Source organism: Triturus cristatus, chromosome 1_2, assembly GCF_964204655.1.
Source record: "Triturus cristatus chromosome 1_2, aTriCri1.1, whole genome shotgun sequence".
NCBI lineage: Eukaryota > Metazoa > Chordata > Amphibia > Caudata > Salamandridae > Triturus > Triturus cristatus.
The window spans coordinates 586,925,498-586,982,864 of record NC_140580.1 but is presented as its reverse complement, the minus strand read 5'-3'; the positions used below and the strand labels follow the sequence as shown (position 1 = coordinate 586,982,864).

At 44.2% G+C, this 57,367-nt stretch overlaps 1 protein-coding gene across 1 annotated transcript; it reads left to right on the top strand.

Annotated features, from left to right (window-relative positions):
* Positions 1-5,800: 5,800 nt before the first annotated feature.
* LOC146867692 (calcium homeostasis modulator protein 3-like) lies at positions 5,801-56,990 on the top strand. The gene is made up of 3 exons (XM_085615034.1): positions 5,801-6,087; positions 28,291-28,546; positions 55,720-56,990. The coding sequence occupies exons 1-3, from the start codon at positions 5,801-5,803 to the stop codon at positions 56,194-56,196; spliced, it is 1,020 nt and encodes a 339-aa protein (XP_085471160.1). The 3' UTR covers positions 56,197-56,990.
* The last annotated feature ends 377 nt before the right edge of the window (positions 56,991-57,367 follow it).

Below are 57,367 nucleotides of genomic sequence, written 5' to 3'. Positions count from 1 at the left end.
TTCTCCAGCCCGACCACTTCGCCAGACACAAAATCTCGGGTCCCTCTCTCTCAAATGTACCTTATTCAATTAGATGTCTTGCCATCTCAGTAAGCGCTGAAGGGGAACTGCATCTTCATATTGCTGGTATCTTATGTTCTTGCTACCGTTTTACGTTGCGTCAGTGAACCGTAAGTGCTTGATTATACTTCCTATTCACGGGAATCATGGGAAATGTAGTATTGGTGTCTTTAACTATTTTTGAGCACATTCTGTGCTTCTCCTGTATTTGATTCAGTATAGTTGTTTTCTTTCTAATTAAACGAAAAGGAGTCAAGCAAAAACAGCAATGTGTTCATGTCAGTCCTGGGATATACAGTCTCACACCCAATTAACAAATAAAAACTGTCAAAAATGTAGTGCGTAGGTGACCAATTCACACTCACCACTGTTTCATTGTTCATGGACTACATAGACAAACTCGTGCTACTGTCTCTCTGGTCCTATATGAGGTTGGTAGAGATTAGGGACAGTGTGCTGAATATCCGTACTTACAATATTCTATAGCACTGCATGTGAAAACGATAATTGTTAGCAGTGAATTTTTTTTTTTTTAAATATATTTTTATATTGATGCGGAGAGCTAGTCTCTCTTGATGAATTTCTGGCATGGATCAATCTGTGTGGTCAATCTGTGTGATTCCAATCTGAAATTTACAGCTAACACCAGTAATCAAAAAATTGAATTTCTAGACATAGATATTAAGGAGCAGAACCACACTTTAGAAGTTTACCTTTATGTAAAACCAACAGCCAGAAATACACTATTACACTTTAATAGTTACCATCCTAAGACTCAGAAGGAAAGTATTCTGTTTGGGCAGTTTCTCCGGTTGCGGTGAAATTGTACCAACCTAACAGACTATGATACAAGATCTATCATGATGAAATCTAAGTTCATAGCTAGAGGGTATCCAAGACGATTGGTACGCAAGGTGTACAAACGTGCCCGTTTTTTATGATAGAGATTATCTGCTGGGAAACCATCCACCCAAAGGGCAGCCTAAATTGGTCTGTGTTACCAGACATTCAACCCTCAATGAGAGAGTTCACCAGATTATATGTGCCAATTTGCATATTTTGAATGTCAATGCTGATCCTAGTTGCATACTGCCACATCCCATGTTTACCCATAGGCGCAACAAAAATCTGAAAGACCATGTAGTCCATTCTCGTATGAACACAAAGACGCCCTACATTCCGAAAACAATTAACGGCCAACATAAAGTAGTTGGCAATTACAAGTGCTCACAGTGCAATGCGTGTGACAACGCCATTATTACATCAACGTTTTGACACAATGCACATCACATCGTCATGAAATCATTTACTAATTGTAAGACTAAGAACATAGTATATCTTTTATTGTTCCCATGCAAATTCGGATATGTAGGGGAAACATCTAGATCTTTAGCTACACAACTCACAAACATCGATCCGCTATCCGTACCAAAAAAATCATGGCGTCCCTTGTGAAGCATTCTATAGAACTACAGCACCGACCTGAGGAAATTGATTGACTTATATTAGAAAAAAGAAACCACAAACCAGGCTGTGATCCCGAAGCTATCAGAAAAAGAAGAGAAGTATATTGGATTTTCACTCTAGACACGGTGTCCAGTGGTTTAAATCAGGATATTCCATGGGAGCAAGCCATACGTTATAATGCTGGTTGAGTTTCAGGATACTCGTCCTAACATCCGCTGTGTTATAGGTCAATCGTTATGATTTTTATTTCAGTATTAATATTTCAGTATTAATATTTCTGAAATATTGGTATAGGGCTCTATGCCAGTTTAACACTATTCAGGTACATCTATTCTTGGGATATAGATATGCCATTGTGTTCCCGTTATTATCAACCCTTTGGGGAGAACATGTACAGCAAGTATAGTTCCTTATGTTTTAACTTTTTATTGCCGCTTACCTTGCAGGCAGGTTGTACTAATACTGATAGGGATGTATGGCATCCTTACTCCCTTATTATTTGGCTACTGTGGCTGTGATAGTGATTACTTTTCATTCTTTTTTCTTTATCCATTCATTTCTATAGTTAGGTTGGCATCAATAGCAATAGGGATATTGACGTGTTCCCTCTTTTACTCATGGCTGCCATGTTTGTGATACATTTATCCAATCCTTTGTAAACCAATTGAGAGGTCACATGACCGCACCTGATGGTGCATGCTGTACGTTTCCCGAATAGTACGGCATAAATCATGTGACCGCAGTCACAGGTTTATAAACGTCCATTCGTGTGACGTCTGGCTTGATCCAGGAAGGCGTCTGTCTGCTGAAGACTTTGCATATCAATAATCTATCCAGTAAAATAAATATTGGTAAGATATTACTTTATTTTGCGCTTACCTCTTGTCAGCTGTCGCAAATCTTTCAAAACATATCTAAGAGCGTCCATTATCTTTCTAGATCCACAGAATTCATGGTTAAAGCAGCAGGCGCGAAGGTCTACACCGGTCTTGTTGTACGCCATTTGACATTTGAATCTTGCTCTGGGGCAGAACTGTTTTGCCTCGTTATCTTGACTTCATGGTAGGTCTGACGCCTACCTTTTGGATTGTTTGAGAGACATTATCTTGACATGGAGCCCCAGTGTAAATCTATCGGGCAGGCCCCCACTTTTTTTGAATAAGCAGTTTTGCGAGCGACTTAGGTGCTGTAAACTTGCTACACACCCCTCATCATGTGAGTCTGCTCTGGGGTAGTACTGCTTGGCCTTGTTATTTTGGCTTCATGGACGGGCTAACGTTTGCCTTTTGGATTATTTTAGAGACATTATCTTGCGCCAGTGTGAATCTATCAGGCAGCCCCTTTTTGGAATCAGCAGTTTGTGAGTGATTTAGATGCTGTACTCTCGGCCACCCCACTAGGTGGGTAGTTATGTTCAATTCAAGAGCCTGTGTTGTGATATGCATTGTCATGTCAATTTTGTAATTCTCTCTTTTAACCCTTTCCATTCGTCGGACCACGGCGCGCGTTCAAGGGGTTTAAATTCAGTTCATATTCAGATACCTTCTGTCTTTTAAATAACTGTTTCCTTGAGGAGGATCAATCCCTGCATCATATCTCGTAGACTCCTGCATCATTCAGGATATTGTTAGTCTAACCCACTAGATATTTTAGCACATTGGGTGTTTGAAACATTTGCGTTAGTCATGAAAGGATTCTTCTTTCTCGTTTGGGCACATCTTTTCAATCTGGTTCACCTATAGCATGGTATTGATGGCAGCTAAGTTTGTGACACTATCTTTTGAAATCTCTGGTGGCATGAAATTCTCGGTATTTGGGACGATATATTTCACTGCGAATAGATGCGAAGCAATTAATTATTACAATTTATCCTTGAATCAAACACAATTTTCTGTAGGAACCACATGTATTGTTTTTGCATTTACAGGTATCAAGAGTTTAAGCTAGTGGCTTCTCCTGATGAAGGCACTTTGGGTGCCGAAACGTGCGTAGATACCATCTGGTCTCGAGCCATGCTTCAGCCTGTTTGTTGTCTCAACCCAGACACCTATTGGTTTTCAGTCGTGTTTATCCATTGCTGTGGTGCTGATTTTACCTTTTAACCATCTATATTTGTATAAAGGAGACTGACTAGCTATTGCAGAGTTAATCATACACATTGAATATATTTCTATTGTGTTTTCAGATGTGTGGATGTTTGAGTGGATGTGGACATGATTGGAGTGAGCGTGTGGATTACTTTAATTACTTATCATTGGTTTTGTATTGTCTCAAGATAATAAAATATATTTTGCACATTTGTAATATTTGGTTCTTTCAGTTTATTTAGTATCGTTGTTCCTTTGAGTGTTAATTGAGTTGCCTTAGGACTTATCAAGGAAGCTGAGATCCCACTGGGAAATGCAGTGGTATAGTAAAGTCAGGCCTTTTAACACCAATAAGTGATACAGTTTCGATATGCCATCTCTACCCAAAGTTCCCATCATCAACTTGGCCTCAAGATTGTTGAATTCTGGGTAGTTGGCCACTTCCAGTCAGTACTACCCCAAAGCATGCCTTAGTTGGAGGAATTGAAAAATGGTGATAGAGCAGGGAGTATTTAGTCCTGAGTTTGTGAAAGAAGCACATATATGTAATGCTCCACCCATCAGAATCACTTCGGCTACCATGGAATCAGTTATTTATGCTGACCAGGTGAGCTGCCCAATAGTGTAGCTGCAAGTCAGCAGCTCCGATCTCCCTGTCGTAGACTGATTTGGTACATTTGAGGAAGGAGATGCAAGACTGCTTTCCAGCCCACAGAAAATCTCTCTCCTTGGAATTAAGTGTTGAGGTTATTTTGTATAATGTAGTGGTAGTTTTCCAGTGTAAAGAGCCACCTAAGTAGAATTTTCATTTTATAGACAGCGTTTCTGTCTATTATCAAGAACGACAGCCTAGCCCATCGTTTCAGGTCCTCACCAGTTCTGATGAGCAGAGGAAGAATGTTGAGGTTCCTATTTTCCAGGAGGAGGGGGGGGGGGGCAATGTCACTACTTATGTATTAAAGTTTACAAGTATTGCAGGGAGCTTGTTTACCACAACTGCCCTGTCTGTATGTCCCCCCAGTGGTATCATAGCTATCTTGCTTTGGTTAACAACTAGGGCAGATGCATATTCATATCATTTTAGTTCTTTGTGAATCGGTCCCTAGTAATTAGGCGGTCCTGCATGAAAACGAGGACATCCTCCACATAGAGAGAAATACAGTCTTACACAGGTCTGGTCCATTGGAATCCTCTCAGAAGTGCATATTTTCTGATCAGTTCGACCAGTGGCTGCAACAGTAAGGCAAACAGTTGTGGTGGCAGGAGGCCCCCCTGTCTCATTAACTGCGCAATCTCAAAGTGCCTGGATAGAGTCCTCCCTGTCTTCACCTGGATCACCATATAGCATCCTGTTGCACTGTATAACACCTGATTGCACAATGCTGACGAGCAACAATGCTTGCTTTAAGAAGAAGTGTTGTAGGAAATGCAGTTTTCCCTAAAGGAATGCTTTAGAATGTTATGTGTATCAACTGCAGCCGATGTGCACGTGACTTTAAGTTTACTAACCATTGTTTGACAGTTGCTGCGTCACTGCCCCTCCCCTACGTCCAGCTGGCTCCCTTTGTTGTCGGTCTTCATGCTGTTTGATCTGCAGCTGGTTTGAGGGTGGGGAGCAGTGAAAGAGGTTCCCTCAGCTGCCTGGTTGCTGTATTGTTGTGAGCTATGCAAATACTCTGGGTGGAGGCACGAGCACAAACAAATCCGTGCATTTGAATAGCCGAGTCACTCTCCCAAAGCCTGTCACCAATGGCTAATTTTCCATCACAGCAGACGAGGAAGTGACTTGCTGAACATCCACTGGTCCCAGCCAGAGGCTCGTAGCCCACAGGGGACCGCCAATTACTTGACGAGTGAGTATAGTTTAGGGGGGCTGTGAAGCGCGAGCTATACTTTGCTCGTCAGAGAGACAACTGCTCACTGCACATGATATGAATTAAAATAAAACTATTATTTGAATTAAAAGGTGAGAGGGATTTTCTGCACTCTGATTCAATGAAGATCAACATGAAAATACTTGTGTTGTTGTAGAGCTTCACAAAAGAAAATCCAAGATTATCAAAGAAGGGTAGTATTTGCTCCTTCATAAAAATAAATAGAGGATATTATCAGAGCAGCTGAAACATAAGGGAAAATCCAACCTAACGTAAACTTCAAGTAGTCATTTATCGACATCAACCAGCGCCATGGAGAAGTTCCGTATGATCTTCCAGTACTTCCAGTCCAACTCTGAGTCGGTGATGAACGGGATCTGCGCACTGCTCGCCCTGGCCAGCGTGAAGATCTACACCTCCTTCGACTTCAATTGCCCATGTCTGCCCTGGTACAACATGATGTACGGGATGGGCATCATGTTTGTGCCACCCACAATATTCTTCCTCTGTGGTATGCTGGTGAACAGGCAGACGGTGATCATGCTGGAGGAGTGGAGGCGACCCATAGGCAGAAGAAAGAAGAACATTGCTATCGTCAGGTATTGTATAGATTACGCTTATTCTTATATTGAATGGTTGAATGCATTAATGAATGAATTAAATATTGAATACATGTTTTGCATAGCACATCATCTTGAACAGAAAAGCTCTAGGCGTGTACTGTTTATTTCCTCATTCTGCATTGCACTACCTGTTAAAAGTCAGAGCCACAGGACCTCCATCCTTATGCATCCTACTACTTTCAGGCATGCTGGTACATTTTTTGATGACTATATTCAGATATTTGACTCCCATTCCAGGTGTCATATAGATAACATTTTATTATCATAGGTCCATTCACATTTTCGTGCAATACTACTGAATATTATTGCATTTCTGCCCGGGATATTCTGTACCACTTTGAGAAATACTTTCCTATTGTTTTTTATTGACCACATTGATGAGAAGGTGATATGCCTTTCATAGATTTGAATATTTTGGTATATAGGTTTCCTTTTTGGGCGTTTAATATGGCAGTGCATCTTGGTTTATGGTGGCACGAGTTTACAGATGTACCTCAAAGTGGGGCAAATCCAAAAAGCACCAAGTTATCTATAAATGTAGTCTGTCCTTGCAATAAATTCGATATTTGACAATTATTATATTAGGTGAATTTTTCAAAAAGTGGCCAGCATATCTTTTCCCAGCTCCTTGGGACAGATCAATGTACTGGAGGATGGATGTACAGGTAGTGGATGAGTGGAGGCATACATGTTTAAATGGATAGATGCTGAGGTAGATCAAATGCACTTCCTGGCACAAGAATGCACAGATGGATTTGTGCAAATGTTTGTGTGGAGTGATGGAATCAAAGTGCATGTACTGATGATGTGATGTATGTGTGTGTGTGAACAAATAGATGGGCACAGGTGTGGATTGATACATGTATAGGCAGCTGGACAGTTGATGTCCAGATATTGAGATATACAGGTGGTTGGCCAGAGAAATGGGTGGACGCACAAATAGATGAGCCAGAAGCGGAGATATGTATACGTGTACAGGTGAATGAATGCAGAGACAGAGGATGTACGGGTGCATAGATGGATGGATGGATAAGTGGGTGGATCAATGCCAAGGAAGGTGGATGAATGTAAATAAGTGGGGGGGGGTGAGACCATCAGTAATTGCATGCATTTGGCTATAGGTTAGTGAATACAATGATGGCTAGACTGATTGGCAGATGCAGAGATGGTTGGCTATGCTTATCAGTGTATGCGTTGATTAACAGTTGGGTGGATGAGTGGAGCCATAGCAATGAGTGTTCCAGAGAAAGGATACAGAGATGAGTGTTGTAAAGCTATGTAAATAGAGCGATAAGGTGATCTCAACTTAAAAGAATGGATGGGTGGATATACAAGTGTGGTGGATGCTGAGATGGGGAGTTATGCAAGTTCGCTGATATGGACCGTTTAATGTTTATGTAAATGTAAAGATGCATGTCTTCTGTTGGGACAAAAATGTCCCTCACATGATAGTAGACGTGAACCCAGTTGTAGTGCTATTTGGATCCTTGGTAGCTATTTTTGGTCATGAGTGAATACAGATCCTCACCCACGCAGACAAGGCACTGCAAAACACTGGAACAACATACCTGAACAGCCACCTCTCCTTCCATGCACCCAATATACACCTCAAATCAGCTGACGTCTTGCTGTCCACCGTCCCTGGCATCCACAGGACCAGGACAGGAGTAAAGTCCTTCGCCTACCTCACTGCCAATGTCTGGAACGACCTCCACCTCCGACAGGCACCCACGTTGTCCCAGTTCAGGAGGTACCTCAAGACCTGGCTCTTTGGGTGACCCCCAATCCACTAAGGACCTCAACCTGGCCCTTCGGACGACCCCCAAACTCAACAGAGCCGCCCCCGATAGTTGCACTTCAACAACCATGATTGATTGATTGAAGTGTGTGCACCATAACCTAGGCCTGTCTCGAGGATTGTGGTCTGCTTATGGATGGATGCACCACACGCTATCCTTGTAGTGATACAGGGCTACCATCTTAACAGGGAGTACGGTTGTGGGGCATTCCTTTTGACTTGTGTCGTGGGAGTGGGGCCTGCTAGGCCACTAGCAAATGTTCCGCTGCTGTGTGCTCAGCTCAACCTTGGCCTACATATGGAAAGATGTAGAGACATGTAATGCATGTTTGAGTGCACCACACTGGCATGAGCCTGTGAGTGCTATAGTACATGGGGACAGCACATGCATAAGTGAATGCATGCATTGGCATATATGTGAACCTGTGAGAGCTACAGTACATAGAGACAGCACATGCTAGTTTGTGTGCATCACGCTGGTGTGTAAGGGTGCCACGAGTGGTACAGCACATGGAGGGCTACACAAGTGTTTTCTTGCAGCAATAAAGATGCAAAGGTGCCTGTGAGGGGTACAGTGCATGCAAGGCTGTAGTTTTTCTATTGGGAGATCCAGGGCATGCTGGAGAATCATGTGTTAGAGGAGCACCAATACGGAGTTGTGGATAGCTGCATTCTTGAGAGCTAGGTTGGACACCCATACAAATGAGGAAGGGAGAGCAGGGGGCTTCAGTACACTTCAACAGGGCTCTATGATTCTGAAAGAGGTCACATGTAAATGGGGCCTGATGACATATCAGGAATGAGATGGGGCTGATAAAAGAATCATAAAGAGTAGGGTTACATCACATATGTAACCAGAAATGGATCATATTAAGGGGAGCACAGGAGAATCAAGAACACTCATTTGGAGCCTGTAGCACCAGCTTCTGCCCAACCCAAGAAAAGAGGGCCCAGTAAGGAGCAGGAGATCGCCTGGAAGGAGTTAGTTCCAGTAGAGATCCTGTATAGTGGGTCCTGGGAGTAGACTGTTAGATTTGGGTCAGTCAGGACCACTGCATCCATAGGGCTGTCTGCCCGTCTGTACTGTCATATCATTTGGGTTGTCTGCCAGTGTGCGTAGTCCATGACCCCCCATATGTCAGGTCGGGGTCACAGTGATGATTTAGGGGCATCGCTCTGGTATAGCGCTGGACCAAGAAGAGGGCCGTCACCCTGTGTGCCCCTGTAAGCTGAAGAGGCCATTGCACTGTGTGTGCTGCTACGACAACCCCAGTATATCTGGAGGGGGGTGGGGAGAAGTCAAGGGACCATCACCATGAAGCAGCGTGCTGCCATGAAGAAGGAGTAGACCGTGACCTGCGGAAGAAGAACAATGATTCAACAAAAAAATCTGAATCTGGGAACACCCAAGACCTGCCACCGGGCTCAGAGAGACTGACTACTAGGCCACTGAGCTTCTGGAGGAAGTTGCTCTGACTGACGGGCTATGGCATAGGGATACTTTGGCTTCTGCAAAGATATCGTTGAACTCACTATCGGGCCTAGCTTGGATGTTTCCTTGCGTAAATGGGGAATAACCACTGTCCTTAAAATGGAAAGCGAAACAAGTCAATCCACTGGAATTCCTTAAAATTCTCAAGGGTCTAAAGTCTGGGTCGCCCGCGGACCCCTGTCCTGCTAGGCTATTGGCAGCAGTGGTCACGAACACAGAAGTGAATACCATCTTTAACATGTCTCTTCAGAAAGCTGTTGTACCACAGGCTTGGAAGCAGGCTAAGATCTTGCCACTTCTAAAAAAGCCGTCATTGGACCCCCTTAGCCCAGGGAACTACCGGCCTATCTCCCTCCTTCCTGTTTTGGCTAAGGTGTGTGATAAGGTGGTTAATAAACAGCTTACAGAATTTGTGGAAAGGGAGGCGCTCCTGCATCCAGCCCAATCAGGGTTTCGGGCGTCTCACAGTACAGAATCAGTTCTGGTTGAGGTGTCGGAGGCCATCCGTGAGTGTTTGGACACCGGCGGGAGAGCTGCATTAATTTTGTTGGACCACTCGGTAGCGTTCGATACGGTCCGCACTCATTTCTCCTAGCGCGATTGGCCAGGATTGGTGTGTCGGCTGCCGTTTGGGGCTGGCTCAGGTCCTTTTTGGAGGGACGGGTTGAACAGCTCCCACCGTCCTTCTCCTCTCCTCAGTTAGTGACAACTAGAGTCCCCCAGGGATCCTCCCTTAGCCCCCTTCTTTTCAATATCTATGTCACTCCTCTGATATACCTGGCGGAGGAGTAGGGGGCCAGGGTGATGACCTATGCTAACGACAGCCAGTTACTTTTTACTTTTTACCTGGGTCAAAGATGCGGACTCAGTTCGATTGGTTCAACATTGCTTATCTTCTACTCTTAAATGGTTGGCGGATGCACAGCTTAAGTGCAATGAAGAGTAGTCCAAGATCTTTCTATTTGATAAATTCCCACCTAACTTTCAAGAGCAGCTCTGACCTCCTGAGTTCCTATTGCCTACCTCCACAGGGAAGCCCGCTGAAAATCTGGGGGTATGGTTCGATGAGAGTCTCTCCTGTCCGACACACATTAAGAAGTTGGCTGGCTGCTGTTTTAGCCTTCTTAAAATGCTCAGAAGATTTGTTTCCTCTTTTACCTCATGCGGCGAGGAAAACAGTCACTTGTGCACTGATTCTGTCACGGCTGGATTATGCCAACGCCTTTTAAGTTGGTATTCCGGGCTACCTGTTGAAGAAGTTACAGGTGGTTCAAAATACGGCAGACAGACTCCTCTTGGGAATTTTGGCTAGGAACAGCGTTCGCCATCGGGGGCGGTCTCTCCACTGGCTCCCCATGGTGGATAGAGTTAAATTTAAATTACAGGTTCTGGCCCATCGTGCTCTTCATGGCTGCGGTCCTCTTTATCTGCAGAGACGGTTTTCCTTTTATGTTCCTGGGCGATCCCAGCGATCCTCGTCCCTACGCTTTGCTCAGGTTCCTCGCTTCAAGTTTCAGAGGCTAGGGGGCAGCTCCTTTGCGGTGAAGGCTGCTGTTGCCTGGAATGCTGTGCATACTATTCAGGACTCAGTGGCCTTTAAGAGGAAACTGAAAGCACATTTTTTCGCTTGAACCTCACTTTCCAGACCCCGCTAGGTATTGCACCGGGACACTCATGAGTAGCTGTGCGCGTTACAAATTCATGTAACATAACATAACTTGAGAGCTGACCCGGGAAACAATCGCGTACCTGGCTTGTGAAGACAGTAAATAATATTTGTGGTGTATCATATTATACTTTCTGTACGTGTATAAATACTGCCTTTTACAAAAAAGAAAATATTTGACTAGACAATCATTTATTGGGATTGCTAGGTGTGTTCAGAGTTGTGAGGCTGTGTTCAACCAACACCTACCTCCTCCCTGAGAAGCCTTGGACTGCTGAACTCATACAAGCACTGAGTCAAGTGCAGAAGGGGAAACAACCTTTATAACATGGTCATTACCATGCAGTACCTTTAACACACATCCATTAGAACGCATATGTCTTAGTTTTTACCATGCATATGCCTTTACCATGCATACTTTAACAACGGAAATGTAAGTAAATAGCAGATAAGTGAAACCAATATATATGATGACATCACTGATGACATCATCAATTGAGTGTGTTTTCTAAGAGTTTATGAGTTCTAAACATATATACTAGCCTACTACAAAAGCTAGATTAGTATACTAGGTGTACTAGTAATGAGAGATACTATTTCTAACATATGTGATCTGTGACTGTCTGTATCAGTGTGTGAGTGGGTGTCTGAGTGCCTGTATAGGTGTGGGAGTGGTGTATGAGTGTTGTATGGGTGAGTGAGTAGGTTTCTGAGTAGCTGTGTGGTGTGTGAGTAGTTGTGTGAGTGGTTGGTTGAGTGTGAGTGGTTTTATAAGTGGTTGTGTGTGTTTGAGTGTGTGTGTGTGTGGTTGTATGGATGTGTGAGTGTATAGGGGGTGTGAGTGGGTGTGTGAGTGGTTGTATGGGTTTATAAGTTGGTGTGTGAATGGTTGTATGGGTGTGTGACTTGGTGTGTGAGTAATTTTATGGATGTGTGAGACGGTGTGTGAGTGGTTGTATGGGTGTGTGAGTGGTTGTGTGGGTGTATGAGTGGGTATGTGAGTGGTTGTGGGCATGTGTTTGTACATGTGTGAGTAGTTGTATGGGTTTGTAAGTGGGTGTGTGATTGAATGTGTGATTGGATGTGTAAGTGTCTGTGTAAGTGTGTCAGAGAGTGTCTGAGTGCCTGTATGGATGAGTGAGTGGGTGAGTCAGTGTCTGCATGGGTGAGTGAGTGCATGTGTGAGTGCCTTTACGGGTAATTGACTGCATGTATAAGTGGCTGTATGGGTGTATGAGTGGTATTGTGAGATGTTGTATGACTGGGTGTGTGAGTGGCTGTATGACAGAGTGAGTGGGTGAGTAGTTATGTCAGTGTCTGTATGGATGAGTGAGTGGGTGTGTAAGTAACTGTATGGGTCTGTGAATGGGTATGTGGGTGCTTATGTGGATATATGAGTGGGTTTATGAGAGACTGCATGAGGGTGTGAGTGGAGGTGTGTTGACATCATCAGTGATTTCATTTTAGATGTAATCAGTGATGTCACTGACCATGTCATGAATTATGTAATATGTGAGGTCATAAGCAGTGCATTACAGGGCATAAGTTGTAGTTAGCTCAGGTAACTGTAACTACTGAATTACAATGGTTTTGTACAAGTGAAATCTGAGCCTAACTATATTGTCCCTGTAACTTTAGTTTTTTCAGTTAATTTCTAAAGTTTGTTTAAATGCTATTCTTTAACATTAACGTCCCTCTAGCCTTTGGTTTTGTCACTGAATTAGTGAATTTTTAAAATTGTTATTTGCTAACTATAATGTCCCTGTAACCTTTAGTATTTTAAGTTCATTTCTAAGGTTTTTTAAATATTATTCCTAACTGTAACATGTAACCTTTGACAGTGAGTGTGTGAGTGAGACTATGAGTGTCTCAGTGGGTGTGTGAGTGTCTCAGTGGGTATTTGAGTGGCTGCATAAGTGTCTCACTGGGTCTGTGAGTGGGTGCATGAGTGTCTCAGTGAGTCTCTGAGTGGGTGCATGAGTCTCTGAGTGGGGGTGTGAGTGGGTGTGTGAGTTTCTGAGTGCCCTCTGTTTTCCCTCTTTTGCTCTATTTTGCCTTTTCTGCTAGTTTTTCTGCCATCTGTTTTTCTTTTCCTGCTCGTTTTTCTGCCCTCTGTTTTGCCTTCTCATTTTTCTGCCCTCCGTTTTGCCTTTTCTGCTAGTTTTCCTGCCCTCTCATTTTTCTTCCCTCTGATTTGTCCTCTTTTATAATTGGAAGAGAGGCTGTGAGGCCCCCTCCCCGGACCGATTTCAGCCCCAGGGACCCCATGCCTCAGGGCCCAGCCATGTCTCCCTGGTTGCCATGGAACCCACCCAGGGCACCAACTGTGCAATGATGTGGACTGCGGGGGGAGCCTCCAGGCCCAGCAGTCCCAGTCAGCTCCTTGCCTCCTGCGGGAGCTATCATTGCTCCCGCATGCAGGAAGCTGCTGAATTTGCAGTTTCCGTGTGTGTGAATAATCGTTCCATCTGTTTCCTACAAGCTGAGCAGTTTACCAGCTCCCAATTGCTGGAAGCAGAGTTATGTTTGCTCTCGCTTGACGGAAGCTGTCAGCTCCCACCAAGCAAAAACAAACTGCTTTGTCCCGGGGGTGGGCATCCCAGGACATAGCAGGAGACGGCCTTTGGAGTGGCGGTCCCAAGGGCCATTGATGGCTCCAGAAGAAGGCCGCGCAGCCCCCCTTCCTTTGAATGCATAGGCCTGCCCCATGGAAGTCGTGGTCCCCGGGGCTGTATATGGCCCAAGAGGGAGGGCAGCGTGGCCCCCTTCCCATTATTATATGCATGGCCCTGGAGAGATGGTGATCCCATGGGCCCGGTCAGGCAATGGAGGGGGGTCCGTGTAGCCCCCTCCTTTTGTCTCATAAAGCCCTGGAGAGGTGGTGGGGCTGTTAGAGCCTCAGGAGGAAGATTGCTTGGCCCTCCTCCATTTTGTTTAACACTCGGTCAGCCCCAGGCAGGTGTCGGTCTCAGGGGCCAAGTTTGGCCAAGGGGAGGGGGGCCTTGTGTGCCCGCTCCCCTTATTTAAGATAAAAATAAGCCCCCGGGACCTGGCCCCCGGAGGCAAATCTTCAAAGAAGCACAGGAGCCCCCGCTTCATTTTTAAAACATTGTTGCTGTGAATTGTGACTCTGTCGCGATTTTGTGGCAAAAATGTAAAAAATATTGCTATTTTACCCTGGAGCTGAAGCCGAGTCCCAAGAAGGCTGCCAACACTTCCTGGTTGAAGTGTTAGCAGCCAATCAGATTTCAGCACGGGGACTGTCATTTCCTCAGAGGATCCGCGTCTCTAGATATACAAATTTGGTTTTCCGTTAATTTCTCAAAAACTACTGAATGTATGTAAACTGCATAGCAGAAAGCATGCTTTCTGGACCAAGAGCTACCTTTCTGCCACATTTGATGTAATTCCGTCCAGGGGTTCGGACTGTAGCCGTGTTCAAAATCCCTACGGGAATTAACATGGGAAATGCACTTTTTTTTACCCCCACCTTTTTTCCGGCCGCCGCTTGATGGATCACCCCAAACTTTCCATACACAGCTAGAATGACCGGTACGCTTTTGTTGTTGTTGAGAATTCTGTAAAGAATCGTCCTATATATTTGGAATGGGTAAGGGTAGTGGGTGATAAGAGAAATTTTAGAGTTTACGAGTAGATAGGAGTATTGGGTGGTGAGGGGGCTTTTAGGGTGTAGAGGTGGGTAAGGGTATTGGGTGGCAAGTGTATCTTTAGAATTTAGGGTGGGTGTCCGTATTTGGGTGGCAAGGGTGTTTTTATGGTTTTGGGTGGGTGAGGGTATTTGGGTGGCATGGTTGTTTTTATGGTTTAGGGTGGGTGAAGCTCAGTGGCGGCGGGTGACATTTGAAGGTGGTGGGTGTAAAATTATAGTCGTACTACATTATGGTGAGCGAGCAGAGCGAGCCTGAACAACCTACGGAGGGTTCTGGGAGGTTCTCCCCCTGAGAAACTTTTGAAAAAAGAGTGGACAAACGGTGCATTTTCAAGCAAACTTGAGGAAGCAGGAAGGTTAATAAAGCAATACTATTGAATTATTTATCATTTAAGAAATTGCCAATTTTTATAAGCTATGGAGGACATATGGGTCAGCCCTTGTGTATTGTTGGTTGTGGTGCGATCACAGGCACCGTTAGTGTGTTGTGCTCACAGATAATATCAATGCAGTAAACCCACACACAATGGAAGTGCAGAGCTCTCACACACAGCACAAATTCAGTGTACTCATAAATAAAGATAACGCCGCATATTCACTGGTAATGCCTCTAGGATAAACCAAGTCTAGTGTACTCACAGATGATGCTCGTGCCCTGTTTGCACACACAATGCTAGTGCTGTATGTTCACAGATAGTGCTTGGTGTGCAGGAGGTGCCGACGAAAAGCACAGGTAAAGGCACCACAAAATCACCCTTTTACCAAAGTGAATGAAATCGAAAGGCTCTGAATGCAACAATATCCTCTGTGTCTCTGTCGCGCGGCTTCCCTCGATGCATCTCCCTCTCTCTATCCAGGTCAGTCTAGTTTCATATACAATAGTGCCCTGATGGAGAAGTTCGGAAAGTACCGTCTGCCATCAAAGACGAAAATATTACACCAGTAACCAGTAGCTATCACTGTGTTTTTTGGAATGGAGTCAAATGCCAAACTCGGATTTCAACACCAACCGCCCCAAACAAATCTGAGGAGAACAGAAAGAGAACGGTAGCGAGAGGAGTGGTGGGCGAGAATAAATACACTTTGAAGCTTTAGTCTGTGTAAAACAGGCATTTCTAAAATCAGTAGAGCGACTTTAAATGCACAGACTAAAAGTTTCCTTCTAATCTCCTCTCTCACACCCAGGCCGGTGAAGTGGTCCATGACCTATTACCTGGCTAATGGTAAGCAGTCGCGAGGCATAAAAAGCAGATAAAGGCCCCTGAGGAGGGCCCTGGGGACAACGGACAGCTGAAAGGCTGCACAGCCGCCCGGCATTCTTCCAGGGAGTGTGAGCCCTGAGCAAGCCTTACGACACGTTTATGTGTCGCACATAAACGCGTCATAACTATTCAAACTGTTCAGTCTAGGGGTACCTTTCACGGCATGTGCACGCGTGCACTACATACCTGAAGTGAAGTCTGAGGAGCCCCCTGGCACTTGTCACTCCTGATAATGCACAGTGGACTTCAGCAGCAGATGCAAAACACAGTCGCGGCCGGCATGACGGGCAGGTGGAAATGGGGTCGTCACGGGGGAGGGGTTTAAATAATTAAAATAAAACTCACTGTACTGCGCCGCCTCAGCTGTCCTGGCCGGGTCCCGACTCCCACCGTCCTGCATTTTCCCTGCAGCTCTCATCAGGAAAGCCACCCACAGGCATCCTCCCTCCCCTCCGCCAATCACAACGCTGCAATGGCAGCGTTATGATTGGTACAGTGCAAGCGCACAGCGCCCCTGCCGGGCGCCTACTCCGAGGCCCTTTTCTCTCTGTAGGCTGCATGCAGCCTACAGAGAGAAAAGGGAGAGTGTGCATGACTGCTTTGGTCAGCCCCAGGCCGACCAAAGCAGTCAGGGTCCACAACAGTGTGGAAGCCACACCACCCTGCCCTCAAGCAGGACCACCCACCCGCCCGCCAACAACCAGGCACTTCTGCGTTCTTGCAGTGCGAGAAGCACTGAAGCAGAAACATAAAATGGTAGTTTTACCATTTTATGTTTCTGCTTCTCGCACTGCGCCTCCACACCCCTATGGAGTAGTCGCCACTGGTGAAGCTATTTGGATGGTAAGGGTATTTGTAGGATTTAGGGGTGAGTACGGGTATTTGGGTAGCAAGAATATTTAAGGGTTTAGGGTGGGAAAGGTTATTTGGATGGTAAGGGTATTTTTAGGGTTTAGGGTAGGTGAGGGTATTTGGGTGGTAAGGGTATTTTTAAAAGTTTAGAGGGGTGAGGGTATTTGGCTGGCAATGCTATTTTTAGCGTTTAGGTGGGTAAGGGTATTTGGGTGGCAAGAGTATATTAAGAGTTTAGGGTAGGTAACAGTATTTGGGTGGCAATGTTATGTTTAATGCTTAGGATTGGTGAGGGTATTTGGGTGACAAGGGCATTTTTGCTGTTTAGGGTGGGATAGGGTATTTGGGTGGTAAGGGCATTTTTAGAGTTTTGGTTGGGAGAGGATATTTGAGTGGCAAGGGTATTTTTAGAGTTTAGTGTGGGTACGGGCATTTGGGTGGTAATGGAATTTTTAGTGTTGTGGGGTAGGTAAAGGTATTTGGGTGGCAAGGACATTTTTAGGGTTTAGGGTGAGTGAGGGTATTTGGATGGCAATGGTGTTTTAGGGTGGGGTAGGGTATTTGGGTGATAAGGGTATTTTTAGAGTTTTGGTTGGGTGAGGGTATTTGGATGTTAAAGGTATTTTTAGGGTTTAGGGTGGGTCATGGCATTTGGTTGGCAAGGATATTTTCAGGGTTTAGTGCTAGTTGAGTATAGGAGTTGGGGTTTGAAATGGAATTAAATATATATATATATATACATATATATCACTTTCTTCTCCACATCTGGCAAAATCCACACCGAACAGATGGACACGGACCCGATATAAGTGCTGAGGTGATTTTACTTCACTCCTTATGTCGCCATGACGCGCTTCCGCTCCACAGAGCCTTGTTCACATGACATGTCGGAGCCCAATTCCAGTGCATTTTTCAAAGTGCTAGTGCAATACGTAGGCACATCACATGACCTGCCCAGCATAAACATAGACAAAATACTAACAGCTATTGAGCATGTTTGAACAGACATCAATAAATACAGGTCAAATACCAAAAAAACTATTAAATTTAGTCACGTTTTTTTCATCGTGCTTTTTTTCATAGTTCTTTTGTTGTGTATTGTTCCTCACTTTACTTTTGAATTCTATCAATGATTATGGGATATAAAATCGATCAGATAAAACCAAAATAGGAGACCCAATGACCAGTAAAATACTGAAATATCCCAAAATCATAAGCATAATAAATGACAAAATTCGTTCAAATAGAAGGTGAAATGGCCTTGCAGTGTATTAAACTTACAAAATAGATGGTCAAGTCTAATCCTTACATTCAAAAGGGAGAGGGAAAAATTATACATATAAAGAGATGCCTGATTTTGCCTAGATGTCGGACATGGTATGGGGGTTCTATGGTGTTGAAGGTGAAGTGCCAATAATAATAAAAAAATATTAAAAAAGGGGTTGTAATTCTAATGAATTCGATCTTATACATATATATATATATATATATATAAATATATATATATATATATATATATATATATATATATCGAGAGAGAAATACATACACACACACACAGTTTTCACTTACCTGCAATATACTTACATTTTCATTGTAAAGGTATGCGTGGTAAAGGCATATGCATGGTAATGACTTGCGTGGTAAAGACATATGTGGGGTAATAGACGCATGGTAAAGGCATGCGTGGTAATGGCATGTGCTCTTCCATCTTATATCCATGCTGTAGTGGTACATGGCCCAGTTGCTCAGAGCCCATAGTAAGTTGGGTCCTGGGACATCAGGAGTTAAAAGCCTCACCCCCCACGGTTGGGCCCAGGAACGCCTGCTTGCCCATGGCCCTCTGAAAGGAGTTCTAACATCTACGTTGGTGTGTAGGTTGAGCTATAAATGAGTTGAACTGTGTTCTGTGCTCAGATGGATTGATGCATGTATAGACAGAAGCGCAAATTAGTAAATAAAGAGATGCATGTTCTTAGAGGTAGATAGTTCGACAGAAACAAGTCTAGCTTGATGGATGGGGAATCCATTTGCAGATGGAGATGCAGAGGAGTGTGGAAGTACATATGAGCTGTTGAACTGGTGAGACGGTGCCTGCACGCAACCACATGTGGGTTAATACAGCTCCACATGTGGGTTGATGTAAAGGTGGAGTGATAGATGGATGAACGGATGAGCATATATCAGGTTACCCTGTCTTCGGCTCCTTGCCGAGTGCCCACTGCTTCTGCCTGGGCCATATTGCATTCATTGTATGGTCTGTCTTTCTTACTATCTTACGGCCCTTTATTAGACTTGGAGCACAAAGGTTGTGTCAGGACATAGAGCTCCTCTTTGTGGTCACAGTACTGGCCAAGATAATTGCTGTCACTAAGCAAAAATGAATCCTGTAGCATTCAAAGTTATCTTCCTCCCGGGCTGCATATTAACAAAGGGAAAATACATTGACAGAGAAGAAGGACTACTACATTGTTGAGATACAATCAGGCAATTCAGTGATAGACACAGACGTCTTGATGGTGTTGAATGTAGGGCAGGATTAAAGGATGGTCCACGTGGATGTGCCTAACTGAGCCTTCATGGAAGTGTTAGAGTTTACCAAACATCAAGTCACCTTTAAAGTCAGGTGATCATCATGGATGATAATTCACCAAAATGCCAGGGTTAGTGCAAGTGCCATCAAGCACACCTTTTAATAGTTATGAGGCTGTTGTGTTCTGGAGTCTCTGGACTCTGCAGCGCAGATGGAGTGTTGGGGGGTCGTAAGGGAACATAACTTTCCCTCTTTCCTACAAAATCTCTCCTAATATACATTTTCTGTAATGAATATTTTGGGTCAGTAATGGTTCGAAAAAGCATTACTTTCCTAAAATGAAGGATGCTGTTCTTAATGGTTGTTACACTCATGTATGAATACTTGGGACTGAAAGGATTTTGTATTATACAGCAATATGACCCTTGCACTCAGGAAGGTGTATCTTTTTGTACCTTAGCCAAACTATTTCAGCTTTAACTGAGATGGTCTCATGCTGAACTGTGAATTTATCCTCCTGTTTAAGGTTTCTTGCATTAAACTAAATGTTTCGTTTTCCTGGTGTTTTTTCTCTATTTAGGTCCATTCGTATTCCCTTATATCCTAATAAGTAACCCAATCATTGCCAATGAGAAGCATCCCATGACATGCTATTGGCTCTTTGCAGTAGGGATGGTGTTCTTTGGGTAACGTGCTGTGCTTGGTGTGTGCCAAACATAACCGTTTGCATTTGGGCACAAAATATCCATATTTATTTCTTCGGACCTCGAAGCATTTTGTAATACGTCTACAGTGTCTCCTGAGCATTTTTGCATTCTTGAAATGAGATTCAGTGAGGACGTCCTGGAGTAATGGCTTTTTTCTTCCTACCCTACCATTTAGACCAGATTGGTGGAGTGCCTGGTGAATTATTGTCTCATGCGCACTTTGGCTAGTCTTGGCCATAACAGCCTTCAGCTTATTCAAAGTAGCCAGTGGGAACCTTTCCTTCAAGGTTATCAAATGACACAAGCCAACTTTTACAACAGTTGAAATTCGTGGTGCCAAGTCAAAAAAGGCTCCTATTTCTTGACCACTTCAAGAGACTTTGAATAAGAGGTAAGGGCAATATTATTTTTTTTAACACATAATATATTCTGCTATAAGCCATTCTGCTAGGATTTTGCTTCGGAAGTGACAACAGAAAGTTACAAATTATACTTGCCAATGCCTGTACTTGTATGGTTACAAGGACTAGAAACGATTTGAAGCTTTGTAGTAATGCACGTCATCTTGGTACTTTTTGACCGACAAGATGATAAAGTTATGCACTGTATGTTCTACATAGTAGAATCCTCAAAACCCGATGACATGACTCCATTAAATAGCATTTGGTCAACTGTTTCAAACGTCATTGATAGATCCAAAATCCAGGAAAGCTACCTCTAAACTTTATCTCACTCTAAGGTCCTGCCATGTCACTTCCAAAATCACATTTATACATCAGACTCATTGAACACTCACTACATTAGAGAACTACAGATTTTTTTGTCTAAATGAAGACCAGGAGGTGTTTCACCAATGTCTATCATAATTGTTTGGGCAATAATTCCTGGGATTGTGAAGATTCATAGAGGATTTGGCAAAAAAAAAGGCACAGTTACTGCATATGTTTAGATCGAATGGAACTTTGCTCCATGCCAGCGATGTATTTTTTACAAAGGTCACACAAAATGAAATTTTAGAGTCCAGTACCAGAATTTGTATGGTTTCAAGGTGGGAGGTCTTTCAGGCACCCTGAATATTTGCTAGTCTTGAGCTGATCTTCCATTAATGTCAGAAAATTCTACAAGAATAGCTGAATTTGAAGCCAGGTCATGGGATGTAGTTAAGGAGTTGGGGAATCATTGATGACCTCCTTGCTATGAGCTAGCCCTGATGAAATAGTTCAATGCAATGTACTGAGTTTGGTAAAAATGAAACCTATTATCGGATAATTGTAAATTGTCTTTGCCATTGTTTACTGCTGTGAGTTTTATACATTTATCTAGATTCCAGAAAAGTTATATTATACTTTCTTGAGGATTCTAAATTTCATGGAATATAATGTGTGTGCTAGATCCCTGAATGTGCAATCTGCAGTATCTAGAATGCTTACTGATCTGCAGTTGGTGAGTGGAGAGAACAAATATAGCTAAAGAGATTTCCATTCATTTCTTCAAATCAGGGAGTTCAGGTGCATATGTCCAACACATAACGCAATATACTGAGGCAATGCAACAGATGTTGTTGAGATATTTTATGGGAAAGAACTCAAAATGATATTTTATATATCTGATACCAAACAAATAGTAGGTTTTCAGGCATCCCCTGTTTCCTCAGTGTGGATCAAAGAAATGTTGTATTGACTGAGTCTAAGGCTGTTTTCGTGTCTAAAATAGGTAGGAACAGGGGAGGGGGGGTTTTGCTTCACTTATTTAATGCACATGAAACAGAGCCTTGTTGCCTGATCATTGCTCATCGAATGTGCCCACTGCGGTGATGAAAACTTCCAGCAGGCCAGCCAGACTCCGGCCACTTTCAACCTAGTCTTCTATATGGTTTAGTAATAGCTTCCTATAGATTTTTCCTGCTCCATCCAACAATGACATTGGTAAATAGTTTGCACTGTCTGATCGCAAGCCTTTTTTGAAAATAGAGATGATATTCTCTGTTCCATATTAGCAGGGTACGTCTTTGAATTTCCAGACCAGTTTGTAGACTGCTTAAAAAAAGGAGGACCCATATGCCTTGGTTCGAAAAACATCCAATAACCTTTGTTCTGGGCCAGGTGCATAATATGGCCATTGACTTAAAATCGCATACATAATTTCTTCTTCAGTAAATTATAAATCTTCATTTGAAGCTAATAAGCTTACAGACTCTGGCACATCTTGAAATTCTTTTTTGAAGCTATTATTATTCTCTGGTAGAGCAGACCAATTTCAGAGCCATTCGACTCCCACGTTTAGGTTTGTAGGTGTCCCGCTGCAACCCCATTTAACTAATTACCAAAATCTATTTTGTCACTTTGGTGTAGTCCACTTTTTACCAGATTCCAATCTTTGAAAATGTAGTAGTGTCTTCTTAAGCTTAGTTAATAGCTTATATTCTTCTCTTAAACTGTTTAATATCATCTCCTCTGTAGGTTCAGAAACCTATTTTTTTAAGTCTTTCATTAGGGTTAGTATTTGAGGTTTTGTATAGAATCATTTCTTGATTTTTAGGTTGGTGAGATTTGTGGATACCGGGGGATGAATGTGAGCATATTCATGAAGGCTTGAATTATATCCTTCTTTGGGACTTGCTTCAGAGTAATAATTTCTTGCAGTTGATTTCTGTGTATTTTGTCTAGATGCCAGTATCATGTTTTGGGGTTTCAAAACTAAGTTAGCGGATGCCTCTTTAAGCCTTGAAGTAGGCGCTTTGCTATTAATGGATAATGATCGCTTTCAGTTTTTGGCTGAGCACTTATATCATGAAGACTCTTTTTTTTATTTTTTTTATTGGAATTGATTGGTGTCATACATAGTTACAGATCAAAAGTTCATAACAAAAAACAAAACATGTGAACAACAAATCTCGTACAGAGGACCCTGCTTTCAGTAAGTAATATCAACATATGAGTAGTTTACATTTGGAAATAACTGGATATGAAAATTTAAACGTAAGAAGGCAAAGATATCCTCCCAAAAGACTTTCACCATGCTGCAGTTGATTATAACATGAGCCCAATTAGCTGGGGCAAAGTTCAGGCATCTGAAACAATTGGGTATAAAATTACTATACATTTTAGAAATTACCGCCGGGGTACGATATAGAAGCCACTTAACAAAAAATAACATTCTGCGCCAATTAGCTCCCCTTAAAGTCGAAAAATTGAACTTATTGAGGGTCCGCCAAGCAGTCAAACATAAAACATGATTTTCTTGTTCCCACCATTTTTTGACAGCTTTGAAACCCAGATCCCCTTGTCTAGATTGAGCTAAGATACGTTTCCACTCGCCGGGTTTCCTTATCAGTGTATTATTAAAGAAAAGATCATTATTTAATGAGGAGATCTGAGAAAATGAAATGAGAGTATGCTGTAGCAGGAATTGATAATTTTTTTTATAAGACCCGATTAACAAAAAATTATCTAAGAGTAGTGCTCGCATCTCGGACGGGGTTATCCAGCTTGATTGTTGTAGAAAATCACCCACTTTGCTGTAACCAGCTTTAGCCCAGTAGGCCATTAAATCAGAGCCTGGACTCATCCCACTGAATGAAAGTAAGGAAACAAGAGAAGAGGAGGAATTAAAAAGAGAAAGAGAATATCTATTAAGCATAACGGTGCGCTTCCTAAAAAACCATGCAATTATTTTATACCTAACCAATTTGGGGGATTTAGGTACCAAAAGAGGGGAGGGTATTTGACTTTCCGAAAAAATTAAATAAAAATAAAGCTGATGTATAGATTTGGATTCAGAGTTGGAATTTTAAATCGAGAGAGATATTGGGCAAAATAGGCGCAATAATAATCTCTAATATTAGGAAGTGCAAGGCCTCCATTGTCTGAATCCTCAAAAAGAGTACTCATCGCAATACGAGGTGTTTTATGTGCCCACAAAAAACAAGAAAATAAAGATTCAATTTTAGTAAAGAAAGTGCCTGACAGAAAGCAAGGGATTGTTGAAAACAGAAAATTAAACAGCGGTAAAATAGACATTTTTATCAAGGAGACTCTGCCCAAGATTGAAAGCGGTAATTTATTCCAGCGCGATAACATTGAGCGAACCTTCTGAATGAGGGGATCAAAATTCAAACGGCAGAGATCTTTAACTGAAGATGAAAAAAAGACCCCAAGATATCTCTTAGGATTCTTATTAATGCTACCGCGTAAATCCGGATGTAATTCCGGACTGTGATTACCACAGACCAATATTTCTGTCTTCTTTTTATTGATCCGATAGCCCCCAAAAGTCTCGAATTTCTCGAAGAGTTGGAATGCGGAATGCGAAAACTGTAAATCGGATTTGATAAGTAACATAATGTCGTCTGCGTAAAGTTTTATCGTGGACATAGAAGGAAGCGGAGGTAAGATCTCAGTACACTTACGAATTGCAATTGCGAGAGGTTCAATGAAAAAAGCTAAAAGAATGTTCCCCGATTAACAGAGACTGACCCGACCATTTGTGAATTAATAATAATGTTTGCTTTTGCACCCGTGTATAAGTTTCGAATTAAGTTAATGATATTTGGCGGAATATGAAAGTGTGACAAAATAATAAAAAGTGTCTCCCAAACCACCAAATCAAAAGCTTTTTCCGCATCCAATAAAAGAATAAGTGCGGGAATCCTCTGTGTCTTAAAATAATCCAAAGCTTCCGAAAGATAATGAGTATTGGTCAGCAGCTGTCTGCCGGCAATGAAGCCGTTTTGATCTGCGTGAATCAAATCCGTGGAAATCTGATTAAATCGAATAGCCAATAATTTAGTAACGATCTTATAATCAGAATTTAGGAGAGTAATTGGACGGTATGCATTAGGATCTCTAGCATCTTTCTCCTTCTTCAAAAAGCTAACCACAGTACCCTCACGAAATGAGTCTGGAATAGGAGCTCCTGCCAACATTGAATTGAGAAGGTCGAGAAAAAAATTTGAAAAGGCAGGAAAAAATACTTTAAAAAATTCGGCGGGTATCCCATCTGGGCCAGAGGCTTTACCCAAAGGAAGTTCTTTCACTACGAGCTCTACCTCTTCCAACGAGAATGCACCCATCATATTTAATTGTTCAATTTGAGAAAGAGAAGGAATTACGGCCTTCCTCAAAAAGGCGTTCAATTTAGACTGATCAATTATATGCTGATAGCTCTATATTTTTGGATAATGACAATGCATTATCTTACCTATCTCATCCGGGTCAGTTGTAAATTGAAGTGTGACTGGACAATTTATCCCCCGAATTAAATTAGACGCTGCTTGTTCTTTCGCTTGCCAAGCCAAAAACCTTCCCGTAAAATTGCTTTCTTCGTAAACTTTCTGGTGCTGAGTACGAAAAAAAGCCTCTCCTTGCTCGTATAAAAATGAACTAAATTCTCGTTTGGCTTCATTTCATTGATCTTTGATAATTCTAGAGGAATTTTGCTGTCTTTGAACACTGAGAACCTGTATACGATGTTCTAATGATTTTTTTATGGCCCTAGCCTCTATAGATGTAGCAGCGTCTCTTCCAATACAGATACCACGAATAAAAGCATTTAAAGCATCCCAAATAATGTTAGGAGAGGCGGTGCCAGAATTACGCATTAGGAATTCTATGCTCTCATGTTTTACTTCGGAAACCCATTTTTCGTCATTAAGATAAACTTTATTGAAAACCCATCTTTTAGGGGAACTTCAAATATCCCCAAGAATGAATTCCCTAATGAGCATAATGTGATCAGAAAATACATTATACACCGTATTATAAGAACCGAGCATAAGTTTACGTGAGGCTAAAAAAAATCGATACGAGAGGAGGACTTAAATCTGCCCGACCAGCAAGTATACTCTCGTTTAAAAGGATGGGCTAAACGCCAATGATCAGAGAGATCCAATAATCGTATATAATTAGAGATGGTGTGAAAAACTTTGGGTTTAAGTTGTTTTTTTGATTGTGAAGATGAGTCTATTTTGGGATCCATCAAAACATTGAAATCACCAGCAATCACTATATCGCCTGACACCGTTAATAAAGATTGAAACATATCTTCATACATATTGAAATCGTCATTTAAAGGCCCATAACAGGATACAAAAATAAAGGGTCTTTGTCTACTTTTAACTCTGCAAGAGACCCAGCACCAACGTCCTGAACCTCCCTCTTCTGAATGAATAATTTCAGGATAAATATTCTTATTTAAAAATATCGCCACCCCTCTTTTAAATTCATCACATGATGCGAAGCAACGAAACGAAGCCCAGGATTTAAACATAGAAAATTCGTCCAATTTAGAAGAGGGAATATGAGTCTCTTGTAACAGAATTACTGATGGATTTTCAGCCTTTAACCAACATTCCACAGCGCGCCTTTTCTTAATATTATTTAAACCATTAACATTAAGGGAAAACAACTTCAAACTTTCTTTCATTGACATTGAGATCTAGATTTAACTAGCTGATGACAGATATCATCGGACCACCCCTTGCACATTATATACTTTCTGGCACTTAGAATCGAAATCAAAATCGAGAAAAAAAAAATAAGCATATCCTGACACCATCAAATTCCTTTTTTGATTCATCCCACCCATCACCGACACCCCCACACCAACCATCCCCACCCTCACCCCCCCAAGCCTTACCCTCCAATGGCCGAATTCCCTCCTCCCACGCAGACCATCGGAACCTTCCCCACTTCATTGGGGTGAACTGTTCACACCCCCTTGGCCCCCTGGGTTCCACACTCCTTCGTGCTCTCATGGCCCACCCCCCACCCTCCAATTAATCAGCGCACAGAAAAAAAAAAAGAACCTATAACATCCTATGTGCAGAAAAAGACATAGCTCAACATATACTCCTCCCAAACTAACTAGATTGAGAGGACGAAATCTCCTTAAGTAGATCCTGTGCTGCTGCTATATCAGATAACATAAAAAATTTGCCTTTAACCAAAACTTTAAGCTTAGACTGTTGCGCTATCGTCGCTTGGGCGCCTTTGGCTTTAAACAAGTGTAACATTTGCACAAACTCTGTTCTCCTCCGAGCTGCGGAAGCCGACATGTCTGAAAAAATACGTATCTTTTCAGACATATCATGAAGACTCGATACTGATGAATATGGAATTGATCAAAGTTAAGTTTTTACCCAAAAGGTATTTTTTGCAGGCATTGCATGCATATCTGATATTGCAAGCCCATTAGGAGAATAAAGGCTGCATGCTGCCATCATTATTGCAAATGAAAGTCCTTTCTTCATCTCACCATCTGGAGGTAGAGGTTTTTTAATGAGCCTTTGGAAAGAGAACTGAAAGGTGAAAGAACACTGCAGTGTGTTTTACAGATATGGCGACGAGCCAGTCTTTGTGCATCGATTTCCTATTGTTATATCATTACCGGAGGTGCTTCTGGTTAACAGGATTTAAAGATGGAAGTCAGGGGTGTGTTATAACAAACACGTGGACTCCGCCATAGAAAGGATAAAATCACATTTGTTTTCTGTTTTCCCTGATGTGCCTCTTTGAGTAAAAAGGAAAGTCACACACACATTTAATTGTTATAGATCAGGTGAGTCGTTCGTTACCAAGTTATTAGTGAAATATCTGCCGTGTATAAGAACTGGCAACATACTCGCTAGAAAGAAGTGTGCATAGCAGTACACAGTGCCATTCCTCTCTTGTTCATTAGTTAAGGCAAGCGCTTAGAAGACCATGGCCCCATATCAAGCCACAGAAGCGAGAAGAGACTACCAGGAGCTTTTGGTGCAGGAGATACAAATGAGTGATAGGCAGAGCATTGTGCTAAACACAGTCGGTTTTTGGCAGCAAGGCACATTTTCTGATTGGTGGGTTAGATATTAGAGAGTGAAGATAACTTTATTTGCCCACATCCACATTAATTACACCTTTGGCTCGTGCCTGACTTTTGCGTCTCCCTACAGATGTCCAGCTCAAGTCCACCTCTGATGAACCTAGAACACATGGAAAATAGGCTGGTGTGATACAGATAACTGCATGAAAAATACACATTCTGTTTTCTCCAACAGATACATTTAAAATCATAGGTATCCTTTTCAAATATCCCAAAAATGCATGCCCTAATGGTTTATCCTTTAAATGGATACTTTGTATGATTTGAGTCTAACCCTGGTCCCACACAGTTAAGAATCTGAGATGCATAACGCGGCCTCTTGTCTACTTCTTGCTGCAGGTACATGTGCACGTCTGTCATCCAGCGGGCAATGATCGCTCCTGTGGTCTGGATAATTGTCACCCTTCTCGACGGAAAGTGCTTCATCTGCGCCTTCAGCGAGTCCATTGATGCCGACAGATTCTCTGGCTTTGCGAATAAAACGTCCCTGGAGGTTCTAATCTTGCTCTCCAAGGTGCCCTGCAAAGAGGATGAGCTTGTGAAAAACCACACTTCCAGAAAGGCTATATCCAGGTACCTGCGCTGCTGGTCACAGGTAACACTTCCTGTATGCCTCTTCTGAACAAGGGCACCATTACAAGCAAGCGAAGACAAAGCCAATATGTCTGGCTCATTTTAAATATATTAACTTTTATTGTAATGCTTAGACCTGGATCCTTTATATGCATGCATGGATGTAAACATATGTAACACACATTCAGGTGCCGTTGCAAATACAGACATAACATATCCAGGTAGACCTGCAGAAGCAAGTTTATGAATGAAAGCACAGATGACTGATGAATGTTTGAGTCTATAGCAAGATGGGGTATGTGGATGGATAAATGTTGGTGGATTGCTAGTTGGATCATTGTGTGGATGGATAAATGCACATGTATGAGTAAGTTGATAAAAAACACATGAGACCTATTAATAGTAAGTTAACTCTGGGACCCCTTATCTCCTGATATCCCATTTGATACAGGGCGACCGGGGTTTCAGAGTATTGATATCTTTAAAAGTACATATTCCATTGTCCAAATCATTTCAGCAGTTTTAACAGTGCTCACTGAATTTCCAGCTGGAATTGGACTTTTTCTATGGTTGTGAGCATCTAAGATAGACAGCAAGGACGTCAGGGTAAGAGGTGGCCACGGTCAGTGAATGGAGGGTGTAAAGGGATGAAATGTCTGAGCTTGAGGTCCCAGTCATTGTGAAATCATCTCAGTATATCTGCGAGTGTTTGATACAGTGGGGTATTGAGTGAAGAGAATATTATTTGGGTTCGACACAGAAGAGGCAGTGTTTTGGCCATGCTGTCTGTTCTTGTTCCCAGTAAACTACACATTTCGTTGGCGGTACGATTAGTTTGGAATTGAAAAACATGCGGGTGGATTGGTGGAAAATGTGGACACGTGCAGTGGGGGGAAGGGGTGGGGAGGCGAAAATTGATCACAGTGGCTGATATAATGCATAAGGTGAGGGATAGGAGGAGGGTTGTAACTGGAAGAAGCCAAGTGGTGGAATATGGCAAGCAAATGAGACAAAGAGAGGCAGAGTGGTGACGTGTGCCAAGATGCAGCATTTTAATACTACTACCCAAAGGGAAACTAGAGACTCAATGGGGGTAGAGGTCATCAGGGCCAGACTGGAGGCCTCGCAAAAATGTTCAAACCAGCCCCCCACAACAGGAGGCCTTAACTAGAATGGGCCATGAGCACTTTCATAGTTGAATCGTGGCAGCATATCCTGCCCTGAAAGCAGCCTTCTAACCAGTAGTCCACTAAGAAAATGCCAGAATGGTGGTATGGCCAGTCCAGCTCTGGAAGTCACAAGGAGCTTCTGATGCTGGTGATTGCAAGGAGAGCAGGCTGGTACTGACGCTTGCTCTTGGTCTTGTTTTCAACAATAAAGGCGTGTGTGAGCAGCTTGGCTGATGAGGCCTAGGGGTAGGTGCTTCCATGCAGGGAGATGATGTGGAGGCCCACAAATTTCAAGTATTGTCCAAGTCTGCAGTCATTGACACTATGTTTGTAAAGAACTGCATGAGGTTATGTTATGTTAATAAAATGTATTGAGCGAGCCAATACCCGGAGGTGTCTTGGCGCTAAGACTGTGGTAAGCCAAGGATGAGAGCAACTAATTCTGAAAAATACATGTTTTAAGGTGCTTTCTGAACGAGGCGAGTGAGCAAGCACTTCTGATATCAAATGGAAGCGTGTTCCATAGTTTTGCTGTGCCGTACGAGATGCTACGGCCTCCCCAGAAAGAGGTTTGGATCCTTGGAACCCTCATGAGTCTAGCGCCTAAGGAGCGTAGTTGTCTGACTGGGTGATACCAGGAAAAGAGATTTTTGAAAAACATTGGTCAGGTGTTGTAGGCTAGGCATAGCGCCTTGAACTTAATACGATGCGCCACCAGGAGCCAGTGAAGTCTTCGAATTTCCTTGGCTACAGACTCGTGTTTAGGGACATTTAGTAATAGCCTTGCAGCTGCGTTTTGAATCATCTGAAGCTTTTTAAGATATTGTTTCTGCATATTCAGGTAGAGTCCGTTGCAGTAGTCTAACTTTGACTGCACAAGTGTGTTCACTACCGTCCTTTTGGAGTCGACTGGAATATAAGGTAGAATCTTCTTCAATTTCTTGATCAGAAAATAGGAGGTGGACACAATGGCATTGGTCTGCTGAGATATAGTGAGTTTATTATCAATCAGCTCCCCCAGGTTTTTCACCTTCTGAACTGGTTTTGGCAGCTCCCCCATTTCTGCCGGCCACCAAGAGTCATCTCATTTGGGTTGCAGATTCCCAAAAATCACCACTTTAGTTTTCCCGGAGTTAAACCTAAAACAGTGCTTTCCCATCCACCTGTTTATTTCCATCATACAGTTTTGAAACTGCAATGATGGGGAGGTTTGATCTGTATACGCTGCCACCACGATCTGGGATGTTAAAGTATAAAATGCGGAGGCTCAGGGCCAAACCGTATAAAAGTGCATGTCATCTGGAGACACATTAATGTGACTTGTGTCTCATGTCCTTTGATTAGTTGAAAGGTTTTCTCAATCTCCACTAAGAGACACAGAACAGGTACTACTTAGGTATTATCAATGAAAACTTCCCTCAAACGCACAGAACAGGGACAGCATAGGCAACAGCAGTGTGGCAGCTCACAAACACACACACACACACACATACACCTAAACACGCACACACACACACACACACACACACACACACACACACACACGCACACCAGGTACCAAGTGTAGGACAGGTAAAACCTGCTCAAGCTTCCCTCATACATAATATGTACCTACTGTGCAGTAATAGTGAAATCTTCCATCACTTATTCAATCTAGTTACAGCCTCTAAATTTTTTTACTGGAAAAATTCTGCTTTGCTGTTTTTGAAAAAGAGGTTCTGACATAAACAATTCATTGAAGATTTATACAGCTAGACAGTGTGCTGACCCTAAAATGTGTACTGCTTATAATTAAAATTGAGCTGCTCACAGTTGAGCAGAGTGCTGCCCTGGTCAGCATTTATTGGCTCCAGCACACATGGATTTTTTCTACAAGCACTAGGAGTTGATGGAGGAGGGGTATTTGATTCTCAATCTCTTGGTAAAATCCTCAAACAGAATCCCGACTGGTCGTACGGACCTTTGGTTGCCAACTTGAAGTGTTGAGAGGGAGCTAAAATCAAAAATACATTTAAAGTACAATTAAACCAATGTGACTTCACAATAGCGACAGAGAGCATGGTATTCAACCGTAGAGGTTTGTTTTCCAAATATTAGTCAAATCATCATTCAGCAAAATTGGCAATGGTTAAGATAATATAAAAAAAATCCAGCCAGTATATTATGATGCTCAAATACCCTGAAATTAAGTATTATGAAATACACAATAGACACAATCAAAATGTAAACAATGCAAAATATCCAAATTATGTCTTCCATAAAGAAACTCGCCCTGTCTAAATTAAGAGATAAAAGAGTGTTGGAGATTTCTAAAGAGGAAGTAAAGAAGATGTCAGCATTCTGTAAACCTCAGTAGAAGTGTCCAGCATGAAGCTTTCCACTCAGGGGTAAACCCAACACAGAGATATCCTCACATCTAAGTCAGAGTAAGGTCTGCTGTAACTAACTATAGAACACTAACTAGAAGCACAATTGAAGGTTCCAGAACATCCATATCTCGCTTCCACAGTCTGGAGCCAATCCCATGTCAGCATTGGCTGGGAACTGGCAAACTCCTTTAATTTCCCATTCTCACACAATTAGGTACACATTTGCTTGCCCTTGAGAGTTGCATCTTCCTAGTATGCCAAGCACAGGAGGCTGAGTTCACCGTTGTCTCTCCAACTGTGCTGCTAGCAGTCTCTTCTTAGATTTCACTATCGGTTTAATATATAACAATAACCCTTTCTCTAACTAACAAGGAACCCGATACCGCACCTGTGGAAGAGAGAAACCAGCATACTGGAGACCTTAATGTGTGTAATGCTCAGCTAAGACCCGACGCCAAGCTAAATTAGCTTGAGAATCAAAATGGAAGCACAATACAATTTTATTAACTTTGGGAATCAAACAGTTATTATTAAAGTATAAATACATATTTGGTAAATGCAGTTACATTGATTATCATTCAACTCAGTACAGTTAAGCATGATTTCTTAACATGCTCAAAAGTGATAGCCCACTAAAGTTATTATCAGAGTGGAACACACAGATTAATGACATTAAACACACATTGAATATAAGAGTTACACGTAAATGCATATAAGTGAAATACAGAAGGTGGAGCCTGAATTTACGCTGCTCCAAAGCTCCCCCATCACTGATGGCTAGTATGTCCATTACAAATCAAATGAATCGTTCTTGAGACCATCTCAAAAATCTGTTGTCTACAACATCTTGCACCTTCATTTCAGTTTAAAACTTACACTGACTCTCCTCTACTTGTATATCACTTCTCTTTTTCTTCGCTCCCTTCCCATCAACGACTTCTTCTTTGATCTCATATACTTGAATGCTTTACACAAAGCAAACACACAAATCAAACAAATTGCAATAATTATAATAGGCTTCAATATAGTGCCTAAAACCCCACTACCTGTATTACACAATCAATTGCTTACTGTGGCAAATCCCTTTCCAATCGCTTCCCATGCATCTGTAGTTTCTAAATCTTTCTAGTGCAGTTTCAAATCAGTGATGTTTTCCACAAACCTTCTAATCTCACTCTTATCTGGTATATTGGTGCAGCATTGGTGAACCTTCTACATCTTGCCAGCAAAATATCTAATGCAAACCGATTTTGCAATACCATTAATCTAATAGCTATGATTTCAGTATCAACAGTCAGCAATGACCCAACAGTGCTAATTGATAATTTATCAGCTATGGTAGAAAGCTTCCTAAACTTTAGGTCATTTAAAACAACCCAGACAGAAGGAATCATTGTGCCTAAACTATCTCCAACTATTTCAGAAGCACTACTACTACACTTTGGCCTTGCATAGAAACCCATTTAACTTTTCTACGTGATAGATCTTTGGAAATACTACAGCTAATTGACAGGTACTGGCCCAATTTCTGGGTAATTCAAAAGAAGATGTGGGTCGCACACATTACGAGACCCCAGAAATAACAGAATCCTTCCCTCCCATGATCTGCTCTGTATTGCCCCCCAACTCAAATGTATGTTCACACTTACTTTCTCCCATGAACATATTTGCAGACAGCTTTTTCTTCTCAGACTTCACTATCAGTCTATAACAATACACCTTTCTCTAACAAACGTGGAACCAGATAACACCCGTGCAAACTGGAGAAAACAAACATACTAGAAACTTTAAAGTGTGCAATGCTCAGCTAAAGCCCAACATCAAGCTAAATTAGCTCAAGAGTCAAAATTAAATACTATTAATCCTTAGGAATCAAACATTTATAATTAAAGTGTAAATGCAGACTTGGCATTTGCAGTTACATTGATTATCATTCAACTAAGTACAGCTACATATCATTTCATAACATGCCCAAGAGTGATAGCCTACTAAAATTCTTATTAGAGTGGAGCATGCAGACTAATTAGGTTAAACACACATTGAATATAAGAGTTACACTTAAAAGCATATGTGATATACAGAAGTTGGAGTCCATATGTACGCAGCTCCAATGTTCATGCTTCCATCATAGACACAAACAGTTGTAGCTGAAGTAGCAGCAGTGCAGGTTTCACACACTCAGATGTATACACACACACACACACACATGTAATGCATGGGCATCAACAATGCATGATTCCCTCGTACACAGTGAATCATTTATGCCAATGGTTGCAGTTGGTGAGCTCTGGCACACTTTCTTTGTGTGCCATGGCTTATTTTTCAATATCAGTCTTTGAGATAGTAATTAGTTTCTAGAGGCAAGAGGCTAGTGAAAATATAATGGAAATTACAGCTGCAAAACCTGGCAATAGTCAGAAAAATGTACTATCCCTCACTCGAACCAAGTACCAAATGACACTAAGCGAGCAAGTGAGGCAAGTGCGCCTCTTTTGGGGGAGAGCTGTATTCACCCTAAGGAATTTTCAAAGCAATCCTGCCACCCCCCCTTCTCATCCCTTTTCTTCCTTTTTACTTCCATGTATCCACCCACCCTTCTTTCCATCCTCACTCTCATTTTCCCTTCCTATGCTTCTCTTCATCCCTCCACCCGTCTCTCCATCCACTAATTGCTCCCTCTTTCTCTCCATTCATTGAGTCATCCACCCATTCATCATTTCTTCCTTCTCCATCCACCCTTCCTCACTTTCTTATCTCAGTTATCCAGCCTTCATTCTCTAATTTCTTCATTTATCTATCCCCTCACATTCTCCATCTATCCATCCTCCCCCGACATTCTCCTCTCCATTCATCCACCCATCCTTCTATCCATCCAGTCTTCTGTTGCTCATCTTCTTTCTTGCTCTTCTGTTTTCATTTATTCATCCTTTCATCTCTGCATCCATATAACCTCCCCAGACACCCTTTTTTCCATCCATCCAGTTTTCTGTTGTTCCCCCTTTTTCTTGCTCTTTATCTATGCATCCATCTGTCTATCATTCACAAATCCATCTTTCCTTCTATGCATCCATCCATCATTCATCAATCCATCTTTTCTTCCTTTGCATCCATCCATACATCCTCCCTTCTGCCGCTCCTTTATCCATCCTTCCTTCTCTCCATAATTCATACTATCCATCCATCCATGTATTCACCCATCCAATCGTCTCTCCATTCTACTGTCAGTCCATCATCGCCTCTATCCATCCTCCTTGACATTTTTTCTCAGAATGTTCTTGTACAAAGACCATTGTGAAGTTGTGCTCCCAAAGTCCACATCAGCAGAAAAGGGCATAGAGACCAGCAACTTCGAGTTTATCCATCAGTCTCTCCTTCCACTAATCTTTATTATTATTAGTAAACTTTATTCGATTTGATTACCAAATCATAAAAGCATATAAATAACAAATCATTCATAAAATATCTCACAAGAATACATTTCACTAAAACAGGCTGTAAGATGATTACCACATACATGATTCAACCACTTAGACTAGGTATTGCGGGGGAATGACAAAAATACCTCAATACTTCAGTCCCCCCTCGTGATTCTTAGCTTTAGAGCAGCTCTTAAAAAGTTGACCACACAAAAAAGAGTAAAAACATCAGATGACAATTTTAAAAACAACAAAGCTATGCGTGCCTGCCTAAATCTAACTTTTCTTAATAGGCCCTTCAAAAAAATTGTTTTGGGGTAGGCGTAATACGGGCAGAGAAGGACTAAATGAAGGGTATCCTGTGGAGACCTATTGTTGCAGCCACAGGGCCCTCTCTCTTCTGAGTTTATAATAAAACCTGCCGGTACCGCCAATAAGTGATGAATAAAATTTGAACTGAAACGAGTAATTAAAAATCTATCATGTGCACTTGTCATTAATGTTAAATATGGTTCTATACCCTGAGTTGTGTTAACTAGAATATGATCTCTCACTGAATGTTTAACAGGTTCAGCGGCTTCACGTTGCGCCATGGCAAACTTTGAATACAGAACTTTGGTATCACTCTTATCCTTGGGTCTTATTGTATCCGGTTTGGTAAACAGATCTCCACGCCCTAGTTTAGTAAAAGAATCCCTAACATATTTTATCCAGGGGATTTTCATTATGTGGTCTAAGGAAAGAAAGTCCTGAATTACGAGCCTTGTCAGACCCGCCTCTACGTTTGTCCAAATCTTCAGCCAACATAGTAGGGGCTTAACTGACACCAGGTCTGAAATATATTTGACCCCCAGTTCTTCGTGAACGCTAAATGCCGGGGTACTATGAGGGACCTTCAGTAAACGCCTCAGGTATTTGTTCTCTTCCCTTTGCAAATTAGTAGTCTTGACGAATCCCCACACCTCACTTCCATACAGAACCTTGGCGCAACAAATTGAGTTAATACATTTAAGATCATACCCGGGGTCCAACATCCTAGCCTATGTGCACAATTTGCAATAGAACCTGTAGACCTGTTCAGGGCCAGGCACTTTTCCTCTAATAAATGTTTAAAATTCAAATGACCATCAAAAAACATGCCCAAATTTGCAAAGGCTGGGATTTTACCTAGGGTATATGAGCCTATGGTATAATTTTCTTGGCTTCTTCCCATTTCCATGACATATGATTTTGCGAGATTAGGGGACATATCCAGATTTTCCATAAACTTCACAAAACCATCAATTAAAAGAAGCAAACCATGTGGGGTGCGGGTGAGGAGCCCCGCATCATCTGCGTAAAGCAGAACCGGGGCTGCTCTTACACCCATTCTCGGCAGGTCTGCTTGGATGTCGCGCAAGGTGGCGTCTAGACCGTTAATATATAGGGTAAACAAAAACGGCACTAACATGCATCCTTGTCTGAACGCCCTTGAACACTTGAAATAATCCATAACCTTACCATCCTGTGTGTATCTAACAGCAGCTGTGGTATTGGAATGCAGCGATTGAAGAATATTTATTATTGCCGGGTCCACCCCGAGATCACCCATTATTGCCCACAGTTTACTGTGATTCACGCGGTCAAAGGCCGCAGCGAGGTCCATAAAGGCTAAGTATAATGCTGCAGGCTTAGCTACTGTATATTTTGCGGTGATGAGGTACAAGTTGAGGCATTGATCTACGGTGGATTTCCCCGGACGGAACCCTTATTGAGCATCCGTAATGATTTGTGTGGGCTCTGCCCATTCCATCAACCTGTTTAAAATCACCCGCCCCAGAACCTTCGCTGGGACATCTATCAGAGATATGGGTCGATAGCAGTGTGGGCTATCCCTGTCGCCTTTTTTTAAAATTGGCACAATAATGGCGGAAGACCAGGATGCTGGCATTGCTGAGCTTATTGCCGCATTTAGTACCCTAGTTAGAAGAGGGGCTCCGTATTACAACGAAAGAGGTCTGGTGGGATTCCATCTGGCCCGGTGCCTTGTTTCTCGTCAGGCCCTCGATTCCTAAACTTACTTCATCCAGGGAGAAGGTAACAGGGTCGATACTCAGTGATGCGGTTGGGGTCTGCAGCTCATCCCGACTGTGAGGGTGGTTATACAAGCCCTGAAAATGCTGCTGCCATTGTTCTGGCAGAATATTATTGCTTAGCCCTGGCTTATTCAGGTCCATGAAACAAGGGTTATTAATTACTCTCCAAAAGCGGGCGGAGTCCTACACCTCCGCCGCCTCCGTGAGCTCCTCCCAGGCGGCATTTTGTAAATGGCCCTTTTGTCCTTTGACAGCTAGTTTATAACTTAAACGGCAAGCAGCCACCCGCTCCCTGTCCCTTGGAATCTGCTTAAGTGCCACTTTTAACTCTCTTAGGGCCTGTGAACATTGGCTATCAAACCACCTAGGAGGGCCTTCAACAAGATATCCACCAAGTTTGCGGTATTCATAAAAACCTCTATTAATTCAGCCCCTTTCACTCCTAAATCTAAGCATTTCAATATTTCCTGGTAACCTCTATCAAATAGGGAAGTATTAAAAGCAACAGTATCAACCTGGGCCCATCTCTGCCTTCTGCCTTGGTCCGTCACGGCAATTGCCGAACCCCCTTCCTGTCTGTTTAATACTGGCAATTGGAACTGAGCAGCAAGCACTAGGATGAGTGGGTTATGATCACTAAACACACTGTGTTGTATATTACATTTTAATGCACCTCTTTTCAATAAAGGGAAGACAAAAATAAAATCAATGTACGAATGGTAAACTCTCCCTTTTCATTAACGATCATGTCCATCGTGTGGGTTAACTCATAGGAATATAAAAGACCAGTCAGTTCCCGTCCCACCTGGGAATGCTCCAGGTGAGGTCCCTTCCTTAATGAACAGAATGACCAATCACCATGTGCTGCCCTCAGGTGTGGGCACAAGTGACAGTTAAAATCGCCAACTAAAATCAATTGTGATTGAGCCAGCCCTTTCCCTTGTGTGTGCTCCAGCCGTGTATTTAGTTCATAGAGACTGCTCGCGCCCTGCGCATTTGGCATTACATTATAAACATTTATTAGAATTACCCTAAAGGTGTTATTCGAGAATTTTATTCCTTGGACGACATTTGAGTCCCAAGCCAGATTTTTCCAACTGCCCTGAATTCTCAAATCTATGAACATGATCAGGCCCCCCTTTGCTCTACCGGAGACTGATCTAACTGCAGGGCAAAAGAAGGTGTTATATCCTTCAATAAAAAAGTTTTTACCTGTCTCTGATGTTTCCTGAAGGCATATTATGTGGTACTGCCTCACGTAAGTGAGCCATTGCTCTTCCCCAAATTTACTAGATAGTCCAGCTATGTTCCACGAGATAATTTTTATGTCTCCCCCACTGCTCCCCACAATAATATCAGCAAGCCCAGTACTGCTCCGCAGGATGGCGGGCCTACCCACAAGATTTATCTCAGAGATATCAGATTCCCTGCACTCCACAGGGGATAGTAATGTTGTCCCCATATAGGACTCCACACTCCTCTCTGCTATGTCAGTGTTGGGCAAAAGGATATCACTGACTCTGCCCCCACCCTCCCTATGGTTTAGTCAGTCGATGTTCAAATACCTCAGTGGTGTAAATGCATTAGTTACCGCCACAGGCCTGCCGCCCCACCCAGTTCCCTGATCCTGTACTGCATAGCATTGTATAGGTTTAAGGCTGGGCACTGGTCTATAAAAAAAGCCCAAGGGCAGTGGTTTAAAGCTGGACTCTAAGGCGAATGAACCAGCTGAGTACGAGAGAATCCCACGCGCCAACTCAGGGTATCTAAACGTGACAATAATGCAGTCTTCTAAAAAAACTTTCCTTGATTTGCCAATCCAAGACACCCTCTTGGCCATAAGAATGTGCCGATGATCTTTAATGTTGAATCTAGCATACTTGCACATCCAGTACGCCACTTTATTAATTAACTGAACTGTGGACTCCTCTTGTGCGTTATTATGTCCTGGCACACCTGTCAGAACCACTGTGTATGGGCAACTTGCCGGTGGGAGGTCTATTACTGGGAGCTCAATGCTATAGGGGGCGACTGGCATATCTTCCCCTCTCATTTGTTGTTGGTGTGCACTATCCCCCTTCAAAGCATTGTGCTGATTCTCTAGTTGGACCTTCTCAGACCCTGCCTCCACTGCCCTTAGATCCCTTGCACCCAAGTTCCCAGATTGAGCCTTAGGGCGTGTTGCTACAGGGTTAAATTGAGGGATATGATTTACCATGTCATTTACCATGTCAGCTCGTTTGTGTAATCGGAGATCAGAGCCCGTTAAAGGTAATGAAGGTGGAATCCTTGTCATGTGTTTTCCCCCTTCCGGTGCCCCCTGAGCCACAGATGGTATAGCTAATGGTTGAACAGAATAATTACAACAACACCCCCCTGTATTAGATGTGTTAGATGATGTGCTATTTAACTCTTCAATCAACAAGAGTTTCTCCTCAATTGACCATAATTTACATAAGTAAGGGGTCCAGCAGCACAGACACCAATGTCTCAAGTCTTCTCCACTGAACATTATTGCAATCGAGAATCGGTGGGCTAGGGGATGAACCCTGTCGCATAGAATGCCCTGAAGACCCTTGTGCGCCTTCCGAGGCCGTGAAATCTTGATTTGGTCATTTGGAAGGTGGCTGCTTTAATCTGGGCTTCTGCCTTGGCCATTGGGGGCGCCACTCCTGGACCATTTTGCCGGCGGTTCGTTAATAACTGTTGGTATCGATCCCGTCCCACTCCCCCTTGGGATAACCCTTAGGTGCTTTTTAGATCTAGTTGCGACCTCTCTGTTCCCGGGTTCTGGTGCTGTTAATGTTTCAATTGAGGCCAGAGGTGCGAGAGGCACAATGGGCAAGACCTCTAGGGAGCGGGACACCTCCTGCACTGGCGTGGCACCACTTCCCGCCACAACTGTCCCCGTGGCTGAGGTATTTGCTGGGATGGGTGAGTCAGCATCTAGGGTCACCAACGCTGAGTCCACTTGCCCCCCCGGATCTGTCTGTAATTATTGGGTCATCATGCAGGCACACGGCAGCTGTGTGAGCGCCTGTAGGAGATTTAGCCCTGCTTATGCAACCTAATGGTGATCTTTTATGGGTCACGACAGTATCCAAAGAGAGTCTTTTCTCTGTTAGTTGTATTTCGTGTGTCAGCACCGACTCCGCCCGTGTCAGGAAGGCATCGAGGGACCCCACAAGACCCCCCCCCCCGAGGCTGTAAGAAAATCCTTTTGTTTAAGTCGTTTAGCCATTAGATACTAGTTAACAAGTCAGTTTATATTAATGAACAGTACCTTAGAAATGTGGATTCTATGCCCCTGCTCCGATGAAAGAGGGTGGGCTCGGACAAGCCTTTTTCGGGCTCTGGCGGGCATGGACGGGCCCGCCCATGCAGGTCCCACGCTGCCGGAGCCCTGGCCCCCTCTTATGCGCCTCCTGGCGCTCAGGAAATGCATTAGCGCCTCCTCTGGCGCAAAGAATGCTGGGTGCTGAAGTCCCCCTCGCTGTGCGGTGTGCGGGCTCTGGCAGGCAAAAACAAACGTTCAACATGGGCCTTCCACTAATCTCTCATTTCTTCTCTGCATCACAAATCCATTTTTCTTCCTGCTCATCCATCCATCCTCCATTCTGTCTCTCCACTATCCACCCTTTCTTATTTATCCTTACTTATCTCCAAAAACCTTCCTTCCTTCCCTCCACCCATACATCAATCCATTTATCCATCCACCCACCCATCTCTCTATTCTCCTGTCCATCCATCACCCCCTTCCTTTTTTGCTCTCTGGTTCCATTTGTTCTCATACCCTGCACCCATTCGAACGATTCTCTTTACTAGTTTCTTTTGGAGATCAAAGTCTCTGCTAAAATCAAAGGAAGCATGAATAACAATTCATACGTATTATGTTATATAGACTACCCAGTGGCACTCACCCTGCTCAAGCTGCTAAAATGGGGGTTAGTCATGCCCCTGCCTGTTACTAAACCTTTCCCCCACCTATTTGTGCAGAATACTAAATCTGGTGGTAATACCAAGCAGAAAAGATTTTACTGCTCCAGTCCTCAAGGTTTTATAGAAGTTTCTACAGGTCCATGCCGTTGTAAAAATATGAGGTATTCACCTGGTGTATTATTACGGCATTGCCCTGAGTTTGACACATCAGAATTGTGATAATATTACCTCCTTGTCCAATTTCCTGGATGCAGTCCTTACGCTTGAGATACTTCTTTCCGACAGAACCAGTTCCCTAGCTGAAGCCTAAAAAGTTCCTTCAAGATGGCCCCTGTTACCCAGGAGCCACCACAAAAGGGAGGAACCAATGATGCACTTCTATACCACGTAAAAGCCAAAAAAAAATATCAAACTGGAAATAATAATCCGCCATGCCGGGGCAGGAGGGCATGACTCAGGACTGCATTAAGGAAGACTAGGACTCGGAGAAATGAAGATTACCACTAAGTAACCAGGGTATTGGGGGGCATGGACAAGATGGCGACCTGAGCGGACGCTACCTAGAGAGCTCCACAGCCCACCCGTCTAACAATCCTCAATAATCCTGCCCATCGAGCCCTTAAAACACTACGGGGCGCATGCATCAAGGTAGGCTTTTGCGATACCTTAATTGCGATTATTAACCCCTTCGCTGCTAGGCCTTTTCCCCCACTGAGTTAAGCCTTTTTTTGGCTATTTGGGGTAGTTTGTGCTTAGTCCCCTGTAACTTTTTGACCACATAAGGTATCCACGCCAAATCTGCGTCCTTTTCTTCCAACATCATGGGGATTTAAAGGTACCCAGGGTTTGTGGATTCCCCTGGAGGGGACCCAGATATTAGCCAAAATACAGCTAAATTTTGTTTTTGGGGGGGAAAATGGGAAAAAGGGCTACAGATGAAAGTGTCTGGTTTTTCCCCTGCAAATGGTATCAACAAAGGGGTTGTGGTGCTGAAATCACCATCTTCCCAGCTTTCAGGGACAAGCAGACATATGTCAGAAAACCAAAATTTCTTACACAGTTTGGCATTTTTCTGGGACATAGACTATTTTTGCTATTTTTGTGCTTTCAACGTCCTTCCAGTTAATGGTAGAAATGGGTATGAAAGCAATAAAGGATCCTGGAAAGCTATACATTTTAAAAAGTAGACAAAATTCTGAATTCAGCAAGGGGTCATTTGTGTAGATCCTTGAAGTTTTCTTTATAAAAACTAACAGTTGAATATAGGAAAAATTGAAAAATTGTTAAAAATAACAGCCATTTGTGTCAACGTTTTCACCTGTAACTTTTTCTAATTATGACAGCTGTTTGAAATCAATACACCATTACATCTGCTGGACCTTTCTGCTTGTGGGGATATATAGGACTTGCAGGTTCACCAAGAACCCGACAAACCCAGAGCCAATAACTGAGCAGCATCTTGCAATGGTTTTTTATTATATACCGGGTATACAGCAATTAATTTGGGAAAATATATACATGGAAAAATCGGTATGAAAGACACCTATCTATTTCTGAAATTGGAACAAAATATAGAGTTTAGAAACAGTAGATATTTGCACATTTCCAAAATTGTGAGAACCCATACTAGCATAAGAATTATAGGTCATTTTTCAAAATGACTTCTTTTTATACATTGTCTTTCATTTGGAAGGCAGAAATGCATCAAAAGTCAATAGGTAATAACAGTTGCTCTACAATTCTGTGTTACCCTAAGTCTCCCGATAAAAATGGTACCTCACTTGTGTGGGTAGGCCTAGTGCCCGTGACAGGAAACGACTCAAAACGCAATGTGGACACACTTTATTTTTACAGTGAAAACTGACCCTTTTTTATAAAGTGCCTAGCTGTAGATTTTGAACCCTAGCTCTGTCGAAACCTAGGGAAACCTAGCAAACCTATACATTTTTGAAAACTAGACAACCAGGGGAATCCAGGATGGGGTGACTTGAATGGCTCTCACCAGGTTCTATTACCCAGAATCCCTTGCAAACCTAAAAATGTATTTAAAAAAACACATTTTCCTCACATTTCTGTGGTGGAAAGTTCTGGAATCTGCATGGATCCACAAAATTCCACCCACCCTGCGTCCCCCAAAGTCTTCCAAGAAAAATGGTACCTCACTTGTGTGGGTAGGCCTAGTGTCTGCGACAGGAAACGGCCCAAAACGCAATGTGGACACACCACATTTTCACAGTGAAAACGGGCCCTCTTTTTGCAAAGTGCCTAGCTGTAGATTTTGAACCCTAACTCTGCCAGCACCTAGGGAAACCTAGCAAACCTATACATTTTTTAAAACTAGACACCCAGGGAAAACCAGTATGGGGTGCCTTGACTGGCTCTCACCAGGTTCTGTTACCCAGGATCCCTTGCAAACCTCAAAATGTGTCCATAAAAACACATTTTCCTCAAATTTTTACGATGGAAAGTTCTGGAATCTGCGTGGATCCACAAAATTCCACCCACCCCGCATTTCCCCAAGTCTCCTGAGAAAAATGGTACCTCACTTGTGTGGGTAGGCCTAGTGCCCGCGACAGGAAACGGCCCAAAACGCAATATGGACACACCACATTTTCACAGTGAAAACGGACCCTTTTGTTTGCAAAGTGCCTAGCTGTAGATTTTGAACCCTAGCTCTGCCGGCACCTAGGGAAATATAGCAGACCTATACATTTTTTTAAACTAGACACCCAGGGGAATCCCGGATGGGATGACTTGTCTGGCTCTCACCAGGTTCTGTTACCCAGAAACCCTTGCAAACCTCAAAATCTGTCAAACAAAACACATTTTCCTCACATTTCTGTGGTGGAAAGTTGTGGAATCTGTGTGGATCCACAAAATTCCACACTCCCCGCATTCCCCAAAGTCTTCAGAGAAAAATGGTACCTCACTTGTGTGGGTAGTCCTAGTGCCCGCGTCAGGAAACGGCCCAAAAAGCAATGTGGACACACCACATTTGCACAGTGAAAACTGACCCTTTTTTTGCAAAGTGCCTAGCTGTAGATTTTGAACCCTAGCTCTCCCGGCACCTAGGGAAACCTAGCAAACCTATACATTTTTGAAAATTAGACACCCAGGGAAATTCAGGATGGGGTGACTTGTCTGGCTCTCACCAGGTTCTGTTACCCAGAATCCCTTGTAAGCCTCAAAATTTGGCAAAAAAAACCATATTTTCCTCAGATTTCTGTGGTGGAAAGTTCTGGAATCTGTGTGGATTCACAAAATTCCACACACCCCGCATTCTCCAAAGTCTTCTGAGAAAAATGGTACCTCACTTGCGTGGGTGGGTCAAGTACCCGCGACAGGCAAGAGGCCAAAACCTACTGAGGGAACATCAAAATTACCTATCACAAAACAACCTGGTTTTGCAAGGGTGGGTCCAATGAGATTTTGGCCCCGGGCTCGGCGGCCATCTAAGGAAACCTACCAAACCCACACATTTTTGAAAACTAGACACCCTGGGAGTCCAGCAAAGTATGGCTTGCATGGGTCCCCCAACATTTCCCTACTGTGAATCCCCAGCAAACCTCAAATTTAGCTGACAAAAATAACTTTTTTCTCCAATTTCTGTGTGGGAAAGTTCTGGAATATGCGTAGATCCACAAATTTCCTACCACCCAACGTTCCCCCGGGTCTCCCAATACAAATGGTACCTCACTTGCGTGGGTGGGACAAGTACCCGCGACAGGCAAGGGTCGGAAAACTATTGAGGCGACATCAAAATTACCTATCACAAAACAACCTGGTTTTGCAAGGGGGGTCACATGAATTTTTGGCCCCGGGCTCTGCGGTCATCTTGGTAAACTACTAGGCCTGGGCGGTAAATTTCGTTCTGCTCTCGGAATTTGTGATATTTTGACATTTTTGCGTTCTGCGGAGAGCGCGAAATCTCAAAAGTTTTGCAATCTGCCGGCGAAACGGAAGGATTTTTCTTGTTCGCGCTTTAAAAATGTGCTTTCGCGCGCGCCGTCGCGACTTATCGGGTCCCTGCGTTCGCCGACGAGTTTTCCTATCCGTTCGCGCGCGCCACGAGATGTTGGATTGTTAGTAGCCGGTCGCACTATCCCGCGAGAGTTTGCGACCGCGAACACGTCATTGCGATCGCGAACACGTCATTCGACCCGGAACAGGAAATAAGCATCGCAAGCAAGATGGCCGCACCCATTAGCGACCGCATGGGCAAGTTGGAGATATATTTCCCCACGAGCACGCAAAAACACATCGCGAACAGGCGGGAAAAGCAATCTCCGCATCTTCGTGAAACTTCTGCATGCTCGCGGAGATTTTGCGCAATTTCGCGATAATTTGCAAAAGTCAATTTCGCAAATTCCGCCCACTCTTAGAAACTACCAAACCCACACATTTCTGAAAACTAGACACCCCGGGGGAGTCCAGCGAGGTATGGCTTGCGTGGATCCCCGGACGTTTTCCTACCCAGAAGGCCCTGCAAACCTCAAATTTAGCTGAAAAAAACAAATTTTCCACATATTTATGGGTGGAATCACTGAGCCGGCAAAAATGTTCTACCCCATAGCGTTCCCCTTAATATGATACCTTACTTGTGTGGGTGGGGCAAGGGCCTGTGACTGAGAAGAGCCCAAAACATAGGGATTAAGGGTATAGCACCGGGAATTCTAAGCGCTACATTTTTTAAAAATCTATTTTTAGCCAATTCTGCATTGGACATGCACACAAGTGAGGTATCATTTTACTCGGGACACTAAGGAGAACGCAGTGGGGTAGGCGATAAAAAAAAAACCCTGGTTTCTAATGGGCTTTTTGCCCCCCGGGGGAATTTCACTTGGGGTGGGGGCTTTGTCATGTCCATTTTGGACAGCCCCCACCCCAGCATCAATAAAAAAAAATCCCTGGTTTCTAGTGGGCTTTCTGCCCCCCGGGGGGAAGATTATGGGATACTGCCCCATATGCCCCCTGGGGGGGCAGAAAGACTGACATTTCTCTAGGGGGGGCATTGCCATGCCCTTATTGGGCAGCCCCCACCCCAACGTCAATATAAAAAAAAATCCCTGGTTTCCAGGGGGCTACTTCCCCCATCTGCCCCCCAGGGGGGCCGAAAGACTCTTGTTCCCAAGAAAATATGGGGGGAGTAAAGGCCCTTGCCCAATGGGCCGCTCCCCCCTCCCTGGTACTAGTGGGTGGATCCCTGCTTGGGGATCACCCTCCTGGGGAGATTCTCCCCTTTCCAACGATACCTCTCCCAAGTGCTTCGGTGCTTGGGGGGCTGAGATAGCTCCACGAGCACTGAAACACTAAAACTGAAACTAAGTTTTTAATCTGATGATGAAAGCGCGCCATACGCACGATCGTCATTAGATTGAAAACCAGGGAAGGGCCTCGGGAGGTTGGGGAAGCTCTTCCCCACCTCCTGAGGCCCCCCAAAAAATTGAAATCCCTCTGCTGTTTGCAGCAGAGGGATTTCGTGCCCCTGTCCTCATGATGGAATCGCAATTAAATAATCACAAAATCCTATGCATGTAGGAATCGCTAAAGAAATAGCGATTCCTAAACGTTCCTTAATTGCGACTCGCAATTTACGAGTCGCAATTAAGGAATGGCTTCCCATTCATTCCTACGGGCCTACCCAATAGGTACTCGCAAATTGCGCATGCAATTTCAAGGGTGCCAGGGTGCCAAAAGGACACCCTGTTGCACCCCATAAATTGTAATGTTTACACATGTTGCGCACACACATGCCCCAAAGGCATGTGTGTGTAACCAGGAACTTTAAAAAATGCACTTTAATGCATTTTTCAAAGTTTTTGCAAATTACCATCAAGTTCAAATTGATGGTAATTTGCGACCCCTATTTGCGAAATCGCTATTTGCGATTTCATCATCAATTACATTCAGGGAATCGCAATTTGCGATTCCCTTAATGCAATCACAATTAAATAATCGCTATTTTTGCAATTTCTCAAAATGCAATTTTGCATTTGGGATGATGCATCCCAAATGCAAAAATACTGGTCGCAAAGGGGCAGATTCTGCGAATCTGCCTGTTTGCGAGCGTTTTTTCGCTTGATGCATGTGGCCCTACATCAATACCCTACGTTGCAGCGGAGGTCTGGAGCCCCAAAAAACAGGGCTGTGAACGTCCTTGTTGCCCTGAGGTCAGATTGAGCCAGCTGGGCCTACACTGCCTCGATGTGGATTTAGCCGTGAGGGCCCCGAGGTGGCAGGGGTGCCTGGTGTGCCCGCCGAAATACTGAGGTGGCTGTCGATGCCCTGCCCGTCGAGGACTACCAGAAACAAAGACTGGAAGACCTGCATGTGACCCCCCCGGCCCTGGAGTGTGCCCTGGTGAAGAGTGGGGGCAGCGCTGAGGGCGGGCCTGACATAGTAGACGAAGCCTGGGCCTGGCGTGATCGGCGAGTGGAGAGGTCGCGGACAGGAGGCGTCACCCCACCTGCTTTGCCGCGAGGCGGATACTAGCGACTGCTGACAGTGAGAGGTGAGGCCGGGCCTTCTGGACTGAGCAGTGAGCCCTGAAGGAGACGGTGGCTGTGCCTGCGGCGCTGTTGCTGTGCTGGTGTCCGCGCATACAGGGAAGCAGGCCGTGCTGAGGAGCTGGGCCCGAGGTGCCCTGCGATCCCGGAGTTTGCGGAGTGCGAGAAATAGGCACCCCGTCCTTCGAATAACTGTGTAGTGGCACAGGGCTGGAGCTCCTGTGTGTGTAGATGGCACCTAGACCGGCCACCCACTCCTGGAAGCCTGAGGTGAGGAGTCTTGACCAAAGGCAGTAGGCGGACTGTGGTGGCTGTCCCTGGAGTTGAAGGGAACCCCACCCTCGAAGTGACTCTGTAGTTTTTTGTCGGTTGTGGACCCCCCGTGAGCAGAATTGCTGGGGACGTAAATAAAGGGCAACAATTAAAAATGTAAAATAAAAATAAAAGGAACTACATTAGAGGACTGGGCGAGCTACAATAGAGGGATTCACTCTTGCCTTCCCTATAGTGCTGAGGCTCACGGACGTGGGCAGTGCAAACCCCCTCGGCATCCAACTAGAAAGGCACCGGGGATCTATAGAAGAAGCAGCAGTGATTAATTAAGGGTGCGGAGAAAGCTGTGAAGAGAAGGCAACCCCAGGTCCTGCTCACCCCCCCCTGTGGGAGCTGCGATGCGCTTCCCTGACCACCGTACAAACAAGCGGGGTGGTGGACTGCGCAATGGGTAGACCTCAAAGAACAGCCCAACAGTTGAAAATGGATCATTACTCAGCTCAGGGGGTGCCCCTTAAGCCAGACCTGCCACGAATGGACTTGGCGGGGGAGCGGCGCTGTCGGACCCCACTGGGCTCAGATACTCGCAGCGATCGAGGCATCCAGCGTAACAGTCCAGGCAAAAATAGATGCAGTCTCGCTGGACGTTGGACTGTTGTGTGCTGACCTCTGCACTGTTGCGGACCACTCACTGGCCACAGTACAGACCATTGGTGAGCTGCAGTGCAGAAAAAAGTCATCACACTAAAGGCAACACTAACTGAACTCTCACACAAGACAATAGCCCTGGAATGCCGGGCTGAGGATGCAGAGGGGAGCTCCCGCAGAGGTAATCTGCGCTTTGTAGGCTTTCCGTAGGGAGTTGAAGGGTAAGAGCCAGAACTTTTCCTGGAAAGGTGGATCAAGGAGGTATACCCCACAGATGAACTCTCCTCCATCTTTATTGTAGAGCGGGCGCACTGGACGCTTATGGCGGCGCTGCCGCCGGGGGCCCAACCCAGGACACTAATAGCCAAGATCTTAACTTTCAGAGACCGGGATTGTATTCTTAAAGCAGCTAGGTGTGATGGTGACCCTGCCTTCGGGAACCAAAAAATCTGCATGTTCCCAGATTACACTCACCTGGTTCAGCAGCAGAGAGCGTCCTTTATTAGGGTGAAACAAAAGTTGCGTGCCAGGAACCTCCATTACATGCTCCTGTATCCAGCAAAGCTAAAGGTTCTCCCCGGAGGCGGTCTGGGACTGGTTGGAGGTCCACGGAGGTAAGAGGACACTGCCTAGAGGGAGAGAGGAGGGGAGACCCCCAACTAATTCCAAGAGGAGCAAGGGCAATAGCCGACATCCAAAGTCCAGGTAGACCCCCAGATCGACATAAAGAGTAGTAGTCCGAGGGGACGGATCCCTGGATTTGGAACAAACTGATTCTGGTGGTGAGGGCAGGTGGTCTCCCAGAATAGATCAAGCATCACAACAGGCGGAACGAGAGGCTGCCAGACCACTGGTGGAGTAGGTGACGGCCACAGGCTCTGAGGCGCGCATGGGAGATATCGTCGAGGACACTCCACAGTTGGGAGGCTCCTGAGAGGCTAGTGGGCAGAGGCGACAGATGTGAGAGAACGGATTTAACAAAATGGTTTGCAGGAGCCACACCATAGATAATGGCATCCTTGCTGGACAATAAACTGGGTGGTAGTGGAGTTAGTCCCCTCCACCCTCCAGCTGGATGAAGGGACTCAGATGGGCATCAGTATCGGGCGGGCGGAGAAGAGTACCCTCCTCTTCTTTCTATTTTCCTTTCAACTCTCTTTTACACTGATGTATCTCACTTTGTCTTCTGATGTCTATCCTTTTCTAGTCCTATTTCTTAATCGGTCTATCATGTATTTCTGAATGTTAGGAGGTGTAAGTGGGTAGGGTGGATAGTGCAAAGAGTGGGTGTGTGTGATTTCCATGGTCAGGAGGGCACTGCTGACGGACACATAGCAAGTCTGAGAAGTCCGCTATCCCTGGCCTGGCAGAAGATACTTATTGAATGACTGAACGAGGAGCGCGTGTAGGTAGATTATGAGGTATGAAGTGTATGAGGAGTGGAAGTGTGTTACTGTTTTCTTATGGAGCTTTGACGTCAGAACAGATGATGTATGCTTGCTCATAATGTTCAAGGGTAGGGATGGGAGGTTTGGGGTTACATGGGGAAGTCCGCTTTGTTATTATTGTGTCTACCCGGGCCGTGGAATGTTCAAATTGTTCAGTTCAAGGGCCTCACCAGCAGCGATTGTGCAGCACATACGTAAAATAGATAAGACAGACATGAGTTGGAGGATATGGGACAATACAAAATTATAACATGGAATGTGAGGGGGTTAAACTCATTTGTAAAGCGTTACAGAGTACAAACATATCTGTGGCAGCAGGGCATTCAGATTGCCATGCTACAAGAGATACACCTGCTTGACACAGAGACACAGAAACTCCATAGAAAATGGAGAGGGCAGCTGTTCGCATCTACCTACTCTGCCTATGCTAGGGGGGGTGGCCATATGGGTAGCACCACAGGACCCGTTCAAATTACGTAATTACGAGGCGGATGTAGAGGGCAGATATGTCATAGTACACAGTGTGCTTGATGGTATTGAGGTGTTCCTGGTGAATATCTATGCCCCAAACATAGATGACAGGGATTTCTTCAGAGATATAGAAACTCTGCTTCTCCCGTACATTGGGACGCCATTGATATGGGCGGGGGACTTCAATTGTGTGCTTGATGGCCTATTGGATATGTACCCGACGAAACAGTACACCAAACCGCATATGACAAATGCCTTGGGTGAGGTGATGAGCAGGCTCCACTGTGTGGACATTTGGCGTGACACGCATGTAGGCAAACGAGGTAATACTTGTTACACCCCTGCCCGTGAGGCATATAGTAGACTTGACCGTTTCCTGCTCTCCCGAGAGGCGTGTGGTGTGGTTTTGAAGACCGAAGTGTTGGGCCGATTTTTGTCGGACCATGCTCCGGTGTTGCTTGAGTGGGGACCTAAGAGATCAGGCTGAGGATTCCATTGTGGCGATTACAATCAGCCATGCTACGCCACCCGGTATTCAGAGAAGATCTCAGAGAGGTCATTGCGGGTTACTTCGCCACAAACTGGTCAACTACTGCGACCAGGAGTACAGAGTGGGATGCTTTCAAAGTGGTCACTAGAGGGGACTGCTTATCCAGAGTGGGAAGCACCAGAAGGCGACTAGAGTTGGAATTGACAGAGGCAGAGGATGGCTTGGCCAGGATTCAGCCCGGTCCGGCGGGAATATCAACAAATACTACATAGGGAGGGTGACAGATCTGGACGACTATTGGCATGGTTGTTAAAGCGAGAGTGCCCATCCCCGTTGATATTAACATTGCATAGCCCAGATGGAGCTACGGCCACCACACAGACTGGTGTCAACACTGTACTATTTAATCATCTAACTGAAATTTACTGTGAGGTCCCGGGTGTTGAGATCCCAGTAGAGGGGGGGGTACCTCCCGGATGTCCCCCTCTCACTTCTCACACAAGTACAGAGGAAGGAATTAGAGGTGGTGCTTCTACTGGGGGAATTGCAAAAAGTATTACAGGGTATAGCTCGCTTTAAGTCCATGGGCCCGCATGGGCTCCCAGTGGAATTTTATCACATATATGCAGATATTCTGCTCCCACGCTTGCTGGAAACTTTACAGGACGCAAAAAAGGCTAGATGCCTGCCGCAATCTATGAGGGAGCAAGTTGGGTAGGAACTCTGAGGATCTGGCTGCGTACAGACCTTTGTTTTAGTTGGGAGTAGATGCCAAATTACTAGCTACGGTCTTGGCCACTAGATTGAGAAAAGTAGTGACCTCATTGGTGCATGAAGATCGGTGTGGGTTCATACCTGGGAGAGGAACGCATATGAACTTATGGAGGCTGTCTCATGTCCTCCATTCGGTGGCCGATAGGGAACAACACACAGTGGTGGTCGCTTTTGACATCGAAAAGGCCTTCGATATGCTGCGGTGGCAATATCTTAGGGAGGTATTACAAAGAATGGGTTTTGGCGGGGAATACGTCACATGGATTAAACTGCTCTACTACCAACTGAGAGCTCGAGTGGGAAATGGGAGCCAAGTATCCGAGACTATACGGATTGAAAGGGGCATGCAATAGGGATGCCCACTATCCTCACTTCTTTTCACACTAGCAATGGAATCCTTAGCAGTGAGACTGCAGAGGGATATGGCGCCGGGGTGTATAGTGGTTATACAGCCGAACACACGTGGTCTCTCTGTACGCTGATGACGCTCTCCTGTATATTAGACAGCCAGAAGAGGCGATTCCGGCACTTTTGGGGGTGTTGAACCCTTTTGGTGCGGTCTCTGGCCTCCAAATAAATCACCAGAAAACAATTATATTCCCGCTGGGAGCCCTTGCACGAGGACCCCCCAGAACCTTCCTGAAGTAGAACTGGACTGGGATCACAATCATTTTAGATACCTGGGTATTCAGGTAGTGCACCAGCCAGAAGCTCAGTTCGACCTCAATATGTTCTCTTAGGACTCAAAGCGTCAATACAATTCTGGAACAAGTCAGGGAGAGAGTGGCTCTGTCAAAAATGGGGGTGCTGCCCTGCTGCCTATATGTCCTGCAGGAACTCCTTCTGTAGAATCCCCAAATCCACATTTGATGTACTAAACAGCCTTCTGATCTCGCTGGTGTGGGCTGGGGGTCGCAGTAGAGTCAAGCTAAAAACACTCAAGCTGGATATGAACACGGGAGTCCTTGGATTGCCTGATCTCAGGTTATACTATATAGCAGGTTTACTGCAATATGCTGCACAGTGGTGCATGGAGGAACGCACGGTAGACAAAGAGTAATTGGGAGACTGGAATCGGAGGTCACAATTGCAGAGGTTTCTTATGATGGGATCGAGGGTCCCAAAAGACTGTCCTCACATAGTGCGGCGAGTTGCGGAAGCCTGGGAGCAGATTGTCACACTAGTCCTTCGCAAGGCGCAATATGCTGGGGCGTTGCCTCTTTGGTGGTTACACGGATTTCATAGTATCCAGGCGACCATGGATATCTCAAAGTGGTACGAGGGAGGGTGCGAACGGGCTGGGGATTTATATCAGAATGAAGCCTATCTGACCTTTGAGGAGGGACAAAACTGGTCCCAGGTTCCAGCAGGGCACTTCCTGCAGTACGCAAAGGTTTTGCGTACGGTCCGGGAGATATGGACCACATTTCCGGAAGAGCCGCAGGAGTCACACACACTAGTGACACCGCTGGATTAACCCCCGGCAGAGACCTCCGCTTCACCTGCGGAGTGTGCAGAGATTTGCCTTCTCTGCGTTCCGCGGAGAACGAAAATCTCTGCACACTCCGCAGCAGAGCGGAGTTGGCAAGCCCCCGCCTTCACCTCCACTATTAACAAGTAAGTAAACATTAATTAAAAATACATTTCAAACCACTTACCTCTGTACTGCAGCGTCCCCGTGCTGCAGTCCTTCTCTTCCTCGCCGTATCGGTAATCCTGGTGAAAACTGCGCATGCGCGAAATGCGCATGCACAGGCGTGCGCGCATGAGCAGTTTTCAACAGGATTACCGATACGGCGAGGAAGAGGAGGACTGCAGCCCGGGGACACCGCAGTACAGAGGTAAGTGGTTTTAAATGTTTTTTTAATTCATGTTTACTTACTAGTTAATAGGAGGGGTTGAGGCGGGTGGCTTAGCGGAGGTCCACGGAGTTCCACGGAGTTTGTTTGCAACTCCGTGGACCTCCGCGTAGCCTCGCTACACCCACCACACCCAGGGTTACGCTGGATCTGGGCTCTGGCAGAGGCCTGATCTCGCGCATATACAAGGCGTTAAAGGAAGACTGTGTGGCTGACTTATCAGCTGCCAGGGGGAAATGGGATGAGGCCTTACCTATTCCATTGACAGATAGAGAATGGCAAAGAGCCCTAGCACAGGTGACTGAAGCGACAAGAAACGCTAGGTTTAAGCTCATCCTATTCCATTACTTGCATCGCACATATTTAACCCCGCAGCATTGAGCGTGGTTTATTCCAGGGTCTATGTCCTCCTGTCCAAGATTCTGCATAGACGCTTCCACGTTTTCACATATGCCATGTTTTCACAGGCTGCAGTGTTTGGGATGTTTACACCTGTGTCTTTCTTTGAAAAGTAAAAGAAGATTTGCAAAAACAACAGTGGATTGGATTTGGTTCTCTACTAAGCTACTGATCCACTCTAGACGAGTTGGACTTTCTATGTGACAGAACAGAGTGAGCTTGTTTGCTTGTTCGCTTTGATACATTTTCACATATGACCTGGAACTGCATACGCTTACAATTATACTGGAATGAGGTTGTACAGACTCTTCGCACTGCAACAGCAGTGCGTTTAGAAGTTTCCATAAAACAGTGTTTGCTGGGCATTCTCCCAGCACCAAAAAACGGGTCACGGATGCGGCATAGGTTCTTGATGATAGGCCTGGTTCTGGCAAAGAGACGGATCGCGATACATTGGATCCTCCCTGTGCCCCCCCACGCTGAACAAATGGAAAGATGATGTGCGTGAGTGGGGTGTGGTAGAAGAATGTCGCCTTAGGGCAGTAAGAGTGGATGAAAATGCCGAGAGCGATTTAATGGAATGGGGACAAATGCTAACAGAAGTGTCTGTGATAACAACCCAGGGCAATGATGAAGCTACATCCACGCAGCCATTCACCCACACCTCGCAGGTACCCACCACAGAAAATAACAATTACCCTCTCACACGCACCTTAAATTAGTTACGCCAGCCGATCTGAACACTCACATAATGAGTAAATAGTGTTGCTGACCGCTGCCCGGGGGGGGGGGGGGGGGGGAATCACGAAAAAACTCAAAGGGCATTGCAAATATATTGTTTATTCACTATGTGAGTGGAGAAAGCAGTACATCAACATGTGGATGCCACAATGTAAATATGTATATGACAAAGGTACATGATGTGATGTGGTGCAATGCTATCAATAAAAACAGTTTAAAAAAAAATAAAAAGTAACCAGGTCATTATTTTCACTGCTTCGAGCTGTGAAAACTAGGGACAATGTGGCCTTTCCCCGTGCAAATTTCACCAGATTTTATAAGGTGAAAATTATTGAGGGGAAAAAAACCTGATGGTGCATTATTTAGCTCAAAATTCTAATGTGGGTGCAAAAATGTAGAATCCCACTGGATTTGGAAAGACCCCCGAGATTATTCACCAAACCTGTGTCCTTTCCATGCGGTAACAACTTCTTTTCCCCCTTAGATGCTTTTTAGACAACTTCCACTATTCTTCACAGGCCACACCCATAGTAGAAGTCATTTGTTCTGCCTCAGAGTCAGAACCCTTCAAACCCCTTTAACCACCTTCCTTTTGTTTATATTTCTCTGTCCGTCTAGGCTCTTGGCTGGAGTATTTTGTTGTTCCTGATTGTGCTGGCCTTCCTAGCTCGGTCCCTCAAGCCCTGCTTCAACCAGACCGCCTTCCTGCAAACCCGTTACTGGAGCAACTACATTGACCTGGAGCAGAAGGTTTTCGACGAGACCTGTTGTGAGCACGCAAGGGGATTTGCACACAAGTGCATCGTTTATTTCTTTGAGAGTATGCAGAACGAGATGAGGTTAAGGAATTTTAAAACCAAGGTGCCGGAAGAGGAAGAGGAGGAAGAGGATCAGATTCGCGGGATCACCGACCTCGACCAGATGAACTGTCTCCTGAAAACCTGGTACGAAGATAAACCCCCTCTTGACATCAGTTCAGCTGCCAGGCGACCACACTGCAGGTCAACGGAATCAATGTGCCTAGGGGGGTACAGCGAGTGTAATGGGTGGCACTTTTCACAAGAGTCAAGGAAAGCCAAGCACACAGATGTTTAAAACTTACAAGTCAAAATACAATGGTCCATGTGTAGGTTTTTTAGAAAATTAGGAGGCTCATTTAGAGTTTGGCGGATGGGGTATTCTGTCATAAACATGATGGTGGATGTACCATGTTACAACTCAGGTCAATACAGCCTGTGGAACTTGTAATATGGCAGAAGGGATAGCCCTCATAGTAACCCAGCCACAAAATTCTAAGGCCTTAAGTGACAAGCATATTTTTAGGAGAAAATGATACATTGAAAACATCAATTTTGTTTTGGGATCCATCTGAGTAATGTGCTTCGCCTCATGCAAGTTGATGCATTTTTAATGCATGAATTAATCAAAACTTTTTTTAAATTAATTGAGTCAATACATCAGACAGATTGTGGAGGTGCAAGGTTGCAGAAGATTAGAATAAGGAGAAAATAAATTTGGATGGCGGGCATGCCCAGAGCAGGAGATAGAAGTAGTTGCCAAAGTAGTGATGCAGTTAAAATCCATCAGTGCAAGATCGGCTCTTGCAAAGTTGGATATCACTGGCCCCACATTGGCCATGCCTGCAGTGTTGTCACCAGATTGGGGCCAACGGGGTCCCCATGCCCCAGCTCCATTCCTTCTGGCCCCTCCGTCTGCTCCATCATTACTTCTAATAATAAAAACAAAGACCCTTCAAACCTTATGCTCCATCATCAGTTCTAGTAAGGTAAGAGACCACAAAAGAAAATCAAAAAACTGTACTATAGCTGGCTGTGAAGCCTGAAGGAAAAGGTAGGGCTCTAGGAGAAGAAACAAAAACCAAGATGTGAAGAAAACAGAAACTGTGGAGAGGAAAAGATTTTGAGGCATGATAGAAAATAAAAAAGTAAAATGGAAAATAATGTGAACATGAAAGGGGGAATGATTAAGCAATTTGGAAGAAAGGGACACACACTCACACAAATACACACACATATACACAGTCTTCGTGTTTGCCCATAATTGGTGGCCTCACCAGTTGTATATGTGGTCCTCTGTGTTCCACCCTAAAAATTATGCCTAAAGACCGGAGGAGAAAAAAAGTGTAGGAGCCTCAAATGAGCACGAGAGAGTTGTGAGTGCCTTGGTGTCCATCTCAGGTAGTGTTCTGTATTGTTGTTGTCTTCCATAGGCGCCTCATTCCCATATGCGGACCAAAGCGGAGAGG

Excerpts from the sequence above, each read along its gene's own strand:
- LOC146867692 (XM_085615034.1), top strand. The coding sequence starts at position 5,801 with ATGGAGAAGTTCCGTATGATCTTCCAGTACTTCCAGTCCAACTCTGAG. Across the intron at positions 6,088-28,290 it reads AAGAACATTGCTATCGTCAG|GTACATGTGCACGTCTGTCA; the intron begins GTATTGTATAGA and ends TTCTTGCTGCAG. Across the intron at positions 28,547-55,719 it reads ACCTGCGCTGCTGGTCACAG|GCTCTTGGCTGGAGTATTTT; the intron begins GTAACACTTCCT and ends CTGTCCGTCTAG.